The 72089-nt window shown below is 49.5% G+C and overlaps 1 protein-coding gene across 1 annotated transcript; it reads left to right on the forward strand.

Annotated features, from left to right (window-relative positions):
* Nucleotides 1-18034: 18034 nt before the first annotated feature.
* LOC144137796 (calcium-binding protein E63-1-like) lies at nt 18035-59912 on the forward strand. The gene is given in 7 exon segments (XM_077669781.1): nt 18035-18187; nt 20080-20125; nt 47971-48114; nt 52007-52140; nt 55068-55179; nt 59608-59618; nt 59620-59912. Coding segments are annotated over 7 exon segments (831 nt in total). The 5' UTR covers nt 18035-18049; the 3' UTR covers nt 59866-59912.
* The last annotated feature ends 12177 nt before the right edge of the window (nt 59913-72089 follow it).

Genomic DNA, 72089 nt, shown 5'->3' on the forward strand with positions numbered 1-72089 from the left:
TTATTGCAAACTGTACAAAAGAAACTATTCGGCACAGAACAGCGGCAACAGAATCACCCTACGTACCAAGGCGAACCTAACGCAATTATGGACGGCCCTTTTACAATCCAAGAGCTACAGGGGCACTTGCACGTCTACACGGGGCACTTGCACCAGGCCAGGCAAGGACAGAATTAACAATAAACTACTAATAAACCTGAACGAAGACACGCAGGAATCTATCCTGACAGTTTTCAACAAACATTGGTTAGCTGGCACCCTACCACCACAGTGGAGGCACGCCGACGTAACGCTAATCCCTATACCTCACAAACAAATCGGCATTGAAAACCGCCGACCGATCTCGCTTAAATCATGTCTTGGGAAGCTCTTTGAACATCTGGTGAACCGTTTAATGACACAACATCTTGATGATAACCTCTATGGTCCTTCACACGATGTTCGAATTTCGCTCCCCTCTGTCTACCCAAAACGTATTGCTATAAATTAAAGAACAAATTATAGACAACCTCACCAAACCAACCCCAGTACCATCCTCGCTGTTGATGTTCAAGGCGCCTTTAACAACGTCACCAACGAATTGATCCTCCAAGGACTCCGAGGCATCAACTGCGGGGAGCGATGTACAACTTTATACCAGCGTTCCTGTCAGGCCGTACCACTGAACTTCGGCTGGGTCCCGTAGAAACGGACACATCCTCAACACCGTCGAAAGGGGCGCCTCAAGGCGCCGTGATTTCATCCTTACTATTTAATATTGCTCTTATTCAACTGCTTCCAAGCTTTCATGCATTCCCAAACTACATCACTCCTTTTGTGCCGATGGTTTTCAAGTCTGAAAGGACACGTGATCAGCCAGAGAACAGCAGGACAGACTGCGTGACGGATTGCTTGGCGTACGCCATTGCCAAGTCAGCTTTACTGGTCCTTCGGGCACGCACACAAGGTAGACCAACCAACCCAAAGCCCGACCCAACCGTCAGCACCGCATCCAGCCCGGTACCTCAAGTCACATCACTACGCCCTTTGGGAGTACCATTTCATGCAGACGGCTCAGGTACCGACTAGCGAGCACAACTAAACACCACGGTCATGCAGTTGACGCAGTTGATCCGACGGATTTTTACCCAGCAGAGCGGTCTCACAGAACAAGACACCTGCTGCATAGTTCAAGCACTGCTGACAAGCCGCATCGCCATAGGCACCCCATACGTCCAACTACGCCCCAAGGAACAGTCTAAAATAGATTCCCTCAATCATAAATCATATAAACTCGTCCTGGGACTTCCCGCTTTTACACCCGCAGATAACCTTTTCAAGTTTGAACTCCATATAACACCTTGAGTGAAATTTTCGAAGCGCAACAAGCAAGCAAACTAAATCGACCGGCTCTAACTCCAACGGGTCGCGTGGTTCTCGACAAACTGGGCTACCTCATCCCTACACCATCCAACGCACCTACGCGGATCCCATCAAACATACGTACCAACATCAAAGTCACCCCCATTCCAAGACACATGCACCCGGAGTGTACAACAAAGGACAAGACAAGCAAGAACGAGATACTTGAGCAATAAATTCACCGACAACCCGGATGTCTATTACGCAGACGTCGTTAGAAATGTTGACCGCCAGGCCCACGTTGCAGTGGTCGTGGGTTCTGAGGGGACAGCAATCTCAGCTGCAACAGTCAGAACAACCGACCCTGATGTCGCAGAAGAAACAGCCATCGCCCTAGCGGCTACTTCCAGCAAAAAGCAAAATATTACCGTCATGATCACTCACTGACAACAGGCCTGCCGGCCTTTCCTATCCGGGCGAATATCTCCGCCTGCGCTCGCACTTCTACAACACGCCAAAACTCTACCGACCATTCACATTGTTTGGACGCCTGGCCATGCCTTTTTTCCCTGGGAATGAGGCTAGCTCACGCCGCTGTCCGCAACATTTGACCACGGGCATTCACAACGGAGGCCGACGACACACCTCCAATCGCCTCTGCCAGCCACTCAGTTCTAACAACATACACGGACATCTTATGCCATTATCGCCGGGAATGTCTCCTTTACCCCCTGCTCACCTATCACTCGATGCACGACTCACGAATCTGGCGCCGAATTTGTGCCAAAGGTGCCCACCCACACGACCCCGCAGTTTTAAGATGGGCAATTTTACGTCACATTTCACCAACCGTTTTTCCCTACAACTGCACAACATGCAGTACACCGAACACCACCGATCACCTCGTGTGAGAGTGCGTCAGAGATCCCAACCCAATGCCATCACCTATAGGCTGACGAGCTTCCAGCTCGAGGGTCAGGCGGAGATTATCTCCCGGGCTGCATGGGGCGCCTGAAGGCGGCCTGGACTGAGGCCCACTCTCCTTTCCCCCTGCCCTTTCCCTTGAACAAGAAATAAATGTTACTCCTTGCTTCCTTACGCTTGCTTCCGCTGGCACTGCATATGCGCTGCAATTTTGTTGGCGTATGTAGTATAGTGGACAGTGCTTAGTCGACGCATACGCTGGCGTTAAACCCGAGGTGGAAGCACTTGTGATCCTCGAGACAGCTGCGACGAATACGAGCCAGGCAGACGGCTTCCCCTGCTGCGCTATGGAGCCGCGAGAGGCCCGCGGCTGTTTTGAGTTTTAACAGCAGGGCTGTGTGTATAGGCTTTTAGTTTCGCCGTCGAGCGCTGCCACAAATCTCAGCCCAGCCGAGCGCACGTGAGCGTGCGCCTCGCGAGGAGCGCCCAGCGTGGGCCAGCCTCGCCTCCGAGAACACTCCGACCAGCTTTCGTGGCGTCATCTCTCGCGTGCTCTTCTGCTCGCCAGTTCACGTGCGTTCGCGCCTGAAGTGGGGAGCACAGACGCCGAGTTCGCAAAGCCGGTTGCCGCAGGCAGATTCCAGCGCGTGCCCACGCAGTCTGCTTCGGGAGAGATGTAAGGCCTGCAGACGAAACGCCCCGCGCCTGCCAGCAAGTTCGGGAATCCATGTGAGTTGCAACAACCGGGTCTCCAACGAAGGGGGAGGAACCGCCCACTTTGCTGTTTCTCCAGCCGTGCACCCCTAGTGCAAACTGCGCCATTTTTTTTTAATTTTACTTCTTCTTTTGGCACCTTTTCTTTCGTTCGGCAATGGACCTTTTTCAAGTAGCGTAGCCCACAAGTGGCGGCCTCCCGAACCACACTTTGGGGATTGTAGAAGAACACGCCCCCTTTTTTTCCGCCTGTCCTGCGCAGTTGAGGAAGCCGTCCCTGGGCTTTTGAGGCAGATAAATTTTTCGATGGCAGTCGTATCGCCTACCTGTCGGCCGCTTTCAGAACTCAGAAAACAAAGCAGCACTTAGATGGCTCGGCGTTCACAACTGGATAATCCAATATGGCGTCATTTTGTTTACATTCTGCCCCCAATAATCGCGGATAGGCCGCTGGGGGCGAGAGTAGCGCATGCGCAGAACGCTACTGGAAAAGGGTCCATTTCGTAGAATTCTAGAGCCCCCCCCTCTGCTGCTCACAACGCTGGGTTTTCCGCCTCGTGCGGAGCATAATGATGTCGCATCAAAATATCGAGAGGGTACGTACTCCCCTCTGTGGAGGTGGCCGACGAACGAAGCTGAGGGGACGCAGAATGTTGAACAAATGTATCAACTGGAGGCGGCGATAGATTTCTTCATTACTACTGGAGTTGCAGTCGGGGCAGCCCTTACGGCAGCACGCAGGCCGTGCTGCTTGGAAGAATTAGCGGCGACGACAACGCCGATGGCGAGGCGCCGTTGTGTCGTGTTCAGCCTGCTGAGCTACGGTTTCTGCCCCGGCGGACACCTACATACACACACACACACACACAAAGAAAAAACAAACAAACAAACAAACAAACGCGCTATGGAACGCCTTGCGCCTCGAAGACACGGGGATCATCGGGACTAGTATTCCAGCGTGAACGACTACCGCCATTTTGGGGGAGCCGAACGAGAAAAGCCACGTACATGTTTGGAGCACGGACGAGCAGGGGGCAGTGCTACTGCTGAGGTATACCGCTGCACAAGAACGCACGCAACCCTAGCCATAAACATTTCGCTCTAAATAAAGACCCCGTGTTGTCCTTATGGCGCCATAGAAATTCCCACGCGCATAAATAATTTATTGAGGGCATTTAATAAAATTGGTAGCCCTGAGCCTGCTTAACAATTATTGAGTCGATTTTTCCGCCTCTTTTGTCTTATGTATTGCGCTTATGTACTTTTGCTGTTTGCGTGCTTTTCGTAAAATATATTTTTTAATATACTATATTCTATATGTCAGTTAATACTTCCACCATTAGATAAAATACTCATTTTTCTCATTTTCAGACCGTCTACATCACTGATATGGCTATTTTTAGGTTACAGTTTTAAGTCCCAATTCCAATTCCATTGATGGTGTGCGTCTGCAACCTCGCGGATACACGTGGACAAAAGAAAAATGGTGACGTGATGGCTTTTGTAAAACCGTTGCGCTGGATTAATAATGATAGCTCGGTGGCAAGGACTTTGTTTTCCAAGAGAACACTGTAGAAATCACCTCCAGAAAGCGGCATTTTGGCAATAGGTTTCATTGCATAGGACAATAAACGGCCAAAGAAATGCGAAGGACGGGAGAAAAAAACAGTAAATGTGTTTTGTTGCTTTGCGTAGATAAAATATAGTCAGTTTTCAGTGATGAGGTACGGTCATTGATTGTCTATCGTGATGGGATCGTAAATTCGCCACATCATTCGCCCTGCGGTGACGACAGGTGACGTCATATTCTCTCCGTGGCCTACCAGTCTTTGCGGGATCGTTGGAAATTACCGAGCACGTGACAGCAAACCCCGTGAAGGTGACGAAAGGGCCTAATCAGCTATCATATCGATTTTAAGTCGGGACGCTTCAAAGCCACTCAACTCTTTTTTTAGTGATCAATCGTTTACCTCGGAGAGATCGCGAAACTGTTTCACGCACTTGCCCAAATTCCCCGCAAGTTGTGCTCTACAGCGTGACATTGCGCCAGATGTGCCACAAGTCTGAAACAAACCTTTCCCGTCGCATTCTTTCGGGGTGGTGATTGCAGATGCGCGTTATGTCCGGAAACAGCTGGCACTAGCCAATCGATGAGCTAATTTCCGTCCCACGTTGTCGGGACGAGCCTGCCGCGCTTTCATTGCACGCGCTGAGCGGTAGAAGCTACAGGGCCCTGTAGATGCGGCACTTGATCGTTGCAAGAGGGGGATATTATGCGCGCTTCTCCTCTGCTTGCTGAAGTCCGCTAGCGTGAACAGCAGCCTGCGCAGAGCGTTGTAGTCAGCACCTTTTGATGACGATGATGAGTGGCGGCGGCCCACAAAAAAATGGTAAAAATCGAGTGTTCTCACGTTTTCACCTTCTCCGTTATTGTCTTCCACCAGTGCAGAACACACAACCAGGCTTGGCCGAATTAATGAGGCGCTCCTTTTCACTGGTCATGTTTTGGTTAATTCTTCGGCTGTTGCACTCATTTAGATTGGAACTTGGTTTCACGAACACATATGTCGCGGGAACAAACAAAACGAACAGGCGACGTTGAATCAACAAGATATAGCGCTAGCAAGGAGAGAGAGAAAAAAAAGAAGCAAAGACAAAACGCGGCGCCTGCTTATTCGAGTCCCGTGAGCAGCCGGCGAGTGCAGGGGAACGCTATAAGCGAGAAGGGAAATAACGGGGAGGCGAGCGAGGCTGCACTTGTAACATGGAGCGCATGAAACATGTTATGCACGAGCATGCGGCTCTTGCTGCGAGGCTTTATTTTTAAAGGGGCCACGAAAAAAGAATACGCGTTTGGTTCGCTGTGAAGACTGCTTTGTGCCGATAACAAGGACACCGATCTCATCGCGAATGGAGACATTTGAGAAAAACAGACGCAGCAGTGGGGACTCCCCAGACACTTTTCGGCTATTTCTCTGTGACGTCACGGAATCGTGTTCGTGCGCTAAACGGTCGCCAGTGACCCCAGACACCGCCAAGCAGCATGACTGGGCGACTGTAACACTGGGACCCCTAGTTCCGTCTGATCGTATCACTCGAATGCTAACGGGCAGGTAACGCACTGGTGACTATGCTTTGGAGCTGCCCTTATGACGTCACTACAGCGCAAAATTTGAAAGTTTCGAGAAATGCTTGCGTTTTTTTTTTTTGTTAGAAAAACGTCTTTCGCGACTGGAATGGAGCTCGAGTGAGCTAGCGAAGGCTGGTTCTTTTAAATTGAGCTTATTTGTATTTTGTCTCCATGGCCCCTTTAAACATTATATTTTAAGTTTACTTGGCCATCTTGGAGTGTGTCGGCCGGGCAAGACAGGTTAGCCGAAGGAGTGCGCTGTCATTCCAGCTAGACGGCGCGTACAGCAGCGCAGATAGCGCTGGGGCCACGTGTCAGCAGCGGAGGCGAAGGACAAACACCGCTCTTGGTGTTGGATCGCAGTGTTTAGGCGGACGGCATTTGTGCATTGGTCCTTACGTGGTTTTTTTTTTTTTTTTTTACGGTAACAGAACGACTCTCAGTCATTTTGATATATTGATCGTTTCATTCATTGCTCTGTCGTACAACGAAGACTCACAGCAGCTCCGCGCGCATCTGTACCTGTCGGAGTGGCGGCAGGTATACAGCTCCGCTCGGATTTAAAAAAAATAGAAAATTTTAGGACCGATTTGGATTGGACACAGTGAATGCATTGTGGCCTTCGATTGAGAAAATGTCGTCAACCGGCGCCCGCTGTTCGACGTACGACGAGTTTGACGTTGCTTGCCACGCCAGGTATACCGCACGCGAAGACTGAATATAAGCCTCAGGTGGAACAGCCACTGACGGCCACAGCTTCCGCCTGCAGAAGCCGATGGCCTTTTCACAATTTCACATTTGGCCCCGACGTCATGACACCCACCCACGATTCTCACTTACCTACTCATTGGGATTGACCAAGGACAATGACAGCTGTCTTCAGAGAGAGAGACTACTTTACTCAGAAGGCTGGTTTTAGGGTGGGGGAGTGGCGGCGGCCGTCGCGACGTCGTCGAGGGCCGGGCCGGTGACCGGTTGCTGCGGTTGCGGTCCGAGCACTACAGAGCTCACCGCCGATGTGCTTCGATGTCAACATAACCGACCAGAATGATCACACGCCCACTGAGTGGGTTGGCCAGTAATTGATTGATTGATTGATTGATTGATTGATTGATTGATTGATTGATTGATTGATTGATTGATTGATTGATTGATTGATTGATTGATTGATTGATTGATTGATTGATTGATTGATTGATTGATTGATTGATTGATTGATTGTACGGTTTAACGCGCCGACGCAACGCAGGCGATGAGGCGCGCCGTAGTGGAGGGCTGCTCCCGATTAATTTTGACTACCTGGGGATCTCTAACGTGCGCCTAAATCTCGTACACACGGGCGTTTTGTCTTTTCGCCTCCATCAGAAAAGCGGCCCCCACGGCCGGGAATCGAACCCGCGACCACGTGCTCAGCAGCGCAACGCCTTAGCCACTGACCCACCGCGGCGGGTAGTGGTAACGACAGCTGCCGTCAAAGGCTCACAAATGGTTCACCTATTCCCACTGGCTGCGAGGTTCAATGGGACACTCACAACTCATATCAAATGCTCGGGTGTTCGCAGAGTGCTTATTTGTTTCTTTTTTGTGCTGCGATCTGAAAACAAGCGAGAGGCCGCGACCCTGTGCTCAGAAGCGGAACGCCTCACCCACGCTTGGCCACCCTCTTGTTTACGGGGCGGGTCATCGAAAGGGGGCGCCTGGAAGCGGACCTTCCACAGCAGTCTGGCACCCAGACAGGCTAGGTTTAACCTGCAAGTTGAAGCACTCTAATGAATTGCCTCAGCACCGGCGAACGACGACCGCGGTCATTTTTACAAAGCCTCGTAATACAATGTCTGCAGAATGAATCGAGCGCCTACACGACGGTTGGCCGTACGCGCGCTCCAGCGCACTCGCCCAGACACTTCGACGTACGCGCAGACTAACGGGCACGGGCTCGGAATGCGTGTCACGTCGGCTTCGCGCTCGGCCACAGCGATCGGCCACCGGCGATCTGGTTCGCGCAGGTCGATGGCGCCGTTAATATGGCGATCATGGCACGAGCCGCACGACGCGTGAAGGGCAGCGCGTGACGGACAGGGCCCAGAATCGCGTCTTTTCCGACGGCGGCTGTCGAGAGAGAGCAGTGGTCGAACGTCGAGGCAGAGCGCACAGCACCGACCTTGACTCTGTTTTGATCGGGCATAAAAGGCGTGTTTTGACGCGCGTTTGGGCCAAGAGCGTGGTCCCGAGTGTTGCCGACGCGCGGTTTCCGGACACACGTACGCCAAGAAACGGGCGCGCGCTGAAGCTGCTTTCGAGCGTGTGACACGTGCACATTGAGCCAAATCTGCCGACAAAGTAGGGTACGAATGATAACGATAGCATCATCATCACCAGCCTATCTACGCCCACTGCAGGGCAAAGGCCTCTCCCATTATTCTCCAATTACCTCGGTCCTGTGCCAACTGTGACCAATTTGTCCCCGCAAACTTCTTGATCTCATCTGCCCATCTAACTTTCTGCCGCCCCCTGCAGCGCCTGCCTTCTCTAGGGATCCACTCTGTTACCCTTAATGACCAGCGGTTAGCTTGCCTTCGCATTACATGCCCTGCCCAAGTCCATTTCTTCTTCTTAATTTCTACTAATATGTCTTTAACACCAGTTTGCTCCCTGACCCACTCCGCTCTCTTCTTATATAGATTTTGTTATGTCCGTGCAACTACTTATCCGCAGCCTATAGGGGTACTTGGCCCTTTTAACAGCGGAGCTGTGTAAAATTGTTAAGCCGTGGCGGGCGTCGCTCAAAAAACGGAGCAGCAATGTGGAGACGAGGAAGACGCTAGGCCAAGGAGTGTTAGGGGAAATGGCGAGGAGGCAAGGCGCGCACGAGCAAGTGTGGGGAACAGGCGTCGAGATACAGATGTTCGGGTGGGGAGGCGCGCGTCGGGGATTGGCTGCGCCCAGTGATGACGCAAGCCCTGACGTGCAGGTGTTCTCCTAGTTGAGAGAGGCGGCGTGCACTCGGCGGCCCCAGTATCCGATCTGCCGATATCCACCAGCTCCGCTGCTTCCTCAGTCTTCGCTTCTCAAATTCGAAGGGAGGCTGATTTCCACCCCCCCCCCCCCTTTTTTTCCTGCGTTATATGTTTGCAAAAGGTTCAAACTCGTGCGAAAGCCACTCTGAAAACGCGAGAGCCCCACCTTGGGAGCAAGGAAATTATATCTATGGTATATTACATGGCGTGAGAACGGCCTCGTTTCCACTGTTCAGTTATAGAGCTGCATGGGGGACAGGCACTACCGGAGAGCTTTGTAACATCAACGTGGCGTATCGTTAACTCAATTCGCCTCTGTTGTTGTTGTTTCTTGACGCGGGTGCTTAATCTGGATGAATGCTTGCCCAAGGTCGTTCTTCTGCTCGTCCCTTCGATAAATCAAAACTTTGTTTGCGGACGCTGATACGCTTTCCTGTCCTCCTGTAATAGCAAAGCAGCCTTTGGCGTAGGCGTCCACAAACGCGCCTCTTTGTATCCTCAGAGGAACGAGTGCTCGCAGTGTGTGACCGCTGCGAGCGAGTGAGTGATTCGAGGTGAGGAAAGGAAAAGAGCTGGACTGGGGACATTTTCAACTCGTCGGGAGTTCACCAGCGTACGACCCGGTCCGGGATTAGTGGAGTGGGAGGGCATATATGAGAGTGAAAGGGGGCAGAAAAGGAGAGAAAGGGAAGCAAAGCTAAGCTACCGCCGCCTCGGCAATGGCCCAAGGCTTGCACACAAGCGTCGGTCTACAGCCACTCTGTGGAAACAGTGCGGGTAGTGCAGCATGCTTCGCATCAGCACGAACGTTCGCTTCACCGCCATGCCACTACTTGCGCGGTGGTGCACCCGTTACGGGCATGTCGGTGATGGTCGGCGTAAGAGGCTAGGTGATCTCACAGCCCGACGGCCAGATACTGCAAAGTAGCCGAGGTATGTACCCGAAGAATGCTCCGAAAGAAAAAAAAAGACGGTTTGTCTAATAGTGTACGCGAGAAATGCAACAATGGAGTGAACCGAAATAAAAAAATTCCCCCGCATTTCCCCGAGGGGGAGAATGTGAAAGTGCGAATGCACGGTTGTCGGCCCGCTTGCGGCGCTTGCGCTCGGCCCCCGCAGCCCACCGCCTCGCCGCCTTCTCTTCCATCTCTTCCATCGGGTTTGTAGTATCACGTGTACACCACGCAGTTATCAAGCCGCTATAACGCCGCTGAGTCGCCAACGCACGCCGCTGACGACGTAGTTTGAATGCGTTAAAGATATAAGGCGCGTCACTAACACTGATATCAGCGTCGCGTCCGTGGCTTGGTCGGTAGAGCGTCGCGCTGCGGCCGCAAAGTCCGCGGATCGAAACCTGGCGCCGGATGCTGTTTTTTTTTTATATAGAGAGGAGGACTGCGGACGCCGCCGCCGCCGGCGGCGGTGGAAGGTTTGGGGTCGCTTAAAAAGTGCATTCGCACTTAAAAACCATACACCTGTGCGTCTAACGACGACAATGGCTGAACACGAAGCTCTCTTGTGAGGGATTCCTCGGTCGACGTCCGCGCCTGAACTTTGACTCGCTGAGCTTTGACTCTGACTCGTACGCCGTTTGGGGGTTTTATTGTAGCGGCTTTGACTTTGAGCCTTCCCCCTTTGACTTTGCACGAGGAAAGTTTCGCGTCCAAGCACCGTCTGGTTAGGCGGACGGGTGCATAATTTCCCCAGTTTTGCCCGTCCAGGCAGCCCTCTCCGAATCCAAACGGCTCCCGTAAAGACCGTGCCGGAGTGGCGCAGTCGCATAGACGTCGGCTTCACAACGCGAGGCACCCAAGTTCGATTCTGACCACGGGAAGTGTTTTGTAGGCGCTTCCACGATCATCATCATCGTCAAAGAAAGTTGGCTTTCCTGCAGTTCGCTTTGCGGTGCGCACGGATCGACGCTATCAGTGAGACATACAAAGCTTAGCCTTAAAATTGGCAGCCTTTTCCCAATTCCTGAATATGGGCTAAAGTAAGCAATCCGTCATGACTGAGTGACTCGTTTGGCGGCAAAGCCGCCGGCCAGAAATGCGGCGGCGCATGAGTTCCCGTTGGTTCTTGTAGACGCTGCTCCTACATTCCCACTGGAGGCCAAAAAATCCCCATTGGATCGACAGGACTGACAGGCAAACAAGGCCGCTGCTAAAGCGGGCAAACCTGACCACTGAAGTCGTTAGAGCGAAAAGCATGGTCGGCTTGGCACGGTGTGCGGGCCGCGTACGAGAAACGCGCTGTGGCGGGCTTCTAAGAAACTCGAGCAAGTCGAGCATCGTCCTCCCGAGCATCAAGGCCGCGAGGGAGATGGACGAGATGCTCACGCGTCCTAAAAGGGCCCCTGCAACACTTTTGCCTATTATTTTGTAATTATGAAATGCTTTCAGAACGCCGCCTACAATTAAGCACATCCGGTACTTAGAATACGGGAGCTAGCACCTAAGCCATATCAACAGCCGCATATATTACAAAACTACCTGCCTATGTCTGAAAAACTTTCCGCTATCTCAGAAGGACATTATCGTTATCGCCTGCAATCCTTCGAAAAATGGCCTATGAAACGTTTGTTCGCACTAAAATGGAATACGCATCTGCAATTTGGAGCCCTCATCAGATATACCTAATTACATTCTTGAATCGATTTAAAATCGTTCCACAAGGTAACTCTCCTCAAATTATAACAAACGTTGTACTATCGGTCAAATAAAATCAGCCCTCGGTCTCCGTGTTCTGTCAGCTCGAGGCAAAATTGCACGTCTCTGTCTATACCACAAAATATACTATAACTTTCCTAGCCTACATGGTTCACTTTTACTTTCGCCCGTCCGCACATCTCGCCGCTTATTTAATTCCATGAGTATTCAGCGTCTGTTTGGCTCTACTAACGCATTCCACAAATCATTCCTGCCTACGACCATCGAAGAGTGGAACGGTTTGACGAATGATATTGTCAGTGAACAGGTTCCCTTTATCCTTAGAAATTTCTTACTAGTTACCTTTGATCGGTAACCGCTTCATTTTAAAAGTTCTGTTTTTCTCATTTCGTTGCTTGATCGCTGCCACATGTACATTTTGGATAAGGGACTAACTGCAACTATTTCGTTTTGCATGTCCTGTGTTCTTTTTTGATTGCTTGTTTGCGGCTACCTGTATGTTTTGGTATACATATACTGTTACCATGAATTGCATTTTCATTACCATTTGTACTTTTATGATGATACCCCCTTCTAATGTACTACCCCGCGAGGGTCCTTAAAGGGTAAACAAGTGATGATGGCGATGAAATATTATTTGCTACGCCATCAGACAACTTAGCTGGCTCGCTCAAAAGATTTTTTTTTTCTTCCCGGTCTTGGCGTTGTTTGAGGGCTCGAATGACGTCGTTCGAGCGATGTCTCGGCTATTGGCCGGCTTTTTTCCGTTGTGGCAATAAACGCATTCGACGGCCATTTTAAAGAAAAACGCAAAAAATAAAGCACAAAGTGGAAGAAGTATCTGCTGCGACGTGCAAACCGCGCAGTGCCGCTCTCTGCCGGCTACAACCACAGCTTTCGCAGTGTTTCCATGCCCAAAGGAAAGAAGGAGAGCGTCTATCGGAGGTGTTGCGCTGGGTTCAAGCGTGGCGTGGTGACGGAAGCATCGACGAAAATGGCTCAGGTTTAAAGCTAGTTATCACTTGCGATATCAAAGACTATGCAATCGGTGTTTCGTGAAAGTTTTGCTTTGCTTAAGATTTCGCAGCCTGCCGTCTAGCTTTCCAATGACGCGAGTTCAATCCCGGCCTCGGTGGTTGCTTTTAATTCTGGTAATAGCTAAAAGCGAAAACGCCCAAGTGTCGAGATTTCGGCGCTCGTTAAAGATCTCCAGGGGGTCAAAGACAATCCGGAGCCTTCCACTGCGGCGCCCATCATAGCCAGGTTCAGCTTGGGCGCGTTAAACCCCCTTTCCATCAATCAACCAGTCAGCTGTTCAGCTTTACCTACTGGATGATTGGGTTCGTCCTTTCGCTTTCGCTGTAAGGCACGCACAGGCAGTTCGGCCGGCGTGCCGTCGATGGCGAGGCTGAGGGACCAGGCGGCGGTGAATTAGTCGTTGAATGCTCGCCTAGTCACGTGGTACCACAGCGGCCAGGCTCCTAGCGAGCGAAGCGATAAGGCGCAGCGTGCGCGCCGGTGGCTGAAGGTCACTTGCGACGCGATGAACGACCTTGAAAGATGTAGCGTAGGAGAGCTCTTAAAAATTGACAAGGCTGGATAAACAGCGGAGCTGGGAGTCGGTCTAGCTTATTTCGGTCTTGCTAGGCTTTGCTAAGTTTTATTGGGTTTTGCGATGCTCTCGATAGGCTAGGTCATACTCAGTGGGCTCTAGGCTAAGTGCTGAGGGTGAGGTAAAGTTTAGCCGGATTTAATGAGGCCGTTTCAATCGGTCACCCGCACTGACAGCGGATCCCAGGGTCGACGCCCAGCTCCGCTGTTTCTGCAGCCTTGCCCCGCTACTGCAAGCAGCGCCTTTTTTTTTTTTTTTTTGCGTTTTAGTAGCCGAGTAAAAACTATCACATTTAAAATGGTATAGAAACGGGCGCGCATAGGCACATGCCCCTTGCGCTCACACTCGAGTAGGCTCGAAAGCCGGCTTCACTGTTATAATACCGTATCTGCGATAGTGCACCCTTTACAAACCCGCAGTTTTTTTTTCTTCCGTTCATTTTTTCTTATAACGCCACCGAATCAAGCTCAAGCTCAAAAAGCTCCCCTGTTAAAATCTCGCAGATATACTGCAGTGATATCAAATCAACAACGGCGGCAAGCTAGTTTGTTTATCTTGCCTGATGGCCCAAAGCTCATCAGAAAACTCTTCACAGCCGCCCGCAACGCAACCAGCCCGAAATACCGGAGCTGCTGCGAAGCGGGACGAGCCGGCAAGCGTGCGGCCCAAGCGGGCCAGGAGTGCCCGCCGAAGCGCCGGCAAGCGCTTCTGCGAAACACGTGACCCTGACGTCGCCCTCCGATATGGCTAATGTCCGCACGCTTAATTCCCACGATGCTGCATTCGTACGGGACGGAGTCTTCGCGAAATTAATCCCGTAAAGGATTGTTGCTCTAAAGGGTGGCTGCTCCTGCAAGCACTCACAAACACACGAGACGTATACGTACGGACACACTGCGCCACCGTCTGTTAGAAGCATGCCAGCCTGGATAGCTGAAGGACGACCTATCATGGCCGCCCAAGTTCAGTCGCAGCTGAGGAAACGTACTCGTTGTCAAATACATTTAGTCATTGGGCAAAGAGACGGAAGTTAAGTACCTTCCTTCGACGAGAGGGTGTGTTCCATCAGCTCACTTCGCGGCAAATGTCGTCGAAAGACGATAGTCTTCTGTTGCCCCTGCCCCGTAAATGCCTCCCCGCCCACTTCTCACGCTCTTCCCCTCCCGTCTCGTTCCTCCCGCAATAAACACGGTGTGGTTCCCTCAAGTCAATTCAATTTTCCCGCGTGCCACTGCCACTGGAACCTTTTATTACTGTCAGACTGAATTCTTGGAACGCCTCCAGAAAGTTAAGGCTCTGGTGCGAGCGCTTTTTGTATTATTCCTGGGTCAAAATATTTGTTTCCACCTGCATTTATTATTTGCTATCACAAACACCCAGCGCACATGTGTATTCAATTAAGCGAACACTGCCTAGCACCAGTTGTGCATTGATGTTTTACCTCAAACGTTTTTGCTTCACATTATTGACAAGTTTAAAGCATGGTACCGGATTTAGTGGTTCGGTGAGGTTTTGCCTATAAACTTCTCGTTCAAAAGTTATCCCATATTTTATTCGGGCGGCTGAAACGAGGTACAGGCAGACAGAAGGACATACAGATATATAATTTTGGTAGTTAAGCAGTCATAAGGAAAGCTATCGTATTTCAAAACTTCGCATTAACGAGTGGGTACGTTTAAGGCCGCTTCAAGTTGGCTGCCTAGGACGTTGATACCTGAGACGAAGAAAAATCGTGCGAAATAATGCCAAACAACTCTCGGTCCTGAAGAACGATTATTAGATCTGCTCTTACGCCCGGTTGGTGACCGTGAAAGGAAGCCGTATCTGCAACCATAACTCCGACAAAGTTTCGGGGCATGGTGTGGAGGCGCACTTATTTTCCTCCGTCAGTTAAATTCAAGGCCCCCTCTTCGGTAGGTGTATGTCGTGCCCACAGTTCGCGGGAATAAAGGCCGCAGTATACTCACCGATCGCCTACGACCCAAAACTACGATAACGCAAACGTCTACCATATAAGGGCGCTGGTTTGGTTCGCGAGGTCATGAAATATATCGCCTGGGAAAATGTACCCAATTCGAAACGATCACACCCCTCCCCCGCAAGTACGGCTCCTCAGAATGGGACGCCTGACCAGATTCAAATGTATGGCGGCTTTTCCTTTAAGGCGAACTTACCCCGCCCAGGAAGCTATCGCCAGTTTATGGCCATCCCATCAGTGCGCAATACTTTTCACCAGTACCGACACGAGTGGGTGCTTAGCTCTCCGAATTCCCTGCCGGATCAATGCACTGGGGTTCCCTTCTCACTCCCAATACTGCATGCCTACTTCACAGCGCGACGGCGCAAAAGAAGCGCGGGGTCGCTGGAATCGCTAATGGTCAGAGCGATAGGAGCAAGAACATAACTTTCGACCGCGGCGCATTCACGAACGCTCGCTTTCCGACAGCCGATGCCTACAGCTTCCGTTACCCTTTGTGACCATGTAAGTGGATCCATGAGTGTGCATTCCTCGAGGAGAAAAAAAAAATGCCTCCGGGACTGAAAGCACCACTAACTGCCGCTCTTCTGAACCATGGGATGGAAAATAGCTGAGTTGCAAAAGTGTGCGTGTCCCATGTGCGCTTCGCTCCGGAAAGAACAAAACAAAGGGATCGTGCGTGGTAGCAGCCAACTTATTCCCAGCGCGCTTCCCCTCCCCCTTGAGCAGTGGGAGGGCGCAATGAGCCGCTCCCGCCGGCTAAGGGACCCGACGGCTCTGGTCTCTCGAGTCCGGACAGCGGCCAGGTGCCCTGCATGGGCGTACACTGAGGAACTTCACTCACCCCACAAACAGCCCCAACAAGCTCAATGAAGCTCATTCCTCCTCGAGATATGCGCCCACAGGGGCCTCTACGGCCCCGAGAATCCACCGAAGCGACGTGCACGCACTCTGAAATACCTAGGCAGCTTACATGTATACCAAGCATACCACGTTTATTTTCTCCATGTCATGCAGTCATTGCGCGAATGAACAGCGATCCTATTCGGCTTGCTCTGCACTTTTATTTATTTATTTATTTATTTATTTGTTTGTTTGTTTGTTTGTTTGTTTGTTTGTTTGTTTGTTTGTTTGTTTGTTTGTTTGTTTGTTTGTTTGTTATTTGAAATACTGCCAGTCTCTTTTGAGACCTGAGCAGGTGGGCATGCATAAACAGACATAGACAGTAACAGTAGAACAGGTGGGTATACTTGAGTAAACATGAATAATAGACAATAACAGCAGAACCGGTGGCTATACATGAATAAACACGGATAATAACAGTAAGGATACTCGGTAGATAACATAACAGTGGTGAATAAACATTCTTTAAGCTGATAAAAGGGAAACATGCAGGTTTTGTTTACGCAGCCAGGTGTTCGGTGTGGACAAGGAAATGGAAGTGCGCGACTCATATTTCAACAAAATTTGGCCGAACAGATCTGAGAAGTGTACGTGTCTGAATGTAGCCCCTTATTTACATCCAAGCAACGAATATCGAGCATGCGAGTAGAACAAGTTATATAAAATCAGAAAAACAGCAGGAAGAACATGTTACAGAAATCAAACATAAAGGAGGAATTAACAGTCCAGAGTCGCCGCAAAAGGATACTTTGCAACACGCGATGCAGACATACAAAGGCGTAGGTGCTGTACATTGTGCAGTGTACTGCAGCGTAACGTGAATGGGAACTGGATGAAAGATTTCCAACTATTTGATGTTTTCCTATTAGGGGCTACTATTCGCGGTTCTTAATAAAAATTCAGATAATGAATCCGTGTTAGTGACAGACGGGCTTAAGCGGTTTCACCCTCTAATGGCGAGTGGAAAAAACGAATACTTAAAGGCATCGTTATGACAGGAATATTCGAGTAAAGTGCGCGGGCGCTTTTGCCTTGTTTGCCGGGTTCCGGAGAGGCGGATGTAATTATATGCGTCGATTTTATAATGATTGTGCAAGAGTTGGAACAGGTATACTTTAGTCGCCCCTGTGCTCTAAATTCAAGTGTAGAAAGCCCACAATAAGTTAACGTATTAGTTGGTGAGTCCGTACGCATATACTTATTGCATATAAATCTGACGGCTTGCCTCTGAACTCTTTCCAGTTTTGTAATGCTGGTAGCAGTAGTATACGGGAACCATACGGTGTTGGCGTATATTCCAGTACTGGCCTTATGTATGTGGTGTAAGCTAGGAGTTTAGTTGATTTTGGCGCAAGCCGCAAACATCTTCGAATATAAAACAGCTTGCGCAAGGCAGAGGATGTAATGCTTGCGATGTGCGAGTCCCATTTAAGATAACCCCTAAATATTTGTGTTCATTTACTTTGACCAGTTGCGTGTCGTTGATGCGGTAAGAGAAATCAATGGTTATCTTACAGCGTAATAGACGCCCTCTTTCTCACACGAACTCGTCAGATCGGAGCTGAGCACATTGTATAGAACGTGGTTTCCTCCCCCCCGTGCAAGGGTATACCTGAGGTGCGAATAGGTCAAAGCTGAGGTCGCTTGCGTGCGTGAAGCGTGTTTGTGGTGAGCGCATTGGGCGCTGCATTGCGCGACGATGCGTGCTGACTTTACCTTCCCTCTTGTCCCCTTCCCTCCCACCTGGCCCGTCCCTCGTCGATGGGGGCTGGCTGGACCGGAAGTGCCAGCCGGCAGCGGGTCTCCATGCCGCTTCCGCCGCCCAGGAAGGCCGCCGCCAACACGACCCGGACGACATCGGCGTCCGCCGCTGCCTCATCGGCCAGGAAGAAATCTGCCGTACGTGCGCCTCCTGCCTTCTCACAGACGGAGGCCGGGAACTCGTAGTACGCATTTGCACAGAATAGGCCCGGGCAGGTGATCGAAACAGAACCACTTAAAACAACTGCAGTTGAACGGGGCCATGAAGACAAAGCACAGCTTAGCTCTATTTGAAATAACTAGAATTATTTCGCTCACTCAGCTCCATTATAGCCTCGAAAGACGTTTCATTGGCCGAAAAGACGCAAGAGATAGAGAAAAACTCGCATTTCCCTCTGCAGCGACGTATTATAGGCAGGAGTGACGCCGTATTGGGGTAGCATTAAATACATCAGTAAAATTGTGTTAACTTCACGTTAGGTGATTCAGGTGACGCTATCAGTAATAACTGGAGGCTGTACTGCAGTTGCCCAGTCATGTTTCTCGGCGGGGGCGTGACCCGGCGGCCGCCAATGGCACAAACAAGATGTAGGAAAGGAAGCCGTGGACTCGGTTATGCGCTGTGGCTCTCCTACATTTATTTAGTGTGCGTTAGGCCCGGCCGTAACTTGTAGAGCGGCGTAGACAAGCGTCCGCCCAGCGCAGTCGTGTTCGATCTCTCGTGGCGCGTGGCTCTGCTGAGGCTGCCGGGCAAGCACTGCTGATGATGATTGTGGGAGGATGCGGATGATGACGATAGTGGCGCTAAATGCAGATGGTGTTGCCGCCCCTACAAAGATTCTGTGACGTCATCGAGACTTCACCCGAAAGTGGCTGCGGAGTCGCCCCTGGTTCATATGTTTGCTCCCTTAATGTCTCTATTATTTTCGCGAAGTTTGCGATAAAATTGGTGTTGTTGTTATCGGCACAAAGCAGTGCTTTTAATGAACGCAACTTGTAGTTTATCAAGCCTTCAGAGCAAAGCCACTAAGCCACATGCGACTGCTGCACAACAAGGTAGCTCCGACATTCCTGAAGTACAATTCGAAATTGAATTCGAAGGGAACCGGTAGATAGTTCGATTTGATTAATATTTGAACACTCGGAACGTGTATAATGCATGCCGACAATTTCAAAGTAACGTTCAAACTGCCCCTTTGAAATTCGACATACCCTGTTTCAGTATAAACAGGTTTGTCTGTAACGGAGACATCAGCGGGTTGAAAGCAACGTTATTTGCTGCTGCACTTTTATACCGCTACGTAAGCACGGAAGCGCGCCCCAACATAACGATTAATGACACGGGTGGTCCAACCCCAACAAAATCAGAATGTAACTATTTCGTCGTGATTGTTCGCTACCAACTGCTGCCTCATGCTGGGACTAGCGCAGTAGGGTGAGCAGCAAAACAGATGGTTGCAGAATTACAAAAATTCAGGGGTTAAACGCGACGACACTTCACGTGGCAGTGAGGCGCGCCGTAGGCTCCGGATTTCAACGTGCGCCGAAATCTCAACGCACGGCCGTTTTTACCTGAAAAGCAGCGACTGCGGCCGGGATTGAACCCGAGTCGTTGGGCTCAACAGCACAGCTCCTTGGGAACCTGAGGATGCTTGCTGTGTTAACTCCGCTTGATGCGCGTTGTGTTCGCTTCTAGAAACGTGCTTTTAGGCGGTCATGTATGATCTGCAAGTAGCCTCCACATCACGTGAGCGAGCAGAAGACAACTGGGGGCTGTGAATCCTCTTCCCTTCAGGATAAATGGCGATTGTGAGGAGCGGGGCCCGACACTGTATTATATCTGCCCGCGGAATGGTGGTACTGCATTCAAGGGGCGCTCATCTTCGCGGCAACAACGTTTGATCAGTAATTAAGGAACGCATTGTTGTGGCGCAATCTTTGGGGCAAGGTGGAGTTTTTTAGAGCGAGCCCCATCTGTGATTTCCGACATTTTCTTTTTCGCTTATCTCTTTCCGATCTCTCCAACCCAGAGCCACGAGTGCGTACTGGCACCCCTGCCCGACCATCAGATACAAGGTATGTCATTGTGTTCCAAAAATCATGCATTTTTGAATTCTTCTATAACGACCGGATGAGTGACCTATAACCTATAAATTTTCTGCTGCGCACTGTTCACTTTCCACGCACATTGGGTGCGCAACTGATTCCGTTTACTTCCACGGGCATGAGAAGACCAAGTAGTCACAGGTTGGTACAGATGGTCGACGTGTTACCTCGCTCAGGGACCAAGCTTTCCCCTACCCCATCCTCTCTACCCCATCCTTTCTCTCATTACGCATCTCTTTCACCGATGTCACTTCGGTGTGGGTGTGAGTACATCCTCTTGTGCATACAGCTTTATCAAATTTCTGACATCAGTTCGCTGTTCCAGATGTTTTGTTACCGTTGGCTCCGGATTGTTCCCCCGTAAATGCCCTGCCATCAATTCTTTATGGGAAATTTTCGACCCTTCCCTCAATTGTGAGCTTTACCATTTTTTATGGAAACGCCGTCGGTATTCTTCCCTGCATGGGTGCATGGGGGGGAAGCCACCTCCCTTAATTTCTTTTTGTTATCGTTAAAGGGGGGAAGGGGGGGGGTAGTTGCGTCAAAGGCAACTGGCCTTATATGTGTTCCCTATATCTGGCCCTGAAACCTGAACAGAAAATTGTCGCCGAGTTCTCCCGAAACACTTTGTAGTTCTTTTACTCAACCAGCACTTTACTGGAGACTTCTTTCGCCGCGAGTTCCACGTGCCGAGCGTTGAGTAAAGGCTCGTCAAGAGGGCCGTCCTAATTGACTGCGGAGCGATCTAGTTTCAGATCTTCGCAGTCCCCATGTACTGTACTCCGGACCAGGTGAAAGCGCGGGAACAAGGCGTCAGTAAGAAAGCGCCGTGGAACCACTTTAAGCCACGTGTGCTGTCGTGGATCTGTATTGAATGTTTAACTATCTTCCTTTGGGTTCGAAGAAAAACAAGAACAATGTCATGCAGCGGCGCGCGGGCGGGGAACGTGGTAAACACGACAGTCTGCGCGCGACGATGAAAGCGGGCGGGCAGCTCCGGGTTTGCGCCGCCAGGAGAGCAAAGACGGTTCTGGCATCGCACCTCCTCCTCCTTCCTCCGTCACAACACGCACGCGTAAAGAGGGGGACAGACCGAAACACGGGCGACAGGAATAACGGGGGGCAGGTAAGAAGTGGAGCAAGATGCAAAAGTTGGTGACCCCGAGCGACGGTGTAGCGACCACGGGCGCTGCAGCTGGAAGAGGAGCGCTCGCTGGGCCCCCCTCCGCGAACAATTTAACCACTGTGCCTACGGAGGCTTGGCCAGTGCGGGCCGCACACGAACTGCGGACGTTTTATACACATGGGCTTCGCTGCTGGCGCCGGCGGCCCTGAGGTGAGTCGGCAGATATGAGCCGCATTCGGCAACACTGGCGGTCCCGTGCCAGGCCTTCTAAATCGGGCCCCAATTGAAAGGGCGCAGTGTGTTGCAACGCGCGCCCCTTGTAGACCCTTCCCCCGGGCCTCCGCTCGCTTCTGCTGGCGCGCAGTCAACAGCGCGTCTTGAAGGGCGGAAATATCGGTATCCCCATCTCGACACGCTGCTGCCACTGCTGGACCCTGCGGCGCCACGGTGCGCCACCGTGTAGGTGCGCTGCACAGCCCTGAGCTTGAAAGTCACGATGCTACAGCACAGAAGGAAACATGTACAACTTTAGACGACGCAGGGCTGTGGCCAATTCCTTTGCGGGTTTAAGCCGAACACTTGGCGCACGGGCGTCGTTCAATCGTGCAAAAAGCTGCCAGCAAACCAGAGGTCAGTTTAAGTTTTCCTGGGAGCCGAGTTGCGTCAAACGAAGAGTGCGTAAGAGCCTGTCGCACCAAAAGAATTTCTTTCCAGGCACCCTACCCGTCCGCGGTGCCCCTACCGTGGCGGTAACAATACACCGAACCTTTTCCACCTCATCTGGGCATGTTCAGCTCACTCAAAGGACCGCGACCAGTTCCTCACAAGGCACAGTACGACCGATGACTTCTGCAGAACACGCCCAGTATGCCAGAAACAACCCCCAAATGTTACAGCAAATTACAGCATTCGGCCTAAACACAGGTCTCTATAAAGTAGTATGGGGTAGTAGGGGGTGGCGGATCGTCACGCCCTCCCTAGATGACCCCTGAAGCTCATCCTTTGAACCGTCTGAACCGCGAACTGTAAATTAAGGTATACGACGGCATCGCTTTGTCTGCAGTGCTTTTAATTGATTTACGAAACATTAGTCCCCTTTAGGAAGAACCATTATTTCGCTTAAAGACTTTAGAAGTCGGAGAATTCAAAAATTGGAGCCAGAAATAGCTCATAACCCGAAGAAATGGCCACTAGCCGAAGTCCTGAATATCGTTTAGCAAAATGTGCCTCGACTGTGGACTCTTTTACCAGTACTACCGCCGTGCAGGCGCAGTCAGAAGAGAAATGTCAGTTACCGTATATATATATATATATATATATATATATATATATATATATATATATATATATATATATATATATATAGTAAGGAAATGAGGGGCTCGTTGAGGAAATACAGAAAGATAGGTCAGCAGTCTACAACGCCAAAGGAGGCATAGGGGCGTGGTTAGGCTCCTTTCTTTTTCACTACCGTTAATGAAGTAAACATTTTTTTTTTAAATATACCGAAGAAAGAAAGAAAGAAAAACACGCGCCCAGAGTGGGGACCGAACCCACGCCTTTCGATTACATGTCGAATGCCTTACCAATTCGGCTATCTGGGCGACTGTGTCCTCCTTCACTTTCTGGGCTATTTATATTTACTAGAAGTGTATCTGACGCTCGAGGGTGGTAGCCAGCGCCACTCTGACTACACGGGGAGAAGGGGACCTTCTTTTCAACCCCCGGGGCGTGACTCAAACGTCTACAGCCTGTCATGAGCGGGTAACTGGCGGGAAGCCCTCTTATGTTCCTAGGCATCAAGGCTGCCAGAATCGAGACCCTCGCTAGGCTTTCGCAGAATAATATAGTAAGGAAATGAGGGGCTCGTTGAGGAAATACAGAAAGATAGGTCAGCAGTCTACAACGCCAAAGGAGGCATAGGGGCGTGGTTAGGCTCCTTTCTTTTTCACTACCGTTAATGAAGTAAACATTTTTTTTAAATATACCGAAGAAAGAAAGAAAGAAAAACACGCGCCCAGAGTGGGGACCGAACCCACGCCTTTCGATTACATGTCGAATGCCTTACCAATTCGGCTATCTGGGCGACTGTGTCCTCCTTCACTTTCTGGGCTATTTATATTTACTAGAAGTGTATCTGACGCTCGAGGGTGGTAGCCAGCGCCACTCTGACTACACGGGGAGAAGGGGACCTTCTTTTCAACCCCCGGGGCGTGACTCAAACGTCTACAGCCTGTCATGAGCGGGTAACTGGCGGGAAGCCCTCTTATGTTCCTAGGCATCAAGGCTGCCAGAATCGAGACCCTCGCTAGGCTTTCGCAGAATAATATAGTAAGGAAATGAGGGGCTCGTTGAGGAAATACAGAAAGATAGGTCAGCAGTCTACAACGCCAAAGGAGGCATAGGGGCGTGGTTAGGCTCCTTTCTTTTTCACTACCGTTAATGAAGTAAACATTTTTTTTTTAAATATACCGAAGAAAGAAAGAAAGAAAAACACGCGCCCAGAGTGGGGACCGAACCCACGCCTTTCGATTACATGTCGAATGCCTTACCAATTCGGCTATCTGGGCGACTGTGTCCTCCTTCACTTTCTGGGCTATTTATATTTACTAGAAGTGTATCTGACGCTCGAGGGTGGTAGCCAGCGCCACTCTGACTACACGGGGAGAAGGGGACCTTCTTTTCAACCCCCGGGGCGTGACTCAAACGTCTACAGCCTGTCATGAGCGGGTAACTGGCGGGAAGCCCTCTTATGTTCCTAGGCATCAAGGCTGCCAGAATCGAGACCCTCGCTAGGCTTTCGCAGAATAATATAGTAAGGAAATGAGGGGCTCGTTGAGGAAATACAGAAAGATAGGTCAGCAGTCTACAACGCCAAAGGAGGCATAGGGGCGTGGTTAGGCTCCTTTCTTTTTCACTACCGTTAATGAAGTAAACATTTTTTTTAAATATACCGAAGAAAGAAAGAAAGAAAAACACGCGCCCAGAGTGGGGACCGAACCCACGCCTTTCGATTACATGTCGAATGCCTTACCAATTCGGCTATCTGGGCGACTGTGTCCTCCTTCACTTTCTGGGCTATTTATATTTACTAGAAGTGTATCTGACGCTCGAGGGTGGTAGCCAGCGCCACTCTGACTACACGGGGAGAAGGGGACCTTCTTTTCAACCCCCGGGGCGTGACTCAAACGTCTACAGCCTGTCATGAGCGGGTAACTGGCGGGAAGCCCTCTTATGTTCCTAGGCATCAAGGCTGCCAGAATCGAGACCCTCGCTAGGCTTTCGCAGAATAATATAGTAAGGAAATGAGGGGCTCGTTGAGGAAATACAGAAAGATAGGTTTACTTCATTAACGGTAGTGAAAAAGAAAGGAGCCTAACCACGCCCCTATGCCTCCTTTGGCGTTGTAGACTGCTGACCTATCTTTCTGTATATATATATATATATATATATACAGTGAAACCTCGATATATCGAACAGCGGGGGGGTGCCCCGGAAATAGTTCGGTATAGCCAGAATTCGATTTATAAAACCACGTAAAAAACATGTCATAAACTGGCACAAATAAAAAATGAACGAACTGTGAAGTAAATACACACATGGATTTTCAAATTATTTATTCTTTTGGCTTAAAGTACTGCAACAGAGTAGCCTGCTTCTTGTTAGCAGTGGCGTGTTTAAACGCGGCTTCCTCAACGCAGTCAAACGTTGTCAAAGTCACCGCTGAAGTCAAAACCGCTGAAGCCTTGGTCGAAGTCGGGAGCGGGGCACTATCAGCGCTGGCGGGTTCAACCTCGCCAGCGTCTTCGTTTGTCCGCTCTGCAGTAACCTCCGCTACTATCTCTACGTCTGTCAACTCCGCCGTTGTTCCGGTGCTGTAATCACCGACAACGAAGTCATCAAAGCACATGCTTCGTGTCTACGCACCAACAAAGCGTTCCGTCTGGCCAGAGGATTTTTTGAGCTCGCATCCTTTTTCTGCACCGTCCAATTCTGCTCCATTGGGTTCGCCTGCGTTCGCCGCAACGTTGGAGTAGAGCCATCGGTGCAACCGATGCGCAGCAGTCAGGAACGCCCATCGCGCCATCGCTATCCTCGAGGGTACTGCGGGAAAGGTCGCCACCTGTCAACAGAGCGCGAGCGGTCTGAGGTGGCGGAGTTCGATATACCCATTTCATGTCCGTCCCAGTTCGAAATAAGAATAAAAAAATGCATATGATTTTCAGTGTGATATAGAAAGTGTTCGATATAGGCAATAATTCGATATACCCATGCTCGTTATATCGAGGTTTGACTATATATATCGAACCGAAAAAAATACCGGTTCGGTTACAGTTCTGGTTCAGGCGAAATCATTTCGTTCCGGTTCAGTTCCGGTTCGACAAAATCACGTAACGAACCGGTTCGCGAACCGGTTCGATGAGTTACATTATCACTGAAATTAGAAAAAAAAACATTTACTAGTTTAAAACGACACTCAAATCGAAATACAAACAAAAATTCAAGATGATGCTGTTCCCCAAGGGCAGTGGGGCAATTGCAAAGCAAACTTTGAACAATTACGAGATATTAGAAAAACAGATAAAGGGGCGACGATTTACCACCCACTTTCTCGCCCAGACTTTATGTTGTCCTAGCGACTATTTATAAAGCCACCGCCAAGAGATATGACGGTGGGATGTATTTTCTGCGCTTTCCTTTTTTGTTGAAATCGCAATCGTCGCTATGGAATCGTCCATAACGCTAACCTTGAAGCCTTAAATTTAGGCCTGCGTACTGGCGCGTTCAAATACCAGCGCTTAATACCAATGACGCACATTTTTTATATTTGTAACAAAACAGAAACATCTACAACAGGCACATAAGTACTGCCAGTGAATTAGCTTATTTGGTCACCCTGAATAATTTGTTAGCTGTCACCTTATCGAATGTGTTAGCCACATTTTTGTTAAAAGCAAGCTTTAGTTAACGCTCAGTAACTGCATTATTGCTCTAACCACTGCAATTCATTTAGCGATAGCTATAACAGATGTGTGCATTACGATCAGTATGTCATCGTACCACCTGACCCCCGGCCATCGTTCCGTGTACTACATTGTTGAATGTTATAGCAGATTATACTGTTACAAAATGAAAGGGAAATTTGACGCGCGGAGCATGAGATGGGACTTTTTTGGGTAGACGCTGTAATTCGTCCACAGCAGTACTCCCCTCCGGAACGACTAGCGAGTTGGGCAGTCAGTACAAGTGCACCTGCGAAAAAAAAAAAAAAAAAACAGATCTGGAAGAGGCAAAACTGCAGAACAAGCAGAAAAGATGATCGCTGGGCGAATGGGACAGTGTGAGGTACCGGCCTGCCTTTCTGCGCGTGTCATCTGCTTTATTACTGTTTCTGCTTCCAAGACAAGGTCGAGGGCAGCCGTTTCGTGCCAAGGAATAAGTGCGCACCTTAACAGTTTTCCCTGACATGTCTGTCGTTATTTGTATCTGTAAATAAAACGGAACTTTTCCACTGTACTGTCCTCAAAAACTGACCACGGAACTCACTTCCTTCGCACTGGTGGCGCGTTTGGTTGTGATAGGCAGCGCAAAGAAAAGTATAGAGCATCCACGCTTTGGTGCTTTTTTTACTTATTCGATTTTCTTACTTCTTGGGTAATATTTTAAAACAACGTGATTCGCCTTTTCTTTTCTTTTTTTTTTTTTGTTGTTTTCCGTGTAAACACACTTTTTTTTTTTAACTTGGGCATATGATGTCCCGTGCTATATCTCTGCTCCGAGGCGCAGCTTATGTTGCTGGCCGGCAGACTTATTTTAACCAGCTGGTGATATTACACGTGGATCAAAATCTCGATACACGGACGTTCTCGATTTCCATCTACTTCAGAAAAGCGGTCGTGTTGAAGGGAGATCGAGGCCACTTGTGGTCAGCAGCAAACGGCTTAGCCACTAAGCAGCTCCTGCAGTCACACTTGCCAAGTATTAACAATTTGCAGGTGTCGGACCTTTTAAACAAATTATGAAATGCAAAAAGTTTGCACGCATCGGGTGTGGGCTTTCGCTGCTGCGCAGTGGAGCACTCCTGCAGCCTGATTGCTCCAATGAAGTCGCAGCTAGGGAAGGGAAAAGTCATTTTATATCCCCTGCAAGCTGCCTTGCCTTCGTCAGGGCAGACCCTCGCAGACCCGGTCTGCCCTGACGAAGGCAAGTCTCTTTGCTGAAACGTTGGCAACAACAATCGTGGTTTCTACCTTGTTCGAAGTTTTCTTTTCCTATATATATATATATATATATATATATATATATATATATATATATATATATATATATATATATATATATATATATATATATATATATGTAACGAGGGTAATGAACATATGCGATAGACGCAACATGCCATCAAGACATCGGGGTATGTGCCTCACCAGCATAGCCCATATAGGATTATGCCCAATCCACACACGGGGATATGCGCCAAAGAGGTGTCAGGGAAGACGATGAACCACAGGACGTGCATGCGCCAGAAACGAGCTTGGTGAACGCAACGCTCAGACCTGCGTTATCCATCGGCTTCGCTCCTGCAATTAAACAACGTCAACCGGCTACCGGCGTGTCGGCTGTCTTCTTAACAATATATATATATATATATATATATATATATATATATATATATATATATATATACCGTAAAACAACCTTTATTGACGTTTCGGCTTGGGACAAGCCTCCGTCAGAATAAAACGCAAGCGCACGAGCATAAGCTTATAAGGCGTCAAGGGCCTATCACAGCAAAGAGGGTTACACGTGCTGCGTGGTACGTCAGAACAGCTGATAAATCTTTAAAAATGATGTGCGATGCAATATCAAACATAACCCGTTTTCACAGTGACATGTCATTCATGGCTGTAGCGAACAAAACAAAAACAGAAAGAGCAAAATGGAAGAGAGGGTACAGAACAACAAAACCAGCCTTCAATTACACTGCAAAGTGGAAAGAGAGCAGAAAGAGAAATGTGAACATTTCTATGTCTCACTAATGGCGTATGTCGCCCCGCAGGAAGGCCAACTTTATCTGACGATGATGACGATCGTGGGTAAAGTGAACGAAAAAAACGCTTCCCGTGGTCGGAATCGGACCTGGGTTTATGAAGACGACGTCTCTGTCTGACTGCGCCATGCCGAAACCTTTTTTTCTCCTAATTAGCCATCCCGACACTGCCGAAGCAGATTGGATTTCGAGAGGGGTTTGCATGTACGTGCAAAATTAGACAGAAAAACCATGCACCCTCTGTCTAATGACCACGATGGTTGAACGCAGAGCTTTATTCGTGCGACATCAACGTGCGCAGGGTCAAAGTCGAAGCCAGTGCGATCGAAAGGCCAAACGGCGTGCGAGTCAAGGTCAGAGCTCAACGAGTCAAAGTCCAAACCGTCTGCGAGAGAAAGTCCAAACTCCAACGACCACAAAAGAGTCAGTCCCTCAAGAATCCTTCGCGTTCAACCGTCGTCGTCGTTAGAAGGAGGGGCGCATGCCTTTTTTTTTTTTTTGTGCGCGCTGATGCGCTGGTATGCTCGTGGGCCCTGCACCCTGTGAGAAAACCACTTGGCGACGATGACAAACCGTTATGTGATAAGACCTGGTTGCTTGCTAGTTGGGTCGTGATCTTCGAAAAAACAATTACCGCGCGACTAAACGGATCGAGGCGCGAGTAAACGACTAAACGTCATTCGGGTTGGCTCTTCCACTGGTTTTCGCGCACTAATTATAAAGTTTATAGATCCGTTGTTGTTCATTTGCTTAGTATGATTTTTATTTTTATGATTTTTAGTTTATGATTTATTTTTAGTTAGTTTATGATTTTTAGGTCTGCTCAAAGGTCACTACCTTTTCATCATCCCTTAAACCTAGGTCCTCACTCTATATTCGCCTGTGATACTGTTATTTTTCTTGGTGTACATCTTGACTGCCACTTGAAGTTTAATCTCTACACTGATCACCTCAGAAAGAAAACTGCCCTCCGAATTCGGGCTATAATAAAAGCTCGCCAGGTTTTTCGTATAAATGTACTTATGTCTCTGTATTTCGCCTTCATTCATTCCCATATCATGCACGGTATTTCTGCTTGGGGAAACACGTATGACTGTCATCTATCACCCATTCAGAACATGTAAAATCAAGCGGTCCGCATTGTCACTAAGAGCTCACCTTACTCCATCCAGTGCAGGCGATTTATTCCAAGACAATAAAATCATACCTGTTCGTAAGTTATTTTTTTTTTCTATAGCATAGCCGTTCTTTTGTTTCATTCGCGAAATGCACAGCTACCGTTTAAGTTTATTGATCCAGTTTTCTTACGAAACAACAATGTGACCAGATTTGCAACCAACCTTAAATTTTTTCCTACCCGCCTCGCGCACAAATTATGGAAAAATGACCTCTGCCTTTGCGGCCATTTCTTTATGGAATGACATGCCTCTTCCTGTTAAATCGATGTCTACTTTGTCATAATTCAAAAAGTCGCGCTTTTGGGGGGGGGGGGGGGGGGGGGGCCTTGGGTTTTGGGGTTTTTGGTTATGCAATTTAGATAATTGTATTTTGATTGACAATGTCCGCCATCAAACTAGATGTGATTTTTTTTTTATCTTTTCCTTTGCTTTCTTTCTTTGCGTTGGTTTTCGTTGCCTGATGTGTCACTTAGCTTATAATGATTACTCACCCCAATATATGATATAATTGTTTTCCCTTCACTCGTATTACATGTTGCTTGTTTACTTGATCTAATTTATTGTTTGTTGTAATTCATCGAGGGTCCCGTTACAGTTTTTAACTTTGGGATCCTCGTCTGTACAATACAATTACTGTACTACTTTTTTTTTTTGGAATGAATAATTAACCGAAAACTGAAACTGAAACTGTGACACCTATTACCGTCTTTTCGGCAGTCTGGTGGGCATATTTAAACATGCTTTATCGCAATCAAGCGCTGTTTTTGGTGCCATTTTCATAAACACACCTGCAAGGCTTAATGGCTTCAGACCTCCATCGTCATTGGCGGTTTATGTTTCGTACAATTCCCGGAAATAAAATAGGTCTAAATACGCAGCTTCAAAAACGAGACAGCGCGCAATCAGGGCAGCTTTACGGCGTGTGAACGACCCTCGGAAATAATATTCGCATCATGTGTTGAGAGGGATGTTTTTTAAACCGGCAGAATAAATATCAGAGGCAGCGGTGCACGAGGCAAGCGTGATTCATACGGTCGTCGAGCAAGCGGCCCGTGTTTAGCGCACGCACTGGCTGCGGGTAAACAGCAGCCCCACCTGCGACGCGGCTCCTTCGTTCTTGCGCGCACGCCTCGTGAAGTCTGTTCTCGCAGATGCGATCGAGCTGGGGCCCAGGCAGACCGCCATTCTTCGCGCAGCATCGATCACGGACGCGGGGAGAGCTTCCAGCTTCCGACAACGCGTACCGCTGGCGACAATAATCGCGCCATCCATCTGCGAAGCCTTGCCAAGGAACCACCATTGCAGGTATAATTATGTACGCCGGCACCGTTTCGATCGACAGCTGCGAACACCATTTACGTGGGCCCCTGCGGACGGACACCCTGGAAGGCGTCGTTTCGTGTAGTTCCAGCCCAAGCCGGGCCGTCCTTATGGGGGCCCCGAAGACAGCGTAGCACTGCGCTCAGTTATCCCTTGGCTAACTCGCTCAGCTCCGTTCCAGCCACGAAAGTCGTTCTCTTCAACCGCAAAAACAAATAAACATTGAACCTTTCGGATTTCGCGCAACGGGAGCGTAATATGGGGCAGCAGCAATAGAGACGCAGTGGTCAGCCTCTCAACTGCACGCTATGGCGTTCGAGCGGTGCGATGAAACAGCGGAGAGCGCACCTTTTTTTGGCGGTGATCCCTCAGGTGGGCGGCCGCCAGTATCTCTGTGACGTCACACAGCAGTCACCGGAAAGTGTCCGGGGAGTCGCCACTGCTTCGCGTGTTCGCTTTAATATCTCGACTACTCGTGCGAACTTGGCGATAAGGCTGGTATCGTCGTTGTCCTTGTAATGAGCGAAACTTGCGCGTTGCCTTCATGGCCCCTCCAAGGTGGCTGCCTCGTGCGCTTTGCTCGGCCCACACGCTCCTAAGTTCACTCACTCAAACTGAGTGCAACATTATACGGGGAAGAGCTGCTGGCAGAGTGCAAAGGAGGGAATTGTGAAGGAAAATTTGACATCTGCTTCAATTGCAGCCGTGCGGCTACAAAGGAAAGCTGTACAGCTTCCCCAGAGACTTCGCAGCCCAAATAAAAATTCGCCCTTATCCGGGATTCGAACCCGGGACCACCGCCTAACTAGGGCAGTGGCTCTACCAACTGAGCTAACCAACTAAGTGCTAGCGAATCAGCCCAGTTATCTGAGCTAACCAGTTAGCTCAGTGGCTCTTGCAACTGAGCTAACTGAGCTGACCCGGGTTCGAATCCTGGATCAGGACGAATTTTCCTTCAACTGGGAAGTTTCTGAGGAAGCTGTACGGCTTTCCTTTGTAGCCGTACGGCTGCAGTTGAGGTAGATCCTAGCTGAAAAAAACCACTGGAGGTTTAATTGGACCTGCCGAAAACCCCGTTGGACCAATCGGAGCCAATAGGAAATGCAATAGGTTCGAATTGGTCCAGTGCTGTTTTAGGCAGGTCTATTTGGACCTCCGATAGATTTTTTTTTCCGTCTGGGAAATATTCCTTCGCAGAAACTTACTCCCCCTGAAAGATATATCCCCTAAATCTGGTCGATTAACAAAGAAGGGAATTGTTAGCCATCGTTTATGTTCAGCGCTGTTTGCCATCTAATGTGTTATTCGGCTGCGGAACTGCCCCTTTCGTAGTCATAACATTGTCGATTAGACAATTTTTTTTTTCGCTCTTCGCTCCCACTGCTTCAGGATTTAGCCGCAAAGCGCCTGTGCAGGTTTTACCACGAGCCTACGACTCACATTGCCGCCGCTACACCGATGCTGTTAAGTGAAGAGCTGCCGACATTCTCAAAGAAAGTCTCCATGTTAGACCATGATCGATTCGCTGTATTCTGCATACACCCGACCTGTTTCATTCTTCGAGACATGCTAATAATGGGTGAAAACGGCTGGGTGTTCTGTTACTTTCGCCTCAAATGTAAAAGCGAGGTCGCTGACCAGACAAGAGGAAAACCGTCGGACTCCCGGTAAGAACACGTTTAGAAAAGCGTCAACGACAAATGGCCCGTGGAAAAAAGTGCACTGGCGGTAAAATCAACTGCTGAGCGAGAAAAAGGTGTCCTTATAGCTGAATGAAGGAAATGGTCCAATAACGAAACGGAACAGGTGCAAGCTTGGCCACTTCGCTTTGATGTCCGAATAAAGAACACCGGAAAGCTGCCCAACAATGAAGAAAGGCGGAAGAGGACTGAGTGGCCAGCACTGACAAGCAGTTAATTGTTCACTGCTAGCCAAACCAGCGGAATTTCTAGAAGACACCACGACGAAGATTGCCAAGTTTTACGACACGTTATCCTCACACACAGCGTTGAAACAAGTGAAATATGAATGATATCCCACAGTGAATAATTTGCACAGACGAAAATACGTAACGCATCAGAAATCACGCATAATTGGTATTTATAATCATTTGTGGAATGGTACACAGATTTAGTATGATGACCTGGAATTTCAACCCAGCGAGGTTCAAACCAGCTGTATGTGTAGCCAAAATGTATGTGTAGCCAAATATGTAGCCAAAACAGACGCAGCATATGCAGTACGCGTTCAAATACATCAGATTACGCCACCCATCGCGTCACGTGTCGCGACCCGCACTAGCCGGAGCGGCGTCTCAACATTTCATGTGTGTGATTGACAGCGTTCTGTGCGTCGGAATTTTTGCGATTCCCAAGCTCGCACAAGTGTCATGTTCCAAGCGCATCATCGCAAACACCGGCAGGGTAGCGGAATTCCGCTTCCGCATTGGCGCGGAAACAACACAGCGACCACGACGTCTGCTAACAGACGAGAGAGAGCTATGCATTTAATGGTGTACGTATACGAACAGAAAGGACAAAGCATCCCTAGCCAATTGTAACGCAAGAGTCCGTCATGCATTGTCGCAAAGAAACCCTGGCGTATTTTGGAGCACAGCGTTGCAGTGCATGTTGCACGTGATCGAAGTCGAATGGAAGCGCACGTTCCAGTGCGCCCTGAACTAAAAACATTCAATGCCCTTCCACTGCGTGAAGAATGACCACCAGCGAAGCTGGGCGCAGTCCATGCAGTGCACAGAACAAGACTCGTTTGCTTGTAATGGATGACTGAGGCATGCTTCCTGGCTAATTAGCTGAATGAAACTTGGTAGGACTAGAGCTTTATTATACAGCCGACAAACATGGGGCTGTCCGTTTCCTTCCCGCATATAAGCTCGTGAAGTGACAGTAAACGGGAATTCCGCAATATTTGCAACTTCACCACGAACTACATAGTTGTGAGAACTATGTGCAACTCGGCGCAATGTTATACATTTGCGTCGGGATAGTTTCGACAAAGCAAGAGTAACAGCCGCTTTTCGTAACCGCACTCTTTCTGCGAAAATTTCCGTTCCACGCCGATTTGCCCGCGCACGCTATGCGGGGAAACCGAGACATGCACAGCTTTGGTTTAAAAACAAATTTCAGCTTTCGAGAGTTGTAGCCACCATGTACCTGCAATGCCACCACAATGGAGCGTCCCTGCATCAGACGAGGTCACTGCTGCTGCGCTGCCGCGAAGCATAACAACTGCTCTAGCTGCGTAACAATGCCTGCGCCTGCACAGCTAACCTCTGGGCGTGAAGAATGTTGGCGGCCCCGATAACGCGTGGGCACAGCCGGGCGAGGCCTTCGTAACCACCAGAGTCGCGTGATCGCTTGTCGCAGTGTTCACCAACCGCTGAGACGACAATGCCTGCATTGTTCTCTCGCAAACCAGCTTCCCAGATAAGCCTGTTTCTCGGCAGAGATAAGGGTAAATAACAGGAACCATATTAACCTTCCTTACTGTTACCAAGGTAAAGTAATGCGTTGCCGCACCAACGCACGATGTCTGTGGTTATCCTGCTCGCAGACGACCGCTGCGCACGTAGGTGAGGGAGAAGGCGCCGCGGACTCTGGCGAAATTTTCTAGGCCAATAACTCTACCCATCACGAAATAACGGCTACGGATAATTATTTTTCTGTCGCAGATTACGCACCAACCTAACTCAGCTTCGATGGCTGCTCTCCTCCCCACTACACGGTCAGCCATTTCGCAGTGACCCTACGAAGAACAATACACAACAAATGAATCCGACCACCGATGTGTAAGAGTACGTGCACGGCATCCCTAAGTTTTGATTGCTTATTTTTATTTTATAATCGTTCTTGGTGTTTTCTTCTTCGTTGTTATCACTTTTTTTCCTCTTTTCAAGTTCTGCCTTTTCTTGGCGGAGCGAGGGGGAGGGGAGGGGGTTGGACGACTTTCGGAATGAAACCCTGCGCACGCTACTGGGACGAGAATCTCTGAAGAAATTATTCCTCCCTTGCCGAGCCTTCGTTTGCGTTTGGTACTGCTTGCCGAATATTCCTTACATCGCAGGAATATTCGGCAAAATTTCATCGCGAAATAGTTGTTTAAGCCGGAATGTGTGACAATGAGCACTAAAATACGTTCGGTTATGATGAATTAAATAGCTGCGCCCAGTTCATGCTAACAATTACAGCAAAGAAAGGTACATGTCTCACTCAGGGTGACGAAGGTGACTCCCGCGTAATAGGTGAGAGTGCCCGGAGTGCCAAAACCCGCCAGCATAAGTGCATTCTACAGACTCGATCTGCTCGTATATACGGGTAGGGGACATCCGAACATTGGATAGTTACGATAGAAATGAAGCTGCGTCGCACACGCGATGCACGGGGCCCATAGAAGTCGCCGAGCCGTGTAGCAGAATGGCTGGCGATGCGAAGTACTGGCCGGCTGCAGAAGGCAAGTTGAGAGCGGGGATGCGATGGGAAGGTGAGGAAATCACGAGGCAGCGAATAATTTCGAACCACAAGGGGGTGGTCTGTGGTGTTCGTGGGGCTGGTGTTGACGTGCAGGAGGATGTAGCCTTGTTGAATAGCCTGCCATTGCTTCCCCTGTAGTATGGTCTTATCGTGGTTGGCTTTGGAACACTAGGGTGAGCGGAGAGGGGGGCGGTCAGGTTCGCGAGTGGGGAAGTGGGAGGAGCAAGGCCACATATTATGGGATACGTTTCCGTCTACGTGGCATGTTGTGGGACTGGTCTGTCTCGTGAACCCGAGGTGGCGCAAACGCTGAGCCAGCACGCACACTTAAGCTTGAGGCAGTCGACGGTCCATGAACAATCACGATATATGTGAAGTAGGGCCGCGGATGTTCGATGTGAGGCGCGATCTGAGTCTTCATATTTTTGGGTTCAGTCAGGGAATAGGAGGACCCCCCACCCCTCGTTCCCTTCCCTTAACCAACATTTCCCATTTAATAAACGTTTTACGAACGAACAAACGAACCAACTAGCCAATTCGTTGTGAGGCCGCCAGGTCAGCCCTCTCGTGTGCAAGATCATTGCCAGCGAAGGCATGGGTAAGAAATCAATGTATGGCGACGGCCCATGTCTTCATTCACAAACACAACACGAGCCACCTAAGCCGCCGTTCACTATAAGCCCGTTTAACATGGGGCAAATTTCGCCTGCGAAATCACAGCTGCGGCACCACTCGGGCGGCAAAACGATCTATTCTGGTTGTTGTGGCAAATTTCCAAAAGCTTTGAACAGTCGAACTTCTCCTGTGGACGCCGCCGGGTATTTGTGAGTTTGTAGCAGCAGCGAAAATAGGAAAATAGATCGTTTTGGCGCACGAGTGGCGCCGCAGCTGCGAATTCGCAGGAATTTGCACCATGTAGAACGGGCTTACCGCAACGATCGGACGACACGCAATTATGTCCCTTGGGAGGGCCGGGGAGACCGCGATTCCGTTCCACCCTCCGCTGGACACTTCGCAGCATTGTACCAACAAACTCAATATTGCCCTCTTCTCGTCGCTCCTTCGTCTCCTGACGTCACCTGCAACACTGCCTCGCTGTGAACAACTCTTTGAGCGTCCCTTGCCATCGTTTACCCGGTCAGCGTGCGAGAGTCCGCACGCTGGTCGGGGCGGGCGAAGGCCAAAACCTGGACCGAGCTAACACGCTACTTCGTGCAGACCTATAACCGCACCCAGAAGCTCGCCTACACCCCTTCTAAAGCGTACACATGTCGCATGCTCGCCGCGGAAGTTTTACTTGGATCACTGTGTGCGTGTGCGTGTGCGTGCGTGCATACGTGTGTGTGTGTGTGTGTGTGTGTGTGAGAGAGAGAGAGAGAGAGAGAGAGATCTTTAATGGCGCTGGTGAGCTTGCCTGGCAAAGGCGCCCAGCTTGCTGCACCAGGTGTACAAGGTGAAATGAAATTGATGAAGTGATGATGATGACTACGATGCCGGTTTTATCCATTGTACACTTGTTTTTTTACCATCGTTTGTCAACTTGATTTACCGTGACGACATGAGACGACGACGACAGGAGACGCCGACAGCCCGAGCCCCTTAAAGCGGCCGCGTAAAGGAGCCTCCGGCCACCTTGCCTGGAAAGCACCTCGGCTGCTCGCTCCCTGTCACTGGATCCATTCCCCTTTTCAGCCTGCGTCCGCTCCCACTTCGCCTTTGTGGTGGAACGAAAAGCGTGCGCGAATGGCGGTTTTGATTGCAGTCGATATGATATATATTGCCGTGTCCCGACTTTGCTAGCCACTGTTTCTACCCTCAGCTGCTTGCATTCTCCGCCTCACTGCAGACTTTCTTTCTCAACCCCACACGTGTGTCAACCCACCCACGCAGTTGAGTACCCAGAAGCTGGATTGTGTCGTTCCCACTCAAAAATTCGCCGCCCGGTTCTCGGAAACTAACGCTACCCTCACAACGGCGACCCACAAGACAGGGTCACGTGAACCGTTCCTGCAAATGACGGCACCGCGAAACACGTGCCCCCGGAAACAAACAGCGCACAATGAGAGCAGAGGCAACAGAGAGAGAGCCCCCCAAAGGCAGCCCTTTGATCTGTTCCATCTCCATGACAGTTAGAGAGGGTTCGCGAAGTCGAACAACAAAACGGCGATTTTCGCCCAGCGTGCAGCGGGCGACGCGCCGTTATCTCCGACCGTTCCAGCGTTGATAATGGGCCGCACAAAGCCGAGCGCGTTCAGTTGTCTATCGAAGGGAGAGCTGGTCGCAACAAACGTCCGCGAAGCGCGAGGCTTCGCCTAGGCCCTGGCGCCCACAGCGCTTCTTTCCCCAAGCCGGACTTGCTGGAGCAGTGCGCCTGCAGCCCGTCCTGAAAGACAAAGCTGCCGCCGAAAACCATGGCCCGCTGACGAGTGCACGCCGCCCTTCTGAAACCGGACCCCAACCTCAACTCAGTGACCCGAATAAGGCTCGACACATTGGGATCTCCGATTCGGATCCCGACGCCTCAGATCGGAATGGCCGCGACCACGTGCCTGCTGTCCCCCACTTTCGACGTCGCCAACGACGAGAAAAAAGGTACGCCCTGAAGGTGGACCGGCTCTTCCGCTCTCAGTATCAACGCGCTGGCGATACGTCGCTGCTTACTGCAACCGCTGCTGCTGTCCGTGGCATTGGAGTGATCGTGTCGTGAGTAACAGTTGGCTGAACGGCGAGTCCGCTCCCGTAGTCGAAGCTTTCTATTGCAACGAGGGAAGCAGTGTTTGACACACGTGCGGAATCGTTGACGTTACACTTTCCCATGCTTCATCCTGCAAATTTATGTGACGCCAAGCTGCTGCCGCGTGTGCTGTATTTTCGTACAGAAGAAATATCTCCCGCGCAGGCTTTAGTGGCGCGCCCTTCTCTCCAGTTCAGCCGTCGTTTCCCGTCCGCGTCAGCAGCACAAGCAGGCGAATAGCGTCCGAACCTTCCAGTGTTAAAGAGCTTGCGTGAGCTCGTTACATAGGCTGCACCTCTCCAGGTGGTGCCTCGCACATTTTTATCAGTGACCCCAGGCTCGATCACACGTGCTGGGGAGTGGAATAGGTGGAAACAAAGTGAAGTCAACAAAATTAACCACTTACAGCCCGTCATGGCTATTCACGCTCACCAGAGAGTTTCCCAGTAACTCCTAAGGATCGCTTCTGAAGATGGCCATGGCGAACCAGTGCCCATTATCAACGTGTTCACCTTCAGTACGAGCAATTCTTTGGAACCTAATTGGGGCCTCTTCTGCGGCCCTCTCTTATTCAAAGGTCCTTATTCTGAGATGCAGACCAGTTAAAGGCGTGACCGATCGAATGAGAAGCGTGGCAGCTGAAGCCCGCTATATGTCCTGAACAGTGAGTACGAACGTCGCAAAGGGCAGGAGCGGCCTTTCTCTGGGCCACAAAAAGTCTCAGGCAACGCGCAGTGCAGCAGAAAAGCGAGCAAGAGAGTCGGCATTCCTATAGCTCGCGGCAGGCCGTTTGTTCCTATACCCCTTGCGAGTAAGTCCCCCACTGCTTACGCGCTCGTCGCGCACGCATGCGCCGTGATGGGGCTGGTGGGAAGCGGCTCCTCTTTGTACAAAGTCCGATGCGCAGGTGCGAAACTGCACCATTGACGGGTGACGCTGCGACACTCCGCGCAAATGTATTTTCACTTTTGCCTGTCATTTGAAGGTGGCAATTGATCAATAAGGCTGTGCGAATATTGGGACAAACATTTGATGCAATATTACGCCCTGTTTATATCGCAGCCGCAGTGACATTTGCGGATCACGTAACGAATTACCGAAATGTCCAAAATCATGAACACGGCTAACGGTATACGAAAACCACTTATACAAATACTCGAACGGCACGCAATTCTGCAAACAATGCCGGTTACTGACGGCGAAAGGCAGTGCACAGTAGATGCGCGTTATTTTAAGTCCCCGGCGGGATAATAAGACGCAGGTGCGGATTCATTGACACCAGGTTGCTACATCCGCTGGCCTCGACAACAAGCCCGATCTACCGCAGAACGCGTTTAAATTACTTCATTGACTTCAGGTTAAAAACTTCGCACACTTCTTCCTTTTTCTACTCAACTATCCAGTGGTGGCTCTTTTCACTTTGACGCAAAGAACTGACTCGAAACCTTGTTTCATTTTTTACGTTTCGGCATTTAGTATTAGCATTCAATCTGTTTTGTTTTCTGTGATTTCGCTTCATTGCTAATGCTTCCACCACATCTTTTTTTTTTTTTCGAAATAAAAAAATCCCGGGCCATTTACACTAACGTGAAACGTGGGGATTTAAAGACTGTAAGTATCCCTCTTGCCGCGCGCTGATTGGGCGCCGGAGAAGCACCGGTGGGAGGAGCAATCGCGCACTTGCTGAGGCGGTGGCGCCCTCTCTTGCGTTGAACAGGATACAAGCAATTAAATGAGAGACAGTCTGGCCGTAAGTTGTCTTCGTGTCACACTCCGCAGCATGCTAAAAAGTACGCTTTACAGGAGAAAACCTGACGTTTGAAACCAATTTTGAGACAGAATTTGACTGTTATTAATACAATTAAATCCTGTTCACTCCTGTATTTTAAATTTATTTAAATCGTGTTAGTTTATTTTGAAGCGGTTTTATCCATTATACGCCTGTTTTTGTTTTTTTTTACCACCGCCTGACAACTTGATTTACCGTGACGACTGAGACGACAGGAGACGCCGACAGCCCGAGCTCCTCAGGTGCTTCGCCCCTGAAAATTCCCTTCTGGTGGCATGCTGCAGGGTGTAAACGCCGCGCAGCGTGACAAGCGTTGTCATTGGTTTGGTGCCATCATCATCAGGATATTCATTACGCTTTAGGCCTCCTAATGTGTTCGCAAATCTGCTAATACGTACCTCATACCTAGCTTTATGACACCATGGCAACTTAGCGTAAATGTGGTTTGAAAGACATCTTTTCGTGGTAATGCTAGAACGGCCACTGCAATTCGGGCTTGTGTCGCACTGGGCGATTAATTTAACTAAGAAGCAAGCCTACACCAGCCTCAACCAAAAGTGCTCTGTCCCGGCGTTCACGAGCTATAGCGTTACATCAGCAGAATATTTCTGTAAGCTTCCGATTAAGAGGAGGCGGTATTTCCGAAGTCACCAAATCAGGAAATTAGTCACCGTAGCGGGTCACCGCTGTGAGTAGTTTCATTGAAGCAGCTTTTTACACGAGGTGCACGTGGTGTCGAACATCCCATCTGCAAGACTTGAATCGTCTGCTCGTATTTATGATGTATATTATTACGATGATGGCCACGGATAAGACGACACGGAGGGGGATTGGTGAGAGGTAGTGAAAATCACTGTTGTTGTAGAAAACCTTTATTTTGAGCCTGCTCTTGAGTGTGATCTGGTGCGCCTACGTAAGCTTAAAGAGGCCAACAAAGAAAAGGAAGTTGATTTATGCACTCATTGCGACCAGGGGCTACCTTTGACGTAACCGCGGACCTATTTGTCGCGAGGCTCCGCTTGGAAAACGTGGCAAGTTATTTACCCGGCCAAACCCCACGAGGAGGGCGGGGGCGTGTCGCAGCCGCTAATGGGTTACATCTGGACGATCACCTAATGTCAAAAAAATTCAGTGAAGATAGGTGACCAGCGAAGCCGGAAGCAACCCAATGGGGCGCGAAACAAAACACGTTTGTCTACGTCGAATAATCCACGCACGCCATGTGTGGAAACCGAGGCATACACAGCTTCGCAGTAAAAACAAACTTCCCCGAGCTTCCTAATACCTGCCACGTATCAAACGTGAGGGGACTGGCCAAAAATCTGCGCGCACCGTGCTGTATAGAGAAGGCCGGCCTGTCCGCCGGGTTCCTCGCTTGCAGGCTTTCTCAGTCGGAGGCTCCGTTTTCGTATCTGACACACTCAGCAGCTTTCTACGCGGACGGTCAACTTTTTAACACGAAGGTGTTTGATTTCCGGATACAACAAGATTTCCCTGACGTCATATCCGTCACGGAAGTGACACCGGTACAACGAAGCAAGCGGCCTGTAAAGGGTGCACCCCTGCACACAGGGTCTTCTTGCGGGGAAGCAACCTTTCGTATACCTTTAGTACGTTATACTTAGGGGTGTTCGTTTTCGGGTTTTATATTTTAACACGAAAGTGTTTGATGCCGCGATACACCAAGATTTCACTGACGTCATATCCGTCACGGAAAGTACGCCAGTACACCTTTGCCGAAGTGACGTGCCAGCAGGACGTCGCTTGCCAAGCACACCCACAAGACAGCCGCCGACCCGCAAATAATGCTCAGCTGCAGATTTCGCTGCACATTTCACTTTCGTGTTTTACCGATCCCTATGACAAAGGAATCAACCACAGCTTTTTATTTATATATGTATGGTGCACCCAGTAATAGTGTAGGCCTTTGTAAGCGCTTTTACTACATCCTATTTCGTCTTTGGCGCGTTGTGTAGCGTTCGTTGCGTAAATAGGAATAGTTTAAAGTGGCCATGAAGAATACGAGAATCTGCCTCGTGCCGATACCCATGACACCAATTTTATCGCCAACTTGAAAGATATAATCGAGATACAAAAAAGCCGTATCAAGCAGTGGCAACTCCCCAGCCATTTTCCGGCGATTTCTAACGTCACAGAATTAATTCTTTCGCTATTTGCGGCCGCCGAGTCTGCCCAGCCCCAAGAAACATGAGCGGGCGATTGCAGTGGGGCCTCCAGCTGCGTTTCGTCGTACCGCTTGAATGCGAAGAGCAGCAGTGCTCACAGCCATTTTTTAGTACTGGTCGATGTCACGTCACCCATGCCTATATTGTTCCTGCAGCACATATACTTTGAAAGTTTTTCGGTATTTCTTTCAGTTTAAAAAAAATGAAGGAAGCTTGCATTAACGCGTAAGGCTCAGTGAAAGTAGCGAAGCTGTACGCAACCTTCGCGGCCACCCCGAAGGTTTAGGTCCACAATTGCGGCCCATCTGCTTCTTCGCTGCCGCAACGACCTTTATTCCATCATTTTTGCTATAAGTGTGAACTTCTTTATTTTTTTCCAAGTTATAATTATTGGACATCAAGTAGGAGGGGCACGCGCTGTGACGTGTCTTTCTCGTTTCGAGCAAGCGTTGCCACGTTACGGCGAACGCTGGAGCTCCTTTTTCTTTTTGCCGATCTCGGCGAACTTCCCTAAGTGGGAATGCTTCGCATGACGAGCGTGCGCAGGGGACGCTGGGCGGTCGTCGCGAGGCCCGCACTCACGCGCGCGCGCTCGGCAATTTCTTGGTATTTTTAACTGCAGAAACGACAAATCGCGATTTGCTAAACAGCTTGGATGTTTAAAAAAGCGGCTTTCGCGGCTTCGGCGGAGCTGAGTGGGTTACCAAGGGCTAGTTCTTGCAAAGTGAACGAACTTGTGTTTTGTCTTGGCGGCCCCTCGAAGGAAGGGAAAGCGCCGTCACGGCGGTGCCCGTTGTTCTCTGGTGCCGGAGTCTCCTCCCGGCAGCGTGACTTCCGTATCGGCCGCGAGTGTATCCCTCGTGCGAGAGGCGTGCCCGCTAATGAGCGCCGTCGTGACAGCGGGACCCCCTGGGCTGTCAGCTGGTTGGCGCGTGCTTGGCGACCTGCCGAGCCCCCCTCGGGAAGAGGCCATTGTGCATTGTGGCCGGCTCCGTCAACTCTACACGGTCGGAATCTCTACGGGCGAGCGCCGCATTGTTTTCCGATACCCGACGTCCAGTCAGCGTTATCGAGCGGGCGCGCGCTTCTGTAGATAAGTTATCTCGAACATCCCGTAGGCGAATTGGCGATGAAAAGAAACACCCTTTCGGTGGCAGTCGAAACTCAAAAATGTTTGTCGAGTCTTCACGCTACCTTTGTGTGCGACGCCGTATATCGTCGACCTTACTAGCTATTCCGTAGCTTCTATTGCCCTGACATTTGTTGTTTTTTTTTTTTTACAAAACATCTGTTTCCAGTGTCGAAACGCGATAACGTTTGCGCGGCACAACGCAGCACCAAGGACCTCGCCATGAGGCGCGTAATTCGGTAAAAAGCGCAGAAACGGCAACAGTGAAAGGACGCAGCCTTTTTGCTCGGATCCCTCCTGATGGAGGAGTCATAGCTGCTCCATATGTCACAGGTTCGATCATAAGCTAGTAATTTATATGTACCGTAATTTTACATGTAATTGTAATTAGATTTTACGTGGGAAATAATTATAATTAATTGTAAAATAATTTAATTGCTATTTTACTAAGAACAAGTCGGTCTTGTTGGTTCATGTTAATAATTTACACACGAAGGACAAAAAAGGACAAAGGGCGAGTTTACATTGAGGCCCCGTTCATTTCTTGCTATTGAAAACGCGCAGTACGACAGGTGGGCGCAGTATAGCCCACGGATAACCAGGCGCCACAGCTATCTCGGCTTCAACGGGCTCAGTTCACAATGAGCTCGCCAAGTTGCTTCCTTCGGAACTCGTGTGAGTCGGCGGTACCAGGTTGTACGAGTTAAACTGCGCAACAAGCACAAGTGGGCCTGAATGCGGGCATTTCAGCCCGGGGTTAACTTCTCACTGACGACCAGGACAACTTCCCGCTTAGCAGCTGCGGTGCTGATTAACGTAACCAAATGTTACATAATACTACTCGCATATCACACGGAAGGCGCGAACATTTCATGAGCACGCCATTTCTTCACAAAGTATTTGCGCTCATCATCTCCGCCCTTCGAAAAAACGTGTAGCCCTTCGGTTGAGTGCATTGCGCCGCCGGGGAATCATCAGCGGAGTAGTGGCCGGCATTGGCGCAGGTGAGTCACCCCGCATGCAAGTCCCCAATGCGGTTTCAACCGGGTGCCGGCGGTGATAAGAAGACAGAGGGCTCAATATCGAGCGGCTATATCACCACCATTATCCCCGGATAAAGGTTGCGTCGCCGCCAGCCCGCCGTTGTTGCGACGGCGTGGAACAATAGCGGCGAGGGGAGGAGCGTTTGTCACCGGCACACCTTTGACCTCGCCTGCGACGAGGACAACGAGCGAGAGCCGACGGAAATGTCTGCACCGCAGTCGCGAGCAGGGGCCAATCGGGAGCCGCGGATCAGAGGCTCGCAGAGTGACGCCCCTCCGTGGCCCGGCCGGGGGTTTGGTGCGAGCACGTGAACAGCGGTCGGCGCGACCCGCCAAATGGAGAGTGCATGCATGCGCATCACCGGCATGCGTGTCGTGTAACTCGATATCGAAGGAACACGCCTTCCCGTTCACTCGGCAGGACCTGTCCACTCTCGACTTTAGGCGCAGAATTTCTTTGGAAAAGTTACCAAGGAAGGAAGGAAGAATGTAGAAGAAAGGCAGGAAAGTTAACCTGGCTAGAGCCTAGTTTGCTATCCTGCACGTGGGAAAGGGGAAATGGGCAAAAAAGAGAGAGGAAAAAAAAAAGAGGAAAAGTTGGACCAGACACATATGCCCAGCACTGAGGCACTGACAGTGATTGACACTGGAAGCTCGCAGTCTATAGCCTAGTGTTCAAGTTCGTCGCCCGTAGAAAACGTAATAGTTCCTTAGTCGCCTTCTGAGCGGATGACTGAATCTTCGAAAAAATAAATAAGCAGCGATGTGTCACCGGGCAATCGGAGATTGCGTGTGTTGGCCAAAGAGGTGGAGAATTACCCGAATAGTACCTATTGGGTCGAAAGCAGTTTACCTACATACCTCTCCTCCCCGCGGTGATAGACGTGTTCATAGTGTTGACCCGCTTCATACGGGGGAAATTAGCTGCTTCCGCATTGATTTAGCCCCTGGCCGTAATGAAGGCCGACACGTTCGAGGGTTGCACCGCCGAAGTTGAGAGTCCCAGATTGAGCAGGTGTTCGCGCAGAGCGGTTTTGGCATATCAGCTCGACGGCGATATTTTTTTCCAATATTTTCCATCTATTGTTCGCGCAATAATAATTCACCCGAGTGCTACTGATCAGCTCTAGGCACGCACCAAAGCCGCGAAAGCTGGAGTGCATCACAAATTCTGCGTGAAAGAGAGCATTAAAAAAAGAATAAGACAGAAAGGGCATGGTACGCGTTGCGGAACAGTTTATCGCGATCATTAAACCTTTTTTCGTTTCACAAGCAAATGCAACACAAATCAGTCCCGCGCAGATTTTAAGTGCGAATGCACTTCTTAAGCGAGCCTGAATCGTCCGCCGCCGTTGTCCGCATAGCAACAGCTGCGGGTGCGCGCGCTCCTCGTCTTCCTCCTCGTCTTCCCTAGCAACGGGGGGAGATGGGCGCGCGCTACTCTCCTCCTCCTCTCTCCGCTCAGTGACTGCGGGTGTTGGGCGCCTCCTCATGGCACATACCCACGTGAGGGATTGACCAGGAATCGGGCGTGAGAAGGGCTAATGCACCCGCTTAAAGGAGTACTGACACGAAATTTCCAAACCCTCGGATCCCGTCGTCTTGGTCGGCGACTTCAACGTCGGCGTCCGCAAGGACGGAGAGTGGTTGGTCGACTACATGCACGCCACGCACTCCATGTCGTGCGTACCCCTCGACTCGCCCACCACCATCAACGGCGGTTTCATCGACCTGGCCTTTGCGAGAAAATGCCAAGTCCGCACCGTCCTCCAAGACCCTTTGACGGTCCATTTCACGGACCACAAAGCGATCCTTCTAGCGATCAAGTACAACGACAACACAAATAGGTGTCTGTGAATAAATGCATCTTTCTTTTAAGTGCGAATGCAACCGTTCATTCGCACTTACACACTTTCCCCCTCGGGGAAGTGCGAGGGAATTTTTTTATGTTGAAACCATTGTAGAAACCACTAGTATACATGTCTCCTGCCTTTTTGTCAGCCATTGGGATATAAACGAATAGACGCACTTAACAACCCTCCCTGGTGCCTGTGCTCTTCGTGACACGTGTGCATGTGGACCTAGAAAAAAACAATTGCGGGAACAAACCATTCTGCTTTCTTATTGGTATTTTCCGTGGCCCTAATCACACGCAATATTTTCAGCCTAAAAAGCTAGGGACAGTTGAACCCAGTTCCGGTGCCATATTTAGCGTACTAGAAACGAGAAATATCGGCTATCAAATACTCGCCTTAGCAATCTTCGTGTAACCCAAGAGCGCTTGATATGTGCCGATTTCTGGTACGTGAGCCCACAATGGGCCTCTGCGACTTGGCTGGACTTGCAACCGGAAAGCGAAAACTTGCGATGTGGACGACAGCGAAACGACGACGACCTTTCGCTGTTTTTCCAGTCTTAAAGGGACCCAGAAAAGCCTTCTGTAAAAGTTACAAAAGGCCTGTATTGTCGCGTAGCACCAATATAGCGATGCAATGCCGTTGGAATTATTGATCTGCATTCAGTATTAGCTGCGCCAGAAGCAATTAAATGCACCTCTCCCCACTTGCCGATCGACTCCTCCTCCCTCTCTGCCTCCTTCAAAGCAGCTAGCTACATTCCTGCGCCTAGGCTCGCGTCAATCACTGCGGACCCGCCTTTGCCTCGGGATCGCGCAGGAAGGAGGAAGAGCAGCCGGAAGCCAATGGAAGTGACGCCGCCGGCGGCCGACCTTTCCGGCGATTGGGCGTATCAGGGGACGCCTTCGCCGTTGCGTCAGCAGCGATCGCCGTTGCGTCACCCGCGGTCGGCTCGCTGCGGCGTCGCGCTCATCGGCTGAGAAAGGCGATCTTCAAAAATTGTTTACAAATTATCTGTACAACGTATGGGGCTCACACTTGGCTCAAAAATCCCCCGTTGTGTGTTCTACCACCTGAATGCATTTGATTGCCACCTTCCCAAAGCTTTTCGGGGTCCCTTTAAGTTCAAGCATGGCGGCAGCATCACGCGTTGGCAACTCGCCCAAGCAACCACGGATGGCTGAGTTGCCCTGAGATGGCTCAGGCGGTGCAGCAGTGCCTCGTTCTAGATATGCCAACTGCACTGGAGGCCTGACAGTGGTTTCGAAGCACCATTCGCACTTTCATAACAGGAGGCGCGGGCTTCGTGCAGAAGACAATTGCGGTGCCGGTTCCAAGCACACGTGCGCCCAAATGTCATGAGCGGTTAACCATCGCTCTGTTGAAATGCAGTGGAACCCCTGTAGTGTGTCCCTGGGTTTTACGAAACCCGGGTTTTACGACGGACAGTGGAGTCCTGGGGAAGCCCCCGTAGAAACAACGCATTAAAACCACCTCGGTTATCCGACGCGATTTCATGCCTGGCCTGTCACATATACCAGACAGCGCGCGACCGACCGGCGGCCGAAATGAAAGTGCCGCGGGTCCGTTTAATCGGTTCTGTCCTGCATAGCTTTCTTCATTCTCTGTTCCCGTACGGTCCGGCAGGAAGAGACTCTGCTTCTGGTTGCGCCCTGCTCTCAACTGCTACGCTTTGCTGGCCGGTACAGCGGACCTGACTCAGTTCGCACGCGTTCCTGGTCATCTCTCTGCCCTCTCTCCGGACGTGCAGTCGCTGGCCAGCAAGGCTACTTGAGGCCCTCTCCTTCATTTCATCTCTCCACGTGGGGGTGGCCCAGCGGGAGCCGCGCACCCCCGACCGTTCTCGATCCTCACCCCTCCCCCTCCTCCCGCCCCCTCTTGCGCATGCGCAGAGCTGAAGGCGGCCTTCCTGCTGCTGGACAAGAACCAGGACGGCCGGGTGAACGCGGCCGAGATCAAGCACATGCTGGACAACCTGGGCATCCTGCTCAACGACGCCATGATTCAGCAGCTCGTCGTGCAGGCCTCCGGAAGGGGTGAGCGGCCGCTTCAGATGAGCTGCTCGCACGCGCAACGTGTGCTGCACCGTCGCTCCATAGAACCTCTCGTGTTTTGACGGACCCCGCACACGTCGGCAGAGGCGCATTTTTTCGCCGTTCCTCGGTCAGATTGCAGCTTTGCAATACACTCGTTATTATTCACTTCGGTCGCCAAGGAACTTAACATTCCTAAGCCTACACACAGAACACAAATAAGCCGGAATGGGAGTAAATGGCTTGTGTCATAACTCAGTACCAATTCGGAGCTTTCAAAACTCCTTCCAATGGGAGTTTCGCATTACTCCCATTATTTCGGCAGTTTTTTCAGTAGCATATGGGAGTTTCATTTTACTGCCACTACAATGGGAGTTTCCAGGGGTACCATTGGGAGTGTATTGTTTCCTCCAACTGGGAGTTTTCAGGGGGCGCATTGGGAGCAGTGTTGACCTGCATTCGAGGTTTTTTTGTGTGTGTTTTTGTGCGCTTCATATATATGCGCTGCAGTGGAATGTATTAATGCATTTGGGAGTTCTTAATAAGGGCACAGGCCGCATTTTTATTTTTCGTTGGGGATCACGTAATTTCTAGTCTTTTTCCACTTCAAACGTTGAATGGCGAAACGTGAAAAGTTTGTTTTCTGCACAGTCAATTTATTGCATAAAAATTATACCTGCGAACGATATACGTGCGAACACGTTAATAAGACAATAAAAACACAGAATCAACAAAACACCTACATCGAGAACACAAGGTATCTTGGAAAGAGCTTTATCTACTACAACACTCCTCAACGAAACAAATTTAAGCCATTTGCAAACAATGAGGTCAGCATGTCGTCGATGCGCTGTTTGCTTGCACCAGCCTCCCAAACGCTGACGTTGCCGCACCCCCTCGCGAATTCCCCTGGAAGCCACAGCAGCACATTCATTAGAGGGATAGCAAAACGCTTTAAATCTGCGGTAACAAATACAGAGGCATATTGGGCATCTGACCTGAAAAAAAAAGAAAAGAAACGGCACTGTAAAGACGCTGCACTTGTCACTCTTGTGTCCAACTTTCCGAATGTCTGAATGTTTGTTTAAAGCTACGCAAAATTGCACTTCTGTCCGAGACACCTGCGCGCTCACTAGTTCGTCAAAACGAAGTGTTCTGCTGTTCAAAAAGGTGCGCGACCCTTGTGGCGACCAACTTCTCAAAATGCTTCCTTTCCCTCTTTTCCTTGCGTGTAGTGTTCTGGGAACGAGCTTCAGGTTTTACCCCCCGCACTGCTCTCTCCCCTCACCGAAAGTTAAGGAAAAATTTCGGTCGGTGTGACACCTGCGCGTGCCCCCCTTCAAAAAAAAAAATAAATAAAATAAGCAGTCGTCTGTCGACTCTACAGAATGCTCCCTCGAATGGCGTTTGCTGGTTATAGTTACACGCGCCTAGCGTACGGAGAGCTCCCACGGGGCCCCGACCTTCTCCCTTTCCAGTGAATGCAATTAATCGCCGGCGGCACGCGGCAGTCACCCTCCTCGTAGCAGGCGCGGCTGGCACCACACCTACTTCTCAGGAAAAGCGGCCGCCCTGCGACGTTTGACCGGCCAACTTCACCCTCGCTTGCCAGAAAGCCACAGACACAGCCTAACAAAAACACCTAACAGCCGTCCAGAGTTCGGACAGTTTTCATTCTGCTTGCAAGTGTGAATGAGTGAGTGTTCTGCTCGAGACCCGCGCAAATACGCATTGCGTTCACACCGTTCGGCCTCCCCAATGACGTTCCGGGCATGGTGCCGTCTTTCAAGCACAACGCTCACCTCGAGTGGCGGAGAATCGCCCGTGCAGTGGCGCGGGAAACACGTTGAGTTTATTTGACGCTAGAAGGGGCACAAGTCTCCCAAAATGTTGCGTACAATAAAAAACGTGAAAATCTTACCTTCAACCACCTCGCAGAGGCACAACCGCGTTGTTTTTAACGAGCCACTCTCAGCGATCACTGAATTTAGGCCTCGCGTCGGCTCGCTGGCGTATTCCGTCGGCTCGAAGGTCGGTGACTCGGAGGCGACGTTGCAGTCCGTCGCACGTCAGTCCAGGCTGGTTCCACAATGTTCGCAACGAGCTTCGGTTGTTGGGAAGCACTTCACATCCGTTCGTCCGGCCGCAAGTTCACACTGGCAATAAATGTTCGGGGACGCTGGAGCTCACACGACACCAACTGGCAGCCATTTTGTAAGGACGCGTAGAGGAGGAAGGGGTGGAGGAGGAGGAGAAGGAAATGGAGGTGGCATGGGAGTTTTTAATACTCCCATTAGGACAAACGCAGTAATCACAGCCAGATACTGCGTTTTGTGAAGAGGTACAACCGTGGTAAATGCGCTTATTTACGACGGCTTGTGGCCCCCGGTGTAAACTGGCAGTTTTTCCACCATCATACTACCACACGTGGGAGCAGGCCGCCTGTCGTGAGGAGTTTAAAAGACGTATCCCAGCCAAGAAACTCCCATTCAGGCTAACTTGTGTTTTGTGTGTATAGCCCTAGTAAAATGGATACCAGTTACTTTTTTTTACCTTCATACTTATCGTCGGCTTTGTACGCCCTACAACGGTTGTTTTTAACATCTTTCTTCCTCCCTCCTTTTCATCACCTCAAGTAATTAACAAACAATGCTAGGACAGCCCGCTGTTTTTAAGGAAGGCGCTTCATATGCCGGCTGGTCTCCCTACATGTTTCACCTGAAATAGCCCAACTGCGAGCTGTGAGTTCATTATTCGTGTGGGCAACGAGAATTCAATCTCAATTGCGCGGCGGTTGAGTCGTAGGGGCGCAGTGGAGCGACCAACGCAAACCCCAAAGAAACAGGAAACGAGCCGTGCAGTATGTACCAGGTGAGTTTTTATCGAGAGGGAGTGCGTGATACGTTCGCAGACGACGACTCTGCGTAGCCTGTGCTTACGGGCGTGCGTTCTGTTCCCCGGTGCTTGAGCTACGGCTGAACCCTCGTATTCGTCTGCAAGGAGTGCCTCGACTGATTGGTTTTGTGACACTGAACAGCTCTCGGTGACCTGGTTGACCAGCCATTCATTCAGTAGTGTTATGATCGCGTGTAACAAGCAGGAGGTTCTGGAAAAACTGTTAGATGCGCGAACGCAGTTTTTAAGGGTGAATCAAAAGACCGGTCGGACAAATTACGCATGGGATCGTCGGCTGCATGGTGACTAACTACAAAGGACTATATATATAGTTACATTTTAAATACTAGCACTGGGGCTCATAGTTAAAGGCAGCTCACGTTTAAAGCTAGAAACCCTGGACCCCACTAGTGGTTCGAGATTTTTAAGCAGCCACAGGAGCGCTGAATGCAAATGTAATTCAGGCTAGTTTTGGTGACGCTCGATCGCCTTTATCGATGACTATAGGATCGATTCCGCTTGCTTAACTTGTTCGCTCGAGTCCTTATCAAATGTTTTACTCATTAAATTAATTTGTCGGGGGTTGTAAGTTATCTCTCGCACATTATGCCAGCCTGGCCGCACGACTTACCACCAGAAAGACATTCGCATTGTAGTATGATATTACTTTTTCAGTTCTCAAACCAGCCTAAGACTTATCCTAAAAACGCTGGAGCAGATATTACTGCCCGGGTTAAGAGAAATAGCATTTATTGCAACCATCTTACACGGCCAGCTTTTAATATTGCGTCAGCACATGAGATTTTAAACACCATTGAGAAAAAAATTTGTAAGTTATTCCTTGCTCGCATGGAGGCGTACTTTTTTGTCTGCTTTGAATTCGCGATGTTTAACTGGACACCTGGCTCTAATAGCCAGCGCAGTACATGCACTTCACGGCGCGTTCCGGCTGAAGAGCTCGCGCGGCTGACGCATCCGTGCACGTGACTCTCGTTCCCAGACGACGGCCTGATAAGCGAGGACGAGTTCTTGGCGTGGATGGCCGCGCAGACAGGCATCAAGGATGACGTCATGGAGGACCTGCTGGCCGCCTTCAGAGTGTTCGACAAGGACGCCAACGGATTCATCACCAGGGTACGCACGGGCACGCACATCATTCGCTCTCACCTCCATTTGAACCTCACTGATCCCGCTCGAAACCTGCTCTGAACTTCGCTTTTCCCATCGGCCTACAATTTCACGTGGCCGTGGGACCGCGCCGTGATAAACTGCGCTAAGGCCTGTAAAGGGTACCCCACCGCAAGCAGACTCATTCTGGGGAAAAGCAAACTTCATGACGGGGGATAGCGTTGAGTTAAATATACACAGAGCTGTTTCTGAAAGAGCATTTCAACGCCGAGGAGGAGGAACAAACGTTTATTTTACAAACGCCCACGAAACAAAAATTTCGGCGTTTTTCGGAAACGGAACGTTCCAGAGGAATTTACGCTCTTTTGTGATTTATCAGTAAACATCATTATCATCACCTACAGCCAATTCGGGCCAATTGCAACGCCTCTCCCAAAGACCTCCAACAACTCTTTCTGCGGGAATTCCGAATTCATCCGTAAAGCTAACGCTGGTCAGTGCCCGCATCGCCACTGAGGCAACTGATTACTTCTGTTTTTAGCCACGAGAAGGTTCAAGGTTTGTTGTATATCATCGTCTTCGCGCACTAGCTCGATATCTCAATACGTCGCCTTGTCACGCCACGTAGGAATGATGAAGGTGAATTTACATGCAGATTAAAAGGTTATTTGACAATAAGAGAGACGCTCATATCTTGCCACTGCATCGATGGAGCGAGAGTGGTGCTTAATTTTTAACACTTCGACCGCTTCACATTCACTTGGATACTAGTGGAAAAAAAAGGAAAGACGACAACAAAACGGTCCACACAGATGATCAGCCAGCGAAGGTGTAAGGCGAGGTCGGTGTTTCACGTGTGACGCGTGGCCTGCCCACTGCGAAGAAACGTGCGACCGGTGCTGGCCGTTGCCACCGCCCCTCACGCACCACCCCTGCACCAGTTGTCGCCTCAGCTGCGCGCACGCTCTGCTGCGAGAGAGATAATGCGCTCTCTCCAACTTGGTTTTTTTCGCGCATGCGCGTGAGGCTGCGCCGGGGGAGTCTTCTGCGTGCACGTGACCGCCGGATTTCCTTTCCCCGAGCCGTACAAAGCTCCGCTTGAAAAACACCAGTGCGCTCGCTGAATTCGTGTTTTCTCGGATCTACGACCTCTCAGTCCACCCGGGTCGACACACCTTTCTCGACGGCGCTGGCATTCGCTTCGCTGCAGTCGAAGCCCGTGTCGTTCCCTAAAAGTTCTCGCGTACGCTCGCTGCAGCGCGACGGCAACGAGTCGGCAAAGCGGACGCTAGATAACTGCCAGCGCTGAGCGATTAGTTTGAACTACGACAGCTTTTCGAACAAAGCAACACAGGAACGCGGTGATTGCGCGGTCGAAAGTTCAAGGTCGGCCATTTACTCCCGCTTCAGTGTCCAACGGCCGCGTTAAAGATACGCTGAGACGCTTCTCAATTGGCTCGCTAGTGATATCAGCTAGGACGATAATATCGCAGTGACTATCTTCGCTATTTTCGAGCGTGTCAACCGGGGTTGAAAAGGTTATAGCGGAGAGTTGGGCGAGTTGGTTGCTGCTGACTAATGAACTCGTACTTCTAGCGAACTTTTAGCACGGACGAAGAAAGAAAAGACGAAACACACGAAACACAAGCGTGTGTTTCATCTTTTCTTTCTTCGTCCCGAGCTAAAAGTTCGCTAGAAGTATGAGTTCATTAGTCAAAAGGTTATATTTTCAAGGAGCTCTTACCACGGAAATTAGTGCACCCGTCAGTCCGACCTTGAACACGACGCATTGATTACAGGTACGTGCGACCCGTTCAAGGTTGTAGGATATATCCTTGCACGGGCTGCATAGGCTGCGTGCTGCCAAATACAGGCTCACGCGCATCCGACGGGGTCCAGTTGGGTTTAACGAAGTGCTCCAGCCCTCCCGCGTATACGTGAACCCGAAGCTTAGAGACTATCGCTACGACACCTGCGCGACAGTCTTCAGGACTACCAGTGCTGAGCGGTCAGTCGGCTTTGTGTCGAGCCACTTTTCGCTAGTGCGACCGCGCCATGTTGCCTTCGTTACGCAAGAGGGGAATCCAAAGCCCGCCACCCTCTCCTTCGGCGGTCCTTGCCAATGGTTGTGCTGACGTCACGAAATAAACCCAGTCATCATAACGGTTTCGTGTCTCCATTCTTGCCTGTACAGAAGGCAAAATAAACTGACGGCTAAACCACTGATTCTTGCCTAAATGGAGGGAAAACGACCGGAATGATGAAATGAGTTTGGTAATTACTTTCATGAAAACCCGGCTTCAAGCCACATAAGCCCGGACAGTAAAATTAGGAAAGTACTACGCGTGAACATAGATTTACCCGGGCTGTCTTAACGCCCTCCAGAATGTTGTGAACATAAATGTCGTTAACTGTTTGTCTCTTCTTGCCTAAATAAGAAAAACAACCGGTGCGAAAAGTAATATAACCCTCCGACTTAGCCTTCAGGAAAGTAGTTTAAAAAATGAAGCAGCCGCTAGGAAGAATAAATGGCGAACAAGGCTTTCCTTTCACTTTTGGCGTACGGTAAAGAAACGAGGCACGTTTAAATTGATCCACTTATGTCCGCTATAGCGCACTTGAAGTCTTGAGCTCACTCGGGCAAATGTTTGGCTCCTTTTCACGACAGATTCTGGCACGTCTTAGGCGTGTGGTTTTTTTTTTTTTTTGTTGTTGTTGTTTTGTCATTATAGATCTCGAACAGGATTAGAACAAGAGGGGGCGAATGGACTGCTACAGGGCGGAAATCTTCCACAGGATCGTGAGAAGATTGTGCGCCGCACAGACAGGGGAAGGGCAGCCCAGTTACGCCGTATACCCGGCCTTCTTAAACCGTGTAATTAGGGAGCGTGCGAACACTACAGTGAGAAAGAGCGCGCCATGGTCGTGTGCAGGACGAGCTGAAGATGGCCATGGAGATGATCGGGGAGCCAGTGTCCGAGGCCCAGCTGGACAGCATGATCCGAGCCACGGACACCGACAACGACGGCAGGATAAACTACGAAGGTACGCACTGACCCGCCTTAGCGGTGGCTCAGTGGCTGCCGTGCTGCTGAGCACGAGGTCGCGGGTTCGATTCCCGGCCGCGGCGGCCGCTTTTCTTATGGAGGCGAAACGCAAAAACGCCCGTGCCTACGAGATTTCGGCGCACGTTAAAGATCCCCAGGGGGTCAAAATTATTCCGGAGCCCTCCACTACGGCGCGCCTCATCGCCTGCGTTGCGTCGGAGCGTTAAACCCTATGATCAATCAAATCAATCATGGTACGCACTGCGCGCGGACGGATAGCGAACGCGCACAGGCGTTAAGCGCAGCTCCGATGGGGGCTGGCACTCAGCATGAGTGTTTGGCACGAGAAAGCAGCCCGGACTGGCCCAACTTCAGGTTTTAATTCGGTTATTTAGCACAATTCTAGGCTAACAATTGCCGTATTTACGTCGCCTCCGCCATAAAACGCCTCAACAATCAGGACCGTGGTCAACACCACATTAGCAGCTTCCAAAAATATAAAAGCCTAGCGTCAAGGGCACCATGTCGCAGAAAAGCCGGCGGAGTTGACCGTCAGCAATAAATCCTTAAGTGTCACTTCGCAGTGTCCAATAAAACTCCGGGGATTGTCAGGCGCCGTTTCAACAAATGGCGTGCGAGCTAGAGCCTAAAAGTGCACGCGGGTGCCGTTCTAATAAAGGAGTGTCGTGCACGACAATGGCGCCATTATGTGACTCCAGAGCATGATACGCGAATGATATATGTGCGATCCAAACGGGGCCCGATAACGCTATCGCGTCCCACGCTATCATGTGGCCAAGCTTTTTCCAATTCTCGTTCGGCCTATCTACGAGCCGTGTGGCTCTCTCTGTCCATATATAATTCTTTTTATTCCGCTTTTGAAAACTGAAGTAGTTTGTGTCTTTTCTTTCTGGTTGGTGAAGCGAGACGAGCAAGTGAAATCGCGCGTCTAAAGTAGCGCACAGAAACAAAATCTGTGAACTGGTATGTAAAAGAAAGCTTTACTTAATTGTTTCGAATATCTACAGATTTGGTTAAGCGCGGGTTCGCTAACATAAATAAATAAATAAATAAATAAATAAATAAATAAATAAATAAATAAATAAATAAATAAATAAATAAATAAATAAATAAATAAATAAATAAATAAAGTTAATGGTGTGACTGTGGTTGCACCCTAACAACCGCGCATCTGTAAAACCTACCAGTTTGTAATAAAAATTTAACCCGGTTCCCGCCAGTGTGAAATCTGCCGAAATAGCAGAGCTTCGGTTCTTTTGTGTCGGTTCGGACGCAAACAGCCGCTCGAACGGGAACGGAAGCGCCGCCACCGCACAAACTCTACGCTTCACGCAAAGAAACAGGAAGCGGGACGTGAGCGGCGGGAGCTGGCAGCTCAGGGGTGAGAGAGATGGACCAGATTTGGGAGCAGTTTTTGGAGCAGCGAAATCTCGATTTTGGAGCAGAAGAACATTTATTATGTCCCCTTAGGAGCCTAAAAGATCACATTTTTGGCAACTCATGGGGAGGGGGGGGGGGGGGGGGAGGGGGGAGTGCACTTATTAATCGGTTTTGAACGTACATACACTGAAACAGCCTTTCGATAGAGTTTTTCTACCAGAGTATCAAAAGCTACGAACTGCACTGCATCTTTACAAACCATTTTTAAATTCTTAGGCTCTGTGCAGCGTGGAGCGCCGTCAAGAATATCGAATTGAAAAACTGAACAATCAATTGTAAGGCATTTTTACTATCATGTGAATGTCTAAATTATTATTTGTGCATTCCCAGACTGGGCTTTACGCACAACTCTATAGTTGCGCACAGTGAGGTGACAGTCGTCGCACCCCACCAGCCCTCCCATTTCAATCCCCAAGGTGCATGTTCACTACGCTCCTAATCTGAGTAACGTTGGTATGTTCAGCCATCTCCCTCTTGGCATTAAATTTCCCTTCAGATAGACGAACCATTAATACTAGTGTGCAATAAGAGCCCGTACGTCCCTCTATCGGACACTGCTTGAACATTTTGCGGCGATGTAGCCTGCGCCGCCCCTTCTGCAGTGTCGATCGTACCATTCCCGCCGCTCGCAAGCTCGCTGTCAAGGGCAGCAATAACTCAGCGTTTTATAACACCGCAACGAGCCAGAAATTTCACTTCAAGCTCGCACCGCTCCTCACACACAAGGCCGAAACACGGCGAATTCGCGGGCCCCACGCTATATTTGAACTCCCGTCTTTCGAGTCGCGCAACTTCCCGCAACAGATCAAACGACTAAATGTACACCCAGCCACCCCCATAACCAAAACCACGGTGGAAATCGGCGAAGAGCACTCTGCCTGAAAGACGAGCAACTGCTTTGCCCGGCGGCCATGTTTTCTAATCTTGCCCAGTGATGTCGTTCCGGAGATACGGCGATCCGAGGATTGTCGTTTTTTCATAAACTTGTACAACTAGTTTGTCACCTCAATACACATATGTATTTTTTCTACAGGACTTTGCAATGGTTTCCGACGGGGAAAAGTTTAAAAACTCGCAGAATATAACGTGTGCAACCCGACATTGTGACTTTCGAAAAAACTATATCGCGGGGACAACATCACCCTGGGGGTGCTGAAAAATTATGCCCTCAGTAAGCATTTTCCCCCACTGAAACTGACGGGAGCGTTAAAATACTTGGCTCTCAGACTGTTTTGGAGCAGTTTGGCGCAATTGTTGCGAATTTCAAGCTTTTGGAGCAGCCCGGCGCAGGAAAACACATTTGTACCAAAAGTGCGCAATACGCGCAGCTGTCTCACCCCTGTCCAGGGCGGCCTCCTCCCTCGCATAGCGGGAGGGAGAGGAACCCGCCCTTGCGAGAACCCTGCGCCCTCTGTCGGTGGGTCCGTGGACCTGCGCCTTCCCCTGCCTCACTCCCAGCCGGACGAAAAGGCTCGACCTACAACAGCTCGGCTGTGAAAACTTCTCAGCGAGAACTTGGAAGCGGTTTAAATCGGATCTCGCTCTTGTGGCCATGGTATCTACCGACTATCGCACAAGGCAGTGCGGAAGTTGCCGCGAAAGACAGTATGGAAGAAGTCACAGCCGTTGCGTAGTTACAATACACGCGTACTCTTTATTAAGAACACGCGCGTTTCATGTAATGGTTTATCAGAACAAATTAGTTCATCCGCTTAATTTTTCATTACTTTTCACCGAGCGTCTTTTCCTTGTCAAAACAAAACATAGCCTTTTCTGCCATGAACGGCAGCCATTCGGCAAGTTATGAGCTTCCCCTCATCCTCCAAAAAGTACTTATAACATAACCGTGTCTTAATTTTTGAAGCCGTGAGCACATTTTTCCCAAGCTTTCAGATTTATTCATTCGCGCTCCGCCAGGTAACGGCTTCTGAAACGGCTTGCTTCGCTGCACCATCGTGAACTCTTCGTAGTGAACAAGTAAAAAACTGCGCCATAAATGCCTACTGGAGCTCCATGCTGCTGGAGAGACAGCGAGAGGGCGGTGTGACCGCCGGCATAGGCCTGACGGCGACAGCGGTGGCTCGGTTCCCCAAGGATATCTGAATCCCTGAATCCAAGATGCCCAGCGCCCTCTCCCACTGCTCGTCACACCTTATGGAGGGCAAGGGGTCATTTGGACATGCCCACATGGGTGGTTCACGGTAGCTGGAGCACCGCACGAAGGGTAGCTGGGGAAAGAAAACAGTGTGGGGTGGATACGCTGCAGGAGTGCTGCACGACACGGAAAAGTGTCGCTCTGTAAGGGCCGCCATGTGCGTTCCTGGGCGTCGTAGGGCTGACATTAGCTACTGGAAAACCCTCCACCATGTCAAGAGTTTTGTCTTACAAAGCTGTTACAAGTTAGCCCGCACCGTATATATACGTCCGCATTCGGGGTCTCATTGGATGTATAGTCCAAGGCATTGCACAAAATGTTGAATGGGAGCAGTGTCTTGCATCATTTACTTGTACTCGTGACGGAAAGGATGTGGAAGGCGCTACAACGTCGTCTCGTTTGGTTGCCTTCAACCTGGAGCTCGTTAACCACATCCCGTCCTTTGTTTAACTCGCCCAGCTGTTTATTAGTGTCATCTTTTGTGACGCTGCTGACGCATCGACCCCAACATGTCCAACGTAAGGTCCTAGTTTTGGTGGGAATACGAGCCGAGCCTCGTGAATGCAGTAGTGGCGCACACCTTTCACCCCTTTTCCGGGAGCCCCTGGTGCCAGGGACTGGACCCGATCGGGTTAGCCCTTCAGTGATTATTGCAGATACACCTTGATCGCCTTATTTTTCAAATGGTGACAGGGTTTATCTTCCCACCCTGTTTCGGCAATACCTGACCCAATCTCATACGCCGAACTCCCGTGCCCACTTCCTTCGACGACTGTTCATGTCCCCAACCTTTCTTGTTTCTCCTCGCAGAGTTCGTCACGATCCTGCTATAGCGGCGGACGCCTTGGCTCATGCCGCGAAGCCTTAATTTATACGCAACGAAGAAGCCTTGAACCATCGAGACCCACTCATCGTGGCCTGAACACGGCACGCAAGCCGGGCTCCGCAGCAGCCGCGCACCGCACGTCGCCGCTGCGGGCTGCGGGGCCGGCCGCTGTTCCACCCCTCCATGACACTGTACAAAGATGGCCGGTTATGTATGTCCGCTCGAAGAACATGTTCGCCTGACACAGTCCCCGGCAGCAAAATAAAACTTGCTCCACGAGTCCGACAAATGAGTGCATCTTCTTGCTGGTAATGACCTTTTACGCGGCACGAGTCATCACGTGAAGCGGTGAACAGAGCCCGACACAATGTTATTACTGAGTGAGCAATAGCTGGGGGTCGTGGGAAAACATTTTCGTCCTCAATCATCAGTCGGAGTGCGGCAGAAGAACGAGCTCGAATGACAGAGCGCGCGCGGAGAGCGGTGACTGAGTCAGCCAAGCAGGCGGCGAATCGGTAACAACTAACGAAGCAGTGCAGGATATGGGCTGGGCGTCGTTTGAAGTTCTAGAAGCGCAGACTAAAATATATTTTGAGAGGAGGTTGAGAGCAATGGATAAACGTAGGTGGGCAGATAAGGTTTTTAGGTACCTATATGTTGAAAAGCGTGAACACGCAGTGGTTAAGGAAGACTAGAAGGCTAACGATGAAATACGGAAAGAACCGTGGAGAATCCAAAACAGCCAAGGTAACCAAAAAAGATGCAACTCAGATAGAAACGGATAAATGGAGAGAAAACATGGAAGCTAAGAAGTCGTTAGCGATGTACAGGGCTGAGAAATTCGACATCAGAAAAGGAAATTTTCTACGATAGTTCCAAGGGTAGTACTTTGCTTTTTGAGACTAGAGCAGGTTGCTTGCGATTTAAGAGCACTGTGGAGAAGTGTTCACAAAATGATGGGGCGTGCGTGGTCTGCGGAAAAGAAAGAGAAACTATGCGGCACATAGTGTTAGAATGTGAGGGTATCCATTCAAATCTACATGATGGAAATATTCGGCTTCCAGAGGCCCTATTGGCGGTGAGCGCGAACACAGGCGGCGCTGCGAAGCCCGCCTCCGTGACGTCAGCTTAGGGATTCTCGCATTTGTCGTCTGCTTCACTCAGGCTCGCTCTCCCTGCTGTTTCTTTGCGCTCGGTCCACGTCTGATGCTTGTCCGCACCAGAATTGGCGTGCGGGTAACTTTTTATCATAATAATAGGCTTAAAATCGCATACACTAACTCATGGTGTCAATTAAAGTATAGTTTTGGATACCGCTACGGGAGAAACATTACCGGCACCATCCCATTCCTTGCGAAGCCGGTCCTGAGCGGAGCGCGAAAAGTCAGAGCTAGGCGTCAGCTTCTCAAGTAAGCATTCGAACAAAAGGAACAGTCAGCTGCTAATAACCGACAACATCGAAAATGGAAGACCAAAACAAATTCTAGGCCTTCAGGGCTGTTGGCTTTGGCAGAAGGCATTACGATTCCCGGTAATCATATGTAAGGTAAAACAGTTTTTGCAACCTTGCCGAACGCTCGAACGTGTTTTGTCACATCACTTTACGTTGTCAAGGCATGAAAATTTCCGACATGCACTATAGACTGCAAAAACTGTAAGTTGAGTTCCAAATAACCCAGTGTGTATATACGTGCGTGCTGATTCTATACCAGGCATCTAACCATTATGGAGGTTTATTGACCAAAACGAGTCACGTCTTCGTTAAATTAATAGTAACACATATATGTTTGTTAAGACCTGGAGGGATATTTCGGAACATTTTGCACAGCCATATCTTCCCGATATTCGGATACGCGTTATAGGAAAACTGCACTCAAGAGGAGGAGGAGGAGTAAGGGGAGGAGGGGAAAACTTTATTTAACAATTAAATCGATCTGGTTTGTGGGACGGGTCCTCAGTCCAGGACAAGAGAGTAAAAGTAATTTTCTTCAAATCATAGAACGCCATACCGAGTAGAATAGGATTTGTTCTTCGCGCCTGGAAGGGTTGAAAAGCAATAAAGAGCTACTTGGAATTCTTCTTCGGTTTCGATTCTTGTAATATATGCAGGTATACTATTTATTACGTTAGTTAGCGAGTATATCATGCCTTCAACACTGTAATCATGTCATCATTGTTCGAGTTGATAGTCAGTTCGTTATGATAACGAGATAACGGAGCACAAAAGCCGTCTTCGAGTACTGTGGACCACGTCGTTTAGGGCGCGATCGCGGGGGCGTAGCACAAACCTTCTCATTGTATTTGCATGGGAATAAACAAAGCACGTTGCGGATATGCACCTTCTTACACGCAGCCGTAATGAAAGCCAATTTGTGAAGAAGGGAATGTATGACATACAACATGAAGGAAGTATCCACACGACCTTTGTGGGCCTCCCAAACATCCCGAAACCTCCTAATAAGAAGTTGGTGACGGCGCACAAAAATTAATGCGTTGGGCAGAAAAAAAGCAAGAAACATTAATCTGATGCAAGACAACAACGAAAGAAACAGAAGAAAGCCGCTTTATTTCCTGCTCTGCGATGAGCGTGTAGAGGCCGCTGCTTGGTACGAGCGACCTTGGCCCACCTACTGTGGGACTGTGAACTAAATCCAGTGGAGGCAACCGCCTCAACGCGTTGGCCGGACGATATCACAAGTGCTATGGACTCGTCTGACCACTATGTTCAACTCCGGGCAGTCCAGCGGCTCGAGGCTGCTCTTGCAGGGCAGAAGCGTAGGGAGGCGCCGACGGGAGGTCTGAGGGATCACACCCGACGACCCTCCGCGCGTCGACCTCGTAGACGCCCGCAAGGCGTTGTCTCGGGGACGACTTAGGAAACGTCAAGGAGGGGGCAGGCCCTGAGTGGCTCCCGCCCACCTCCCCCGGCAGGACAATTCAATAAAGTCTTTCTCTCTCTCTCTCTCTAGCATTAAACTGTTGAGTCTTCATAGGAGCATCTCAAAAATACTGCAGGGAAGCCTACGCATTTTCAATACTTATCGAGAAGCTCTGATAGCTGATCCTCGCGAATAAGCAAGAAAGGACGAGTTCATGGGCGTCCGGAAGGGGGGGCAAGGGGGGGGGCAACTGCCCCCCCTTGGAAATTTGGATATTTTTATGCACTACAAAAAAGCTGCACAGCTTGGTTGGCTTATAATTAAAATAAGTTTGCCCTGAAGGACCGAAGAGAGGAGAGAATGACGCCGACGTTCTCTCATTTGTCCCGCCCTTTAGCGCAAAGATTTTTTAATTATGTACGTGAACCAATTAGTGCAACAATCCACGCCACTCAAACGATTAGCACACTCAGGTCCTGCGTATCCGTATGGAACGCCCTTCAGGACTGCGGTCAACATTGCCCTTTAGACACTGACTAGCATTGCCGGTCATGTGATGGCAGCGAAACAGATTGCCTGTGCTGGCTATTAAAGATAGCGAACAATTCTGAAAGGTGTGACTTTTTTTTTTTTTTGTAAACTCTATATGTATGCAGTCTTACCGCAAGAACTTCAGTTTTCGGACAAAGTCGCAGCTATATCTAGCAAAAAAATCATCACCGCTACACCTAGTAGGGAGAGTGTAACATCCTCCCGTGCCGTCCCATCACCTTGTACACCATTTACTTCGAAATAGCGAAATGTCAGCAGTGCTCAGCACCACCCAAGCCCCGAAACGAAACCTATAAATCAGCCCCTCAAAATGCTTGTACGCCTGTACTGCATTGAAAGCCAGGGAGGCGAGTAGTATCTTTATTGCGTGAGCCATTTCAACAGACTTCATCACACATGTCATCTCCCAATTTGCCCAGAAAAACCCAAGGCGTCTGCAGCTGCTATTCAAAGAAGATTGACGGAGTGGAGTTCAATGTATGTGAATGTATTATGCTGTGTGCTGGTGATCAGTTGGCGTGAGTCGAGAACCCTCACGCAGCGAGACTGGCCACTCTTCTTTACAAAGTGACAGTAACTTTTCGCACCTGCTTTATTAACTTTATTTCTTTGTTCGGTAATAAAATTCAATGTATATCCTCCAACTCTGGTTCTAATTCGCTGTTTGTACTTTTTGTAACCAGAAATAGCGCCTTTTTGGTGCTATCCAACATACTCCCCCCCCCCCCCCCCCCCTTCCCCGCAAATGGATGCCCACCCTTGCAAAAAGTTCTGCGGACGCCCTTGGACGAGTTACACACGATCTTCTGACCGATACTCTGAAAAAAGATGTTCTCTATCTCTTCGTGTGTTGCAAACTTGTGGGTGATACAGCTTCAAATTATTCAGATGCGTCAGAAGCTGGCAAAATAACTTAGTCGCTAGTCGCTAGAAATACGCTTTTTAACGCACTACAGCAACGAAGCGGGTGATTTCTTGTCCAGGCACTGCTGCCCCTCACAAGCGGAGTGTAGCATGACGACAGCGGCGCGAGTCCCTAAGCCGACGTCAGAGCCAGGGGGCGCCACTCAAACATCTCACCGCCAATAAGATTTAAAGGAGTACTGACACGAAATTTTCGTGTTACGTTTTTTTCGCTGCTATGCGTGCCTACCAGCCCACTAATCATAGAATGACAGATTAGACGGTCGAGCGCAGCGTAAACATTCATTTACGGCGTCGTTTATTCGTGCCAGTTTCGGTTTCGACTTTAAAAAATTCCCTCGCACTTCCCCGAGGGGGAGAGTGTGTAAGTGCGAATGCACGGTTGTTGATTGCGCGATTACGGTGGATATCGTGATCTTGGAGTGGAGAGGAGGCGCCCAACACCCGCAGTCACTGAGCGGAGAGAGGAGGAGGAGAGTAGCGCCCGCCGTTACGGCGAGGGCTACACGAGCGCCCTCACGCGTCGGAATGCGGAGCGCCCGCTACGCGAGCGAGAGCTCTCCCGCCCGAAGTGGAGAGGAGGCGCCCAACACCCGCAGTCACTGAGCGGAGAGAGGAGGAGGAGAGTAGCGCGCGCCCATCTCCCCCCGTTGCTAGGGAAGACGAGGAGGAAGACGAGGAGCGCGCGCACCCGCAGCTGTTGCTATGCGGACGACGGCGGCCATGGAGGAAAAAAAAGCTTAGGAGAGGCCCTGACGTCACACCCAGCGCACGAGAGCTTCGCCGCTGCGACATTCCACAATAAAACACAATAAAAACAACGTAGTCTACTCTCGCTACCAGACCACTGCTCGGTCGTGATCTCTGCGCCCTCAAGCGTACTTTTTTTTTCTTTTTCTTTTTTTTTTGTCTCGCGTGAATCGGTGTGATGGCGGCTGTGTTGAGTCGTTTTTTAGGTCGTCGTTTTTCAGCAGCGGCCGGTTAACCAACGGATCGCCAGCGATGCGACATGGTGAGTGTGGTGAATACATGGAGGAAGTCTTTCCTCCATGGGTGAATACATACGACCAGTTTGTTACGATTCAATGCTTTTAATACCTCTACGCTTCCTTCTTTGCTGTCCCGCCCCGAGACTGTTGTCGCGAGGTTTCACACTCGATCCGCGAGGACAAATTAAACGAACGATCCTTGACGAATACGAGGAAGCGTCTACAGACTATGCACAATCGAAGAGCCCCAATAATATTCCATGTCCTGCTTCTTCCGCACAATGCATCACATTCGTTGTGGTGTTGCAATGCATTCAGAGGCTGTTAAATATTACTTTGTCCTTACTCTTTATGCCTCTGCCAAATATAAATACATGACGAATTTGTTGTCAAGGTGCGTGCGTATGACCAGCGTACCAAGCAGGTCCAATAATCACACCAGCAAACCAAGAAAACCAATGATTTATTTATGCATCAAAACATAGAAGCTGCGAATTGTTCAGGAATTTTTGCAGTATTAAATAGCGGCAACCCTGTTGCATGTTCTCCATATGAACATCTCATCATGGTTAATAACTATGATTAATTAGGTACTAATCTGGGTACTAAAACTTCATCTTCTGAGGCATCGGGAGGCATAGCATATGTGAGGATAGGCCCGTACAGTGAAAACGCGGAGCAGCGCCAGATTAGGTGGTCAAGGGTGGCGAATACGGTCATCCGGCAATGGGGACAGGTGGAGATCCCGTTGGGTAAATTCATTTTCTAGTGATGTGGGGTGTGAGAGCTGCGTTGGCCCTAGCTTTGTTGACGAATACTTCCGCAGAGCGAGGCATCGGGGGAGCCAGAGCCAGGTAGCCAGGAGGGGTAACGGAAGAAAGACGGCACTTCCGTGCCTGGTGTGCGTGATCAAAGAAACAATTCACAATTACTGCTTTTTTTTTTTTTGAAACTTACCCACATATTCAGGGCTGTTCTGCACAGCTCTGGGGCGGTATTCTCGAGTTTTGTCCCTTTTGCGTCCCTTTCAAAAGTGTCCCTTTTGGCGAGCCCTGATTGGCTAAAAGCAAAGAACCGGATGTGACGTAACGCAAGCGCGGCTAACCTACTGCCAACCTTCCTCCATGCTGCCAACTTCCACTTCTTAACCGGAAGTACGTCACGATGAAAGGGACGCAAAAGGGACGTTTTTAAAAGGGACAATTACGAGAATACCGCCCCTGGTGTAATGTGGAAAAGCCATCCATGCCAGTGGTGTAACTCTTCCTGTTGCTGGATTCCTCACCATCTTCGAGACCCAGCCGAAGCAGCAGCCATTGCATTGGCTCTTCCTCCTGTATTAGCGTACTCAAACTTGCAGGCAGCATGCGGGTGCTTTTCCTTGGGACTTTCACAGCGACCATTTCCTTTCAGTGGCCCTAGACTGTCATTGCAGTGGCCCTAGACTGTCAAAATTTGCAAACTACCCTCACCAAAATCATTTTTTCTTAAAGGCCAGCTGCACTAAAATTTCAACCTCTTGAAAACAATATTTCTGTATGGTCGGCTGAAAAAGAAAGCGAGATGAAAATACAACAGCTGAAATACTTGCGTGGAAGCCGCAAGCGGTCAGCAGAAATCGTCGATTTTGAAACCAAAATCGAGAAGAGCGCAGCCATTTAAAGTGATGTTGCGGCTGTCCAGCGAGCGGCCGGACGGTCAGCAGCTTGGGAGCGAGCCTGCGCGCAAGTTCTGCGTGCGCATGGGGTAGCAAATAGGTGAAGTGTTCACAGCAGAGCTCGACTGGTTCTCCAGTTGCGTGGCTGGCTGGAGAAAGAAGCCCCCGTCGGCTGGAGCATAACAGGCGCGTCATGGCTGTTTGTGATGCGCTGGCAGGTGTAGCGTGGTCTGACGCGGAGCTTTCTTCCGACTGATTAATGAAGCGTTTCGCGGGGCCACCACTAGTGTCCCAGCTGATTTGGTGGTACCAACGCCGCCTGTATAATTATTGCCTAACACGTGAGCGAAAAAATGGCCAAACAGCCACTCTCCTGTTGCTCTCTCCTACCCTTCCCGGCTCCGTAGCCTTCCTTTGTGCTTTTATGTCCGCCGGCCAGCACCGCTTCTCGGAAACTATGCAAAATAGTTTAAAGTTTGTTTAGGGTTCCCCAGGTGGCGCTCCTATGCCTTGTTTTTCACCATGCCTGTCTGTCTTGGTCTGTCCCTGATAAAACCGCCTTTGCCTCGGAGCAAAATCACTTGTGCTGCCGCAGGCTGGTGCCAGCTTTGCGCTCTTATCTACTTGAATCACGGGCCCCAAAATTTTCTCAGTGGGGCATACCCCCCCTGTCCCCTCCGCATTTCGGTCTTGTTTTCTCCCTGCTGTTCGCACTCCGCATCGGTATGCACTTCTAAAATTGAGGACTGTACTGTAGAGGCGTCCGAACAGCGTGGTGGAACCCTCAGCTGCTTATCCTTTTTTTTCTGTAATCTTCTAAACTTTACAAGCACGTGATATTTTTCTAAAGTAATGGTGGAAGCGAGCGCCTAAATGAAAAATGTGCAGGCAATTTTTTCCTCCCTAAATCCTCCAGAGAGAAAAAAACATCAGTAAAATAATGGCTGCACCTTCCTAAAATATAGTTTTTCTGTTCACTATTTATCTACCTGACAATTAATATGTTCTTACACATATATTTCAGTTCCTCCTCCGTCAGTTATCTTTGGAAAAATGCAGCAAGTATAAAGCGAGCAACATGTTGAACGAGATCCCTAGCGCGCCCCAGAACTATCACCCCGCCGTGCCTAAGATGTGACCGAAACGGCTCTTGAAACCCAACAGGCAAGCCCACAGACACGCGTCATAAAAGTGGGTGCAGCGTTTGCGACTCCAGAGCAGTGACGCAAGGCGAAATGTCCGCCAGCGCGCACCACATAGCGGATGAGTGGCTGAACTAAGCGTCCCTACCCTTCCTATTGAAAAGCACGCGACGTGTCAGGCAATGTTTATACAGGTGGTGTTGGGTGGTACTTACTACAAATTGATAAATCTGGCCGAGCTGAAATGTGAGTACCGTTGGCCTTTTATGAGTAACCCTGACCATTCCTTGATTTTTACAGGTGCCATTCTGTCACGGGGCATGGTGGACAATTCCCATGGCTGACCATTGATGACAATGACGAGGGAGAAGCTGTGTGGGGGCGAAGCCAGCACTGACTCTCCCATGGCCATTTTGTAAATGATGTAAATAGATCGCTCATAAACTTCAACCACGGTTCGTCTTATCTGCTGTGCCACAACATTACAGTTCTTTGCTAAGTTTCGCAGTTGCTACAAATCCTGTTGTAGAGCAAACCTTTTATTCACGTTAAAGGGGCCATTAGGACAAAATACCAGTTTCACTCACACATTGGGTGTCTTATAGAGCCCCTACTGCTTGCCAAGCAGCGAATAATGCTTTATTCATTGAGAGATTGCACAATTTAAGCCAAAGTTTCAATCCTCTCGCTAAATAGTGTCTCTTGTGATGTCAGCGATGATGTATCCAGGGCAGGCATTTGAAATGAATGTTGAGCACGTTAACTAGGGCTGCAGCAGATGGGGAAACCTTGCCTTGCATCCGACAAGGATGCAACATCTTGCGGTGACAGGCCTCCGCGTAGCCGACGCAACTGCATACACTACATGGATACGTGGGCCTCATCATCATTCCCTCTTGGACTTCATCTGCGAAGTGAACATTTTCATGTTCAATTAACTTTTGTCATCAACTCCTACTCCCTCATCTATGCCCTGTGGCAAAATAAATGCCTTATAATTTCATTTCTTCATTTACCGCTGGTCCTCTAGATGGCGCATGAATACCACTCCCCCCTGTCCATACTCACTTTGTTTTTGAGTGTATGTGCACCTGGCTTGTATTTCTGGCTTGTCTTTGTTACAGCATGTTGTAATCGTTTCGTGAAATATAGGGTATGCTCAAGAAATAGGGTCATGCAAGACGATGTCGCTTACGCCAATCGGCCAGTGTTGTGCGAAAACTCCAAAGCGCCATACTGCTGAGCAGCTCTAACAAGCGTAGTGTGCACAGCACAACAGTGCACACTGGTACTTTTGTTTAGTTTACATAATTTTTTCAAGTTCCATTGTTCACCCGATTCTTACTATTATAAAATGAAAAAAAAAACTTGTTTTTCAAGCTCATAAGCCCTGCCTAACAACTTGCGCTTGCTTTTGCTGGCCTCAGCCAGTTGCACTGCGTCCCAGTGTCATACTAATGAGGCAGTCATTCCAATGAACCAAACATTCATTTTTTCTTCATGGACTAACAGGGATTTACTTTTTCGTGGCATTTACAGTGAAACCTCATAAGAACTGAAAGGTAGCTTTGTTATAGGTAGTCTACTAATAGTAACGTGATGAAAACAAATAACTTGCAACTCCTGTTGTATCCCTTACTCCATTATGGCTCATTTTGTCGCCTCGCATGACCTTGTCACACTTGCTGAGGAAGTGACACGGCAACACCAAAATGGTCAGAAATGGAAAGACATTCTGCACTTCAGCCAGACGAATGATGACTAGCCAGGGATCACGGCATGTGTAACTTTGCCTATGTAATTTGCTTGTGCACAACTGCTCATCCGTTATACTGCTCCTTGCGCGTCGTTTCAAATTGTGGTAACCGGACAACGGTGGCGGTGGTCAATCCCACGGGATATGTCCCAGGGGAAGACGAAGATGTGGCATGACATGGCCTGGATTAGAACATGGCCAACAGTGCTGGACTAGGTGTGCACAGCGTGACATGCTGATGATCGGACCTGGGGGTAACGGGACTTCCAGTAAAGGTGTGGTTTTCCAGGGACCCCGTGTCTTTCTTGGGAACCACAGTCGGGTGAAAGGACCCTGGTACTAGAAAATAATGCCCTGCCATTACCTCAATGTGATGAATTTTGATCGGCCCATAAATCTCAAAGAAAAGTTTTCTGGTAACACAAGTAACCATTCAACCGAAGTATTTCGTAGCGTACAAATTTATTGCGCTCCATTTTTCTGCACATCCAAAGATGGCCCAGTGTGTCGCAGTCACCGTGGCCATGGTCAGCTGCAAAAGAAGCAAAGTTTCACTTCAGATGATGGTCAGCTGAACTCTGAATTACATGCAGTAGCTACAGGGCCGTACCCAGAGGGGGAGTTTGGGGGTTTGAACCCCTCCCGAAATCTTTTCCAGGCAGCATGTAAGCAATACTTACTGTTGTTTCAAGAAAACTACCTCCTTCCCAAAATCCAGACCCCCCCCCCCAAAAAAAAAAATCTGGCTATGGTCCCGAGCAGCTATAATGGGAATCACAAGTTGGGTGCCACATGAAAACAGCACCAAAGAATGGTTGATAAACCGGAAGGATAAGCAGTCTAATTTCGGGTTTAACACACCAAATAACACTTTCACCTGCATGCCTACCGTTGAGTTTACATTACAACTGATTTGCATGACTCAACACTTGCACACACACACACACACACACGCACTACTTCTCAAGCAGCTCTTAGGTAGACAACAGGGGCCTTAGCAGTTGGAAAACAACATTTGGCTTAGAGAGAGCCACCACCTTCAGGGTAAGATACTTTCGGGACTCCCAGAATGAGTTTTTTACAATTTGTCATAGAAAAAGCAGTGACACCCTGCACCCTGTAGCAACAGACATGCCTTGCACAAAAGCAGTCTATACAGCATCTGCGAAAATTGCCTGGCTACTCTGCTTCATAATGTAAAAATACTGTACCAGGTCTGCATACTAGTGACTGGGGTTTGAGACCTACAAATATTCAGTTTATTTGCTTTTAAGGCCTTAGATCCCTGTTTCATGAAACGCGTTAGGTACAGAAAATTGTGACAATCACAGAATTGCAAAAGAAAATTGGAGCACACCAGGAAAGGGAAACGGCACCATTGAAGGAAGCGGGTTGCTGCTGCACATGCACTACCACCACACTTTGAAGCCACCACGGATGCGGTCACAAAGTTTAGCAGCAGATAAACAATGCCCGACTACTTTTGATCTGCTGTTGCAATGTTGTTTGTCTTTGACAAAATTCAAGCATTTATTCAAAGTGGAAAAGGTGATCATTTCACAATAACAAACACAGCTCACAGTAGACATCTTTGGAAAAGAGACTATACTCGGGTACAAGTTAAGAACAGAAACGGAAGCTGCCACTGTGCCGCATCACCACACCCGGATGCTGCTCAGCGCGGCACAAACCGTTCTTGTTTTTTGGACTTCATATGCTCATAAACTACTGCAGTGACAACAAACTACATCACAAAAGGCAGACAATATCATGCATTCATAGCAATTTCCTTTCAAAATGCCTGTGCCAGTTGACATCTGGACCCGCAGCCCTGGTGGAGTGATATCGTACGTGAGCTATTGCCGTTTTTAACTTCTTCGTGAGTACAGCAATGATATTGATGTCGGCTTGTTCCAGGCTACATGCATATGCAACAAAAGCAACGTAAATTTGATGTCAAGCGACAGCAAAAAAATGTAAAAAATTTAGAAATTCTGCACATCTGACTAAGAACAAGTGTGATAGAAAATGAAGGGCTCTCCCACTGACCTCCACCTGCTCCTATCTTGCACTGCCAGAGTCCACTCTTTGCCCCCATTTTCATTCCTCCACAGAGTTATTGGCCTTCCCTTTTTCTAAGCCCATCTCTCAGTAGCCGCTGTGTTGCTCTGGTGGTTCACCTGCTGTCAGATCATGTTACATGATCAGTCGAAGTTCCTTTTTTTTTTTTAATTTGAACTACGATATCACCTACTCAAGTTTGTTCCATGAACCATTGGGCTGACTTAAGTTTCCTTTCCAGTTGTTTAACAAAGCACCAAATTTCCGCTCGATATGCCACCACCTGCTGCATGGATTGGTTGTATGGTATGCTCTTTAGTGATGCAGGTTGCATATGTTTCATCATTTGGGGTGCATGCAGATTGCACCCCAGCCCATACCCGTTCCCCATTGTTTTCTCGTAATTGAGATCAGCACTCACAGCTGGTGTTAGTAGTAATATTATCCTACTTGTTCTAGCAGTTCATCACCTATGCCCAAAAGGGCACCTTTAGCGTGCTTATGAT

Source organism: Haemaphysalis longicornis, unplaced genomic scaffold (genome assembly GCF_048455015.1).
Source record: "Haemaphysalis longicornis isolate Haplotype H1 unplaced genomic scaffold, Haemaphysalis longicornis Haplotype H1 scaffold_5, whole genome shotgun sequence".
NCBI classification, from domain to species: Eukaryota; Metazoa; Arthropoda; class Arachnida; order Ixodida; family Ixodidae; genus Haemaphysalis; species Haemaphysalis longicornis.